The 64,640-nt window shown below is 33.6% G+C and overlaps 3 protein-coding genes and 2 long non-coding RNA genes across 20 annotated transcripts; 3 read left to right on the top strand and 2 right to left on the bottom strand.

Moving 5' to 3' along the window:
- Positions 1 to 5,219: 5,219 nt before the first annotated feature.
- Positions 5,220 to 28,587, top strand: LOC123670516. The gene is made up of 3 exons (XR_006745921.1): positions 5,220 to 5,239; positions 24,619 to 24,621; positions 28,507 to 28,587. It is a non-coding gene; the product is annotated as an uncharacterized LOC123670516 (long non-coding RNA).
- Positions 28,588 to 31,490: 2,903 nt separating this feature from the next.
- LOC123670039 (troponin I) lies at positions 31,491 to 44,042 on the top strand. Of its 16 annotated transcripts, none has more exons than XM_045603536.1 (10): positions 31,491 to 31,660; positions 33,509 to 33,546; positions 34,886 to 34,903; positions 35,169 to 35,297; positions 35,374 to 35,497; positions 36,192 to 36,292; positions 39,257 to 39,300; positions 39,937 to 40,078; positions 41,137 to 41,154; positions 42,947 to 44,042. In XM_045603536.1, exons 2-10 carry the CDS (start codon positions 33,532 to 33,534, stop codon positions 43,013 to 43,015), a joined length of 660 nt encoding a protein of 219 aa, XP_045459492.1. In that variant the 5' UTR covers positions 31,491 to 31,660; positions 33,509 to 33,531; the 3' UTR covers positions 43,016 to 44,042. The 16 variants fall into 16 exon arrangements, with proteins under 16 accessions (XP_045459492.1, XP_045459489.1, XP_045459490.1 ...); XM_045603533.1 differs by lacking the exon at positions 36,192 to 36,292 and adding an exon at positions 35,710 to 35,810; XM_045603534.1 differs by lacking the exon at positions 36,192 to 36,292 and adding an exon at positions 36,712 to 36,812 and having other exon boundaries at positions 31,492 to 31,660.
- A 2,583-nt stretch (positions 44,043 to 46,625) lies between these two features.
- LOC123670515 lies at positions 46,626 to 48,752 on the top strand. The gene is made up of 3 exons (XR_006745920.1): positions 46,626 to 46,690; positions 47,124 to 47,168; positions 48,581 to 48,752. It is a non-coding gene; the product is annotated as an uncharacterized LOC123670515 (long non-coding RNA).
- A 1,050-nt stretch (positions 48,753 to 49,802) lies between these two features.
- LOC123670187 (ornithine decarboxylase-like) lies at positions 49,803 to 61,829 on the bottom strand. Its single transcript, XM_045603696.1, has 6 exons — positions 61,810 to 61,829; positions 60,810 to 60,930; positions 60,120 to 60,293; positions 59,082 to 59,183; positions 58,496 to 58,722; positions 49,803 to 50,327 (listed from the first exon to the last, which is right to left on the bottom strand). Exons 1-6 carry the CDS (start codon positions 61,827 to 61,829, stop codon positions 50,186 to 50,188), a joined length of 786 nt encoding a protein of 261 aa, XP_045459652.1. The 3' UTR covers positions 49,803 to 50,185.
- A 58-nt stretch (positions 61,830 to 61,887) lies between these two features.
- Positions 61,888 to 62,568, bottom strand: LOC123670186 (ornithine decarboxylase-like). The gene is made up of 3 exons (XM_045603695.1): positions 62,382 to 62,568; positions 62,119 to 62,236; positions 61,888 to 62,023 (listed from the first exon to the last, which is right to left on the bottom strand). The coding sequence occupies exons 1-3, from the start codon at positions 62,566 to 62,568 to the stop codon at positions 61,888 to 61,890; spliced, it is 441 nt and encodes a 146-aa protein (XP_045459651.1).
- Between the last annotated feature and the right edge of the window lie 2,072 nt (positions 62,569 to 64,640).

Raw genomic sequence — 64,640 nt, 5'->3', positions numbered from 1 at the left:
ACGAATTAAACGATTCTTCTATCGCACATTAAGTCGATAATTTGTAGACAATTGACGTGCCCCACGGTTTTATTTTAGTCTAGTCTATGCATATGTTTATAATTCCCACGACTGTATCTATTTTATTATTTTTTGGTTTTTAGTACATTTATCTTAAACATTGCAATGTATGTTTAACATAAAACCGTTTAACTTAAAAAGTTTTTTTACCTATTTTTATTTTCTAGTTTTTAGTTTTTATTTCGCATTCTGTTTAATTCATTTAGTGCTTCATTATTGCAAGGCCCATTTTAAATATTGAGGTTGTATAGTGCACTGTATTCTTCTTGTCAAGCCCTTTTATTTGATACCCATATTGGTGGGATTGATAAAAAATTGTTATCAGACATTTGGTAGCGGCGGCCAGCTTAGATTTCAATTTTGCATAGTAAATTGTATTCTACTTGTTGAGACCTTTCATTTGATACCCATGTTGATGGGATTGATAAAACCTAAGTTATCCGCCATTTTGTAGAGGCCGCCATCTTGGATTTTAATTTTATATAGTACATTGATTATACTGGTTGAGCACTTTCATTTGATACCCATATTGATGGGATCGATAAAACCTACGTTATCCGCCATTTTGTAGCGGCCGCCATCTTGTATTTCAATTTTTTATAGTATATTGTATTCTGCTTGTTGAGCCCTTTCATTTGATACCCATATTGATGGGATTGATAAAACCTACGTTATCCGCCATTTTGTAGCGGCCGCCATCTTGGATTTATAATGATAATGAATAAACATAATTGTATTGTCACCAAAATCCAAAGTGTATACAAAATTTCAGATTAATCGGTTGACAGGAAGAGGGTGAAATTTGAATTACTAAATTTGACCCAAGAATAAAATAAAAATAAAACAAACGGGGTGAGCTAAATAAAACCGTTTATAAAAGACGTCACAAATAAAATTTATAACACGATAGGGGCGGCCTATGTTTAAAAAAAAAGTCTACGCTATTAGTATTATTGTCACATTATATGTATTTACTATGAATAAAAAACCATGCGCCGGTGGCACACTCTCTCTAACATCTAAACAAAAACACTAATAACATTGTTTTTTACGAAGCTCTCATTGGGTAATGCTAAATCTTATCCTAAAGTCCCACAAAATTTTCCTGTGAACTACAGTAAACTTTTATGCCAGTGCAATGTGCTATACTTTTATATTATATGGGATAGAGTTAAAAATGCTTAGGATGATATTCAGAAATATTCATAATATAAAATAAAACCTTTACAATGAACACTTTACGATAAAAGATTGAGATTTGTAATATTTTGTAAGCATTTTTTTGCGTTCAACATAAAAAAAGAAAAAAAAAACAATATATAAAACTTAGTAACAAATTGCTTTACGGTAACATCGTTTTTAATCTATTAACAAATTATAAATCGTGGAATTTAAAATATAGATAAAGAATACGGCCTATTTTATCGCTCATGCTGTTCATTTACTTATACTCATTCACCTCTAAAAATATTATGACCACATACCTATTTGCCTTTTAAAAAAACATATTGAAATATCATATTCAAAAATATTAGTTATCTGTACTCTCGGAATTCGTATTTTAATAGTTTTTATGTGTTTAAAATGATAAATTGATATTTTTTTTAAGTGAAATAAATAGTAAATGGAGTTTTACAAATGTCTGTAAGCTAATGTGTTGTAAAAGTGAGTGATAAATGCGTAAAAAAACGTGAATTACGTATTGACAGGGGCTTGTTTACTAAATTAGACAGTTCCAAAAAAAAAACCTTACAAACAAAGTTTATTAAAAATACAAAACAATGAAAAAATATTAGAACAAATAAGTTTTATACAAATTATTACTTTTAGAAATTAAAAAAAAAAAACTCACAAACATATATCGTACGTTACATTATTATCTACATATAAACTTTAAAAAAAATAATCACGCATTTATTTTATAAAATAATTTGTAATTAGAAAATGACAACAATTAATTACAATGGGAGAGAGTTCCCGCCGCACGACCAGCTCTATAAATAAATCGACCTTCAGATTAAAAATAGATGGGTCCCTCCGACCGAGGTTGAGAAACTGGGTCGCTGGGTACACCTTCTCCCTCGCACGTATTAAAAGCCTTCAGAGAGACAAAGATAGAACGACAGCCTGCAGAACCTGTGACGTCGCGAAGTTCGTTCATTGAATTTTATAGATAAAAGCAAAACGTTCAGCTTTCGTGCATTTATCTGCTTTTTATACATGTATGATTGTTGTATGATGATTATTTATTTTAAAACTAAAAATGAAAATCGCGTTGCAATCCTTGAGTATTTCAAGTCAATTTTAATGTTTTGAATTGTATATTTTTTTAAATGTTTATAAAATATATTACTGTCATTTATTTAGAAACTTGTTTCAAAGTTTATCTTTGACAGTAAGAGAATATGCAAAACATAATTAAAAAGTATGATGTCGTTTTTTAGGTCGACTTAGGTGCGTTTCACGATGACGTCAAAGCGGGTGTGGCCTGTTCCCATGACGTCACAGGAAAGCTTTGACGTCAAAGAACCCCCCACCTCTCCGGTACACACCCCTTGCATGCGAATGGTACCAGGTTTACGGATATTGTTTCTTTGTAGTCTTTATGGAATAATTATATTACATTTGTAACGTTATTCGTTACTTGCATGTAATAACTTAATTTTTAGATTTTAATTATCACTTACAGAATATATTTTTATCGAGTTATTAAGCAAATTTCTTTATATTTAAGTTATAAATAAAAAATCATAATATTTTTTTTATTTGATCATACAAAAAGTAAAATAAGGATGTGTAAATTGTTCTTTATAAAGGATATTCGAGGCATAAAAAATCCATAGAATAATTGCGAATACATGTCAAGGATTTGTAATTTCAAAGTATTGATTTATATTACAAACAATAACGTAGCTTTGTTTCATACTACACTGGTAAATGTTAAACATTACCTTTGTGTTGAGGGCTAAGTTTACGCAAACAAAAAAGAAACACACATTCTAACAGATAGATTAAAAACTAAATCGATATATCATACAATCTTATATTGAAGTATCAAAAAAAAGTTATCAATTAAAGTGATGGTAAAGGTATGTTACTTTTATTTTAATTTGATAATTAAGTTTTTTATGAAGTGAAAATTTAAATAGAGTATCAGTTTAATTCATCCATCAGTGAGTGAAGAAAAAGCTTAGTGATGAAATGGGTGAAGTATTAATGTGTAACTGACATTATTTGACTTATTTTTACTATTATGTGATTAATATATATAAATACATATTTATTTAATCACGGAAGCTTTTTACTGAAAATCTAATTTAAGAAACTATAGTCTCTATCGCTTCGTTGGCTTTAGGCTTGTCCTACATGGAACGGAAATTATATAGTTATTATTTTCTTTTATTTCCTTTCTCAAGAGAGCAAACTCTTTACTTTTGTCTTTAACCTTTATATATTTTTATTTTTCATGTCGATAATTTTCACAAGTTCGTATCGAAATATTATTTTGAAGTGACTTATTAATAAATGGAAATAAGCTTACAATATTATTTATAAAATAGAAGCGATTATTGTCGACAAGTATTGTTATAACCATGTATATATTATTCAGGCATATGGCACTCTAATTCAGGCGTGTACCAGGATGTTTCTATATCTATACTTACAAGAACCAAACTAAGACTATAAAATGTCTTGTACAATAATAAAACATATGGGTCAAAGGTAATTGAACTTAAGGTAAAAATTGATGTAAATAATAAGTCATAAATTTAACAATAACAATATCCGCCAAAGAATCTTTTGCGTCAGTTATATTTTGATTTTTTTATATGAATAGTAAAATGTATTTTGTTATTTAAAAGAATAAATAAATACCTGTGAAAATTTCACAATGTACAAGTGACGTTAAGTGATTTAAGTTTAATAGAATAGTCAGTAATTTTAATTATAATATTTATAAAATAATATTGTCATTAATATGTGCGTATGTAAACCTACTCTTAGGAAGCTTTGAGTGCGACGCGTTGTGCGAGACTTAATCTCTTGTTTTTATGCAGTTTTTTGTTCACAAATTACATATATTATAATTTTAATACATAAAACTACAATAAATAATATTGCAATAATTAAACATTAATTAAATTTAATTTTGTATCAATTTTTACGCTACGCAATGTAACCAATGTTTCTAGTTTACTTAATTTTTGTATGGAAATTGTATAAAACTTTACTATAATTGTGAAAACTTCGACCACTAGCTAGTACAGTAAGCTAAAGTAAGTTGGAACAGACTTCGCGTGGGCGAGTCTACGGAGCTACGAGCCAGACAGCGCGTAGGCGTGTCGTAGCGTAACTGTAGACACGTGATAGCATAGTCAGGATTTGAGATTGCCACCTTCAAGTTCCTTTTGAAACTTTTAAGTTTATTTTGATAGCAAATTTTATTTTAATTTTATGACTTACCATCGTTTAATCCGAATCATTGCTAAATCACGAAACATGCCAATTGTGAAAAAAATATTAAATTGAATAATTATAAAATTTTGATTACAAACTTGTGATTTATCTCAATATAAACGGTACCAGCCATGATCCGCGGCGGTCGTTCGGCGACTGGTTCCACATCCGACGAATTTCCCTTCAGGAGTTAGGCTTGAATGGACCCGCGCTGTGATTGGTGGAGAGGCGTGACGTCACAACCATGTGCTAGGTCGCGGTGTGGATGTATGTGTGCATGAATGAGCGGCCGCGCCCGCGCCGTGCCCCCTGACGTCACATTATGCAACTCGCCTCTAATGGATAACTTTTCGAGTATAATAGGAGCTTCGGATGATTTCTTAGGAATATTATTGATAATGTACGTAAGGTTTATGATATTACAGTATTGATAAATTATTTTATTTATGCTTCATTTTTAATAAATCGTGATTTTATTAGATAAATTCAAATTGTCACAATTACTACTAAAGACATTGAAAGTTTGTAGATTAATTGATCTTCGACGGAGAGATTGAAAAGTCCTCTGTTGAAGATATTTTTAATATTATGTAACCTTTAATATTTAATAATAATTATATTGAATATAGGACAAAGGATATTTATATAATAAATATCCTTTGTCCTATATTCAAAAACTAGCTGTGCCCTCGATTTCGTCCGCGTGTAATTTAACAAAAAAGTTATGGTTCAGTTCACAGAGTTATAAAATATATAAATTTCAAAAATAAAAGTAGCCCAAGTTACTCCTTATTACATAAGTTATCTGTCAGTGAAAGTTTCAGAGATTAGCCGGAACAAACAAACACAGACAGACAAAAATCGTAAAAAATGTCATTTTGGTATATGTACCGAGAATACACCCATATGCATTTAGAAAAAAAGCAGGTTATTTTAATATTACAAATAAACACTCCAATTTTATTTATTTCTATAGATTTAATACTGTAACTGAACACGGCATATCAAAGGAAACAAATATACCTTTATAAGGATATTAAGTTATTCAAATTAACAAACCCGTTATATAAATTCTGTAACCTTTTATTAATGTACAACTATGTAAAAAATAAAGAACTATATCATATTTTCAGCAGTAAATATATATTTTAAATAAAACAGGATTATTTTATTTTATTACTTCACTAGCTCTGCCCGCAACTTCGTCCGCGTAGACATTAACAAAAAAGCTATAGTTCAGTTTGCAGAGTTATAAAATAAATAGATTTTTTAAAATAAAAGTAACATAAGTTACTCCTTATTAGATAAGCTATCTGCCAGTGAAAGTCCCGTCGTAATCGGTCCAGTCGTTTCAAAGATTAGCCGGAATAAACAGACAAACAAAAATTTAAAAAAAAAATCTTTTTTGGTATATGTACCATGTATACATTCATATGCATTTAGTAAAAAGCGGTCACTTTAATATTACAAGCAGACACTCGAATTTTATTTATTTGTATAGATTTAGATCATATCATTTTTATTAGGCATATAATCCAAAATTGAGCAAAATGCTCAAATAACCCGGATGTTAAAAAAATCATCTAAAATTATCCCGCGTGACCTTCGAACTTTACCTATGCAGGCTCCTGAAATAGCCTGCATCGGTCGTTGACCGTACCCCGCGCCCCGCTGACCCGGTCAGCAACAAGTGTATCGACTCTGCCCGTTTGACATTTGCCGACAACGCCATAGCCATTGCCTTCGCAAACTCCTTTGATAGAGGGATATAATGCGTTGTTCTAGATTATTCTCCTGCGTTACACATATTGATTGATAAGTATATTATCATTTATATATGTATATCCTTTTAAGAATTATTTTTTAAGTGTTTTTCAAGGTTGTCTTATTGTATATCGGCTCAATATAGTAAACTTCTGTAGAATCTTTTTTCTTTCTCGTTTTGAATATATTTTTGTGTGGTTACGGCAGTAAAGACTATAGCCATCCCCTCCCTTACCGTGGGAGTCGTAAGAGGCGACTAAGGGATAACACAGTTGGAACTTAAAAAGTCGACCGATGGCGCGATAACTGCTGGCTTTCAAATATACAGCCGAATACGGGCAGCAGCGTCTTCGGTGCGACAAAGCCAGCCCTGCGGTCACCAACCCATCTGCTCAGCGTGGTGACTATGGGCAAAACACACGAGTTCACGCCGTTCTTGGCGTGAACTTGGGGAGGTCTATGTCCAGCAGTGGACTGCGATAGGCTGAATTGTGTGTATTGAATATATTTTTGGAAATAAAACTATGGTTGCTAGTCAATTATTATAGTAATAGGATGCAGTTACAGCTTTTATTGTAAAATAATAAAAGTCTTTTTGATTATATGTTTATGCTTTAAAAATATTTTGAGATAATTGTGTTTGCTCGTAAATGACAAAAAAACCGAGTTCAATTACATCGACGAGTAATACAACGTAGGTAGACGAAAAAGTTGTCAAGTAAATACGCGCTATCAAAGGTTACTCAAAAAGTACTCATTATATCTCAATTATATATAAACGGGTGTTCAATTGTGGCACAATTCAGGTACAATACAATTTCCGGTCATGAGTGAAAATGTACTCAAATGAATTCAAGTAGGACGTATTGCAGATGAAACTCCTCCATGTCTTTTTAACAGTGAGCCTAATGACAACATGGCACGTGTTCGTGGCAAAACTAACTTAGACTTGTGAAGGCATTTTAGTCATCCGAACGAATTAATACCTACAAGCTTCACCAAAATAACGCCATATGACCCGGACTTGGTTAGAGCTTTTTACCAATTTGGAGTCTCAGTACTTGAATAATTGTGTTTGCTCGCAAACGAAAAATACCGACTTTAATTACATTGACAAGTAACACACCGTAAGTAGACGAAAAAAATTAACAAACGCACTAGTCGTCACTACGATTTTCGAGGGTTTTCCTCGTTTTTTCTGGGATTCCATCATTACATCCTGCTTTCCTTATCATGGTACCACACTTAGGATATCTCCTTTCCAACAAAAAATAATTATTAAAATTGGTTTATAAACGACGAAGTTATCCCCGATCATACATACATACACACATACATATAGATATATATATACCGTCGAATTGAGTAACCTCCTTTTTTGAAGTCGGTTAAAAATGAGGCGATATATGTGTTACTGAAATTATTTCAGCAAAAGGCGTTTTAAGATCTTTATAATTAAGCGTAAATAACGCATGCCTTTTTATATCTATTAAGTAATCGACAAGAAAAATGAGGAATCAGTTTCAGAAATAAAATCGATTTAGGACAGTAAAATAATTATTACTTTGTTCTTATTTTATTATCTTCGTTACATTCATTTTATAGGGCGTGAATGAATTTGGGCGCTTCCTATTCACTGTCCAAGGTGGTGACGTGCGTCATAGCGAAGGACATGGCCTTACGTTACATTGGACAAATGAATGTGTTCGGTACTGGATGGCCTTAAAATTTTATATTTGGCTAGAATTTTTATTGCTATTGTTATGCGGGTTGTTTAATTTTAGTTTTTGTGAATTGATTAATATGAGTATATCATTGATTTAAGCCAAAAATATAATTATTAAAAATAAATCATATATTTTAGTACTATCATCATCATCATTTAAATATACAAAATATAAGAAAACACTAGAAGTTCTAAGTTCACGGGAAGTATCCTGTAAGTTTTGATTTCCTTGCGAGTGTCGAAAATTTGCAGCATAAGCGGCTGCATCTTTTGATTGCGCTGACTTAGTAGTTTGATTTTTTCACAGCTCCAAGGGATAGTAGACTTAAATATTTGATATAAATTTCAGCTTGATACCTCCACGCGTTCCTGAGAAAAAGTGTCTTGACAGACAGACGGACAACAAAGTGATCTTACGAGTATAAGGGTTCCGTTTTTTCCTTTTGGGGTACGGAAGCCTAAAAATAATAATGAAGATAAACATTCTTCAGTAAAATAAGTTTTAAGCTGTTTTCGAAGGTTACAAGAAGTTATTTCAGAAGAAATTTCATCAAGAAGTGCCTTTTCTTTATATATTTTAAAATAACACTACTTATGCTTAAAATATATTTTACTTTACATTGTTTTAAACAAAATCAGTTGTTATTATTATAATTAATATTTAACAATAGTAAAAATATCCGAATACAATAAATATAAGTAAATGGTAATCAGAAGTTGAATCCAACAAACTATGCTGTTGTAGTGACTTATTTCAGATAAAAATCTATAAATAATATAGGAATATCTTCTAATATAAAATATCATTTAGAGCACACATATTAATAAAAATCCTTAAATTACATTATTTTGATAGAAGTTTTAGCAAGTAACTAGGTTTCATTGACATCCAAGGCACAATCATGCGTCATATTCAAGGACGCGCCCTTCGACCCCACATTAAGCATATTAGGGCTATTTGCTTTAGCTGAACTGTTGGTTCTGTTTTAAGTTACACTATTTATAGCTCACGGGCGATGATGAGGTTTATTTGGTGTTTTTTGACCTTCGAGCTATAATTTTCGGTGACATACTTAATCTGATACTGTTTATACTTAAATTTAGGTCTTGCAAGGACGGCAGTTACGAGTAATAAAGTTTATAATAGTTTTTATGAAATCTTAGTGGCTATTGTATTTTATTTTTGTATAAATCAAAACTGATATGATTTTATTTCAAAAAACAATGTGTAGACTCTAAACTGAAAATATGATTTCTAATACAACATTTTTGGCTTATGACGAAACTGAAAACACCGACAATACAGCTCACGGGCGAAAGCACCGACAATACACATGAATCGTAATTTTATTAAACACTGAAATCTTATACTGGTAAAACATTTTCATTGTATTATATTATAATAAAATTTTACATTTATCATTGATACGTAGTCGGCATATGGGCTGATTCATGCGTCCAAAGCAGGTAGCTGAGTTCGATTAACAAGAGTAGACAAGAATGAACGCGCGTCGCCCTGCGTGTTTCGATTCATAAATGCAACCCTGCCTGACCCAGTTTTTGATTCCAAGCTCCGCTTGCCCAGAAACGAAACGACTAAACCGACAATATTCTGCCATAGCACAACACTTCCTATGTTATTTACCTTATCAACATAATCGGCTGTGCCATAAAACTGGGATATGCACTTGTTGTTTCTGGGTTAAACTATGACGTCAGTAAGGAAGGAGGGAGAGAGGGAAGGGGGTCTGCAGCGGTGGAATTAGGTCAGTTTCATTCTGAAACAGGTTCGATGGTGGGGCATGGGGAGGGGGGCACATCGAACGGGAATTCGTCGAAACTAATTATTAGGGCGATTATGGGATTTGCTATTTTAAAACTTGTTGCTAAGCTGAAGTTTTTTCTTAATTTAACAAAGGAAATGAATTAAAATTATAGTTTATATTTTTTTACACGCATGGAATAATTTAACTTACTTATCTTATGCTTACTTAATACTTAAATATTTTAATTTTGTTTCAATTTGATGCATAACTTGTGTAACTTAACAAAAGTAAGAAGTCTCACTAAAAACTTCTTTAATTATATCTTCTATATTTTCTAGTTATTATTTTTCTTTTCAAAATGTTTGAAGTTAAATGTCTTTACGCACGGTTGACTTGGGGAGTAAGCTGGTAAATGTGTAACGAGGGCGTTATGAAAAGTGTGATCGGTCGATGTGAACGGAAGTTAAGAGGGAGATATAATAGCAGTCAGTGAAGATAGAAAGATAGATTTACGTTTTGTAAGTTTTACTTATAATTATTATGCTGTGTGACTACGGTAGTTAGAATATAGCCACTCCCTCTCTTCCCTTGGGTGTCGTAAGAGGCGACTAAGAGATAACACAGTTCCACTACCACCTTAGAACTTAAAAAGCCGACCGATGGCGGAATAACTATCCAACTGCTGGTTTTGAAATACACAGGCCGAAGACGGGCAGCAGTGTTTTCGGTGTGACAAGGCCAGCCCTGCGGCCACCAACCTGCCTGCCCAGCGTGGTGACTATCGGCAAAACACACGAGTTCATGCTATTTTTGGCGTGAACTTGTGGAGGCCTATGTCTAGCAGTGGACTGTGATAGGCTGAAATGATGATGATGAATGATAAAGTTTTACTTCCGTAGTGTGATCTAAAGCACACTGGTTTTTTTGTGTGGTTTGTCCAACTTCCATCAAGGGTTTTTTTTTTAAGTCTACCACCTATATCTATACATTTTTGTGTATTAACTAATATAATCGTCAACTACAAACCGATGATATTTTTTTGTTGGAAAGGTTCATATTTAAAGGATCCATATTCAACAAATATTATGATATAAAGTTTTTTAAGCTGCCCCCAGCTCAACATTATTATAATGAAACAACTTTTTCGAATTTTATCGTGGTTTACTATATTTATACATTTCGGATAATTTACTCAGTGCTCCGGTGATCATGGTTGCTGTAAAGTATCAGAAACGTCGGGCATCTAGAAAACATAATAAAACGCGATAAAATCCGAAATAGCCGTTTCATTATAATTAGTGAAATTCGCGGAAACATTAGAAAACAATAAAACCATGAATGTATTTAGTTTATTATGCACTTTTCGACGAAGTTACTGTACTGATTTGCGAATATTTCTTTTTGTTTCCTATTTTTGTTAGTGATTATCTAAAGAGTACAATAAAATTTGACGATGAATTGCTATAAAATTTTAAAAATATTTGACGAAGTGATTCAAAGTCTGCTCGCAGTTATTATTTAGCAAAAAATTTCTTCTGAAAAGAATAATATACTACTTATCAAGCATAAGACCCAGTCCAATTTCCAATTCGAATGAGGGAGCGTCTGAACACAATTGTATTACGTTAAGTATTATGTACAGTTTCTAAGTCTTCTTTTCAATCTTTGTGATGTTAAATAAGACTTTTTATGATACACTTATATTTTTTATTAAGTTAAGACCAACTTTAAGTTTGGCAAAAAATAGTGGTCAACCTTATGTAGAATCTCTTTAATTGTCATATACACAAACAAAAGGGCGAGAGGCTACTTATAATATAGATTACAAATAGGTCTCTCACACTTTATCTTACAACGAATTTTTTTTGGATTGATTACATCAAATATTTTTTATTAAACATGAAATTTATAAAAACGCAATTACGAAACTGCCAGCGCTATTTTGTTATGTTTTTAATTTTATGAAGAAAACAAAGAGTTTCGTGCGGTTATTACAATTTTGTTATATAATAATATTATTATTATAATAATTAAATGTTTTCGTCATCGTATACCGAATATAATAATTAAAATCAAACCAGATTTTATTTTTAGATCCAACCCCTTACATTATGTGCATCCTAAAATAGGTGACCCAAATAAAGGCGTTACTCTGTAAACGCAGCCTAGGATCTGCCCCTTGGGTCCAACCTTACTCTAACATGTATCATAACGAACTTGTATCAAATAAAAATTGGTTGTCTGTAAAGTGGGTTTCCAGACGATAGTTTTATTTGCTAACGTAATTTAAGTTCTGGAAGAAGCTCGTGTGACGGCGTTCCAGTAGCAGAACTATTCGAACTGTTAGCTCTGACGTCATGCGAGACGAGAGATAAATGTGTCACAAGCCAACGCTTGGGCTCTATCGTTTGTTCCGCGAGCACTTGGACGCTCAGGCTCAGGCGGAACGTGACACTTTTCGTGCGTGCAGCTGGTGTAATATAAATGATGTATTAATATAATGATGTAAAAAAAGCAAGGTTTGATCCAATATTTTTTTTCTGTCTATATATTTATATCAAACTAATCGAAAGACATTTACTTTTGAAATACATGCAATTGGTTGACATTTATTTTAAAATTAGTTGTATTTTAAATCATACAGAAAAGTTGCGATTTTTTATAATCAACTTTTATCTATGATGAGTAAACTTACAATAAGATAAAGCTTATATCGTTCAATTGACGATCACTGTGTGAATTATTTAAAACATATAAAAGATTATAGAGTTAAGCTTTTCTAATAGAGGTCAAAGAATAGACGATAATTAGCCTTGTTTTTGAATTTTACAGAACAAAATGAGAATTTCCCATAAAAAATCTAAAAAACGCCCTCTTTCTTTGACATGGAAAAACGCGTAGTGGGAACAGGGAAAACTCTACATTTTACCGTAATAAGCAGTCTAAGAGAAGACTTGGTTGTTCTTACTTTTAAATACAGGTGGCGCTGTCTTCCCTGTCGTAAGATTACTGGATGTTATGAGTAGGTGGCGCTAGTAAAAATATACTTTCATAAAGCTATTACTGACAATGTATTTTTCATAATCTTTGCACTTGATTTTACTCGCTTTTGGTTCGATGTTTTTTACTAATGGTAGAATAGTTTTTCTGTGATAATAATAATTCCTATAATACTACTATGACTTGAAATTTATCCAGATATAAAGATAAGATGTAAAACATCAACACACAGACCGCGGACTGGAAAAATCAGCTTTAATGTCAATGTCAGTTTAATAATTACTCGAACCCAAAGCAAGTGCATCTGCAAGAGCTATCCTATCTAGTCTAGTTACATTATAAATTTAAAAATTAATTTCGTTTGTAGCGATGTCTGTTTTCATCAGGAATTCAGAACTTAGACCGACAAGTTCTGTGGCTATCGCTTCAGCCTGTAATATTCCAATGCTGGGCATAGGTCTCTTTTCCCATGTAGGTGAAGGATAAGAGCTTAATCCACCACTCTGCTCCAATTCGGGTTGGCGGTTATATTCCCTACGATGAGTAACGATCGCTTTTAGGTGTACATGATAATAACCAGGACTGACGGCTTAACATGCTTTCCAAGGCACGGCGGGGAGACCCAAGATAAGGACTGCACAATCATCCAGACCACCGCATACATCTGTATGGCCAATACAAATGTTGGTCATGCGAGGGGACCGAACCTGCAACCGCCAGCGCAACAGCCACAAACCAGTGCTGTGACCGTTGCGCCAGTAAAAAAGACTATGTATATATTATATAATTATTTTCATATATTGCATATAATATTTATTTTATTTTATGTACAAAGATTAAACAACAAAAACCGAACATATTGCCCTAATCCACTGTCAGTCGGCACCACGTGCTTGTCTTTACTGCTCGCATTTGTTATATTTGATATCCTCTATATTTCACACCAACACATGTGATTGTCAGATTTCATTTCGCCTCGAGCTGAAACATTATATAAACACTTTTTTCTTTATACTTTTTTCATTCAGAGCAATCGGTACTATGACAAATAGGTCGAAATTATGTTTGGATTTACCTTAAAGCTCGTTGGATTTGTGTTTCCTTTCAAAGCTATTTCTCTGGAGATTTAAAGCTTTTATTTGTGAACGTTTCATGAGGATACATTTCTCAGACTTTACCGAATTACAGTATCACGTCGGTTTCAACGGAACAGGCTGTAGTTATTTGTTGCGAAATGAACTTCACGGCTCAACACAATTTTGTTTCTAATAAATTTTCAAGTAAATGAAGATGGAAGCGTAATATTTCTGAGAAAATTAATAAATAATTTAATTCCTTACTCGTGAAGTATCTTCATAAGTTTTATTGGAATTAAACTAGAGAATAAGAGAGAAAAAGAGGGAAACTTATAACTAGAGAAATATAATTATAGTTTGATACACACGTTACACGATTATTTTAATGTGTCTAAAGACGCGTCGCTAGAAATAGCGACTGTAAAAGAAAGAATGAGGTCGCCATGGACTAGTTCGCATCTTCTACACTTCGGCAAGATTGAAATATGTTAACTATCTGATATTACTGTGTCACAGAGGTCTGTCTCCTAAATTTATTCATAGCATACTTTGAAAACTAGGGACTTATTGCAGGATGATATGACAGTAATCGGTATGTGGTAGCAATAACCAATGTACGTATGCCTTATTGAGATATAGGTTTTTAATCTCACTCTCAGTCTCTTTGGGGTTTTCGAGTGTTATTATTATAAAATTTATATGAAGTCCTTGCTTTCATTGCCATTTTCAAAAACCATTGTATTGTGATCGGCGAATTTGCTTTTCATTTATTCATACTAGATATTATTTTTCGTACTGTTTTTAAAAGAACTGCACTAATACTGGTATGTATTTTAAAAATGTAGTATTATATTAATATTGTTTTGTAAACCTTGAATTTTAATATAAGGTTATCTGCCGTCGTGGCGTTACTTTCGTTTGTCTTTTTGTCATTTAAAGATACGTTTTGATAAAGTGAATTAATATTCATGATATGAAAACACGTATTGAAATTTATTTATTTATTTACAGAAAAAAAAACAATTTATGTGATAAACAGTGCAGCAAAAACAATTAACAGTTTAACAGTAAAATATAGACTGATATTTTTATATGTATATAATAGATAGAAAGGTGTTTAACAATATTTTTCAACGTTTCAACGTACGCTTGTCGTGTTTAGTCTATTTTTCAACGACTTTCAAAAAAAGAAGAGGTTTTTAATTTGACTGTATTTTTTATGTATGTTACCTCAGAACTTTTGACTGCGCGATTTCGTTGATTTTTGTTTTATGCAGTCCTCAAAACTCAGCATTGAAATTAAGGTAAAAATATATAATGTAGTTTGAATTTTGATTGTTTTTTTTTTAAGCATACAGCTCAACTGATGGCCTGCACCACTAGAAGCATAGGAAAGGCGTTGCCGACCCTAGTCCTAATCCCTAAGTGCTCTGATCACCTTACTAGGAACACAACACTATTTGAAAGTGTTATTTAGTTTTGATCTTCTGTAAATTCGAGGTACTTCCCCTATCGGTCTGCTCCAGAATTTAAGCATGACATCTCTTATTTATTAACTCAGTAGAAGTAACTCTGGACTTAATATTGACCATGGGTAATTTTAATATAATAATAATAATAATAATTTTATTTCAGACAAAGTTCATACAATTAAACAGCAGTATATAAACATAATTAATAAAAAAAAAACAGAAAAAACCAAAATAAAAATAGGAAAATAATAAAACATAGGATAAATATATCAAAGTACACACACATATACAATATTCATGACCGATTAAATAAAATTCATGTCAATAATTTATTAATGCCAACAATAAGCAAGGTCAACCTATTAAATTAAATAATTAATTAACAAAACAAAAAATAATTTTTAATATATTCATAAATTATTTGAAACACAGTGCAATGTCAAATACATAAAAGAACAAGAAGTCACCTTTTACCTATTACTACGCACATCAACCTATGTTGGATCGGACAATCCGTGTGTGAAGCGATCATCTTGAGGATGCCATTGCTGCTGTCTCTCAACCGTCTTAATAATGACCCAACCTTTTTACGAATTAGTGCTTCATATCCATCCGTATGAGCTTCGGCAAACATAAGCGACGCGGATCAATGTGGAGGCAGCCGCAGTAGCATCCTAAAGATGTTGTTATAACTGTGCTAAATAATCTTTGTTGAATTTATAAATAGTTACGAACTTTGTAAATCAAATAAAAAAGCTAATAAGAGCGACAATATGTATAAAATGTTAAATAAATAATCAGTCTGACAAGTAAGGGAACTTTGTGATTGTAAAAGTGTCACCTAGTTTTAATTATGAAGCTTTAATATAGTCAAGTTCAAATAAACGAACCGATAGCAGCGTAGTATGTAAGTATTAACACATCTTGTTTCCAATTTAATCGCCTAGGGCTCAAGAACTCCAATTTGGAATCCAAATAGATCTGAGAGTAACGTACTTTCACTTGTTCTGTAGCCAACAATATGTAATAACTTCCAAGACACCACGCAAACGCAAACGCAAACGCAACCACGCAAAATAGGCGCACTAAGACGTCGAGTTGCGGAGAATAGCCCGTGGAAAATCAATCAACTTCCAAGACATTAGTACATTGTTTACCTTTATGTACTATTAAAAGTTAAAAAATTGTTAATGTAATATTAAAAGTTAAAAGACGCCGCGTTGGCGCAACGGTCACAGCTATGGATTGTGCCGGTTGCGCTGGCGGTTGCGGGTTCGATCCCCGAACATGACAAACATTTGTATTGGCCATAAGGTGTTTGCCGTGGTCTGGGTGTTTGTGTAATCCTTGTGGGTCTCCCCACCGTGCCTCGGAGAGCACGTTAAGCCGTCAGTCCCGGTTATTATCGTGTACACCTGATAGCGATCGTTACTCATAGTAGGGAATATATCCGCCATCCCGCATTAGAGCAGCGTGGTGGATTAAGCTCTGATCCTTCTCCTACATGGGGAAAGAAGCCTATGCCCAGTAGTGGGATATTACAGGCTGAAGCGAATATTAAAAGTGTAATTGAAATGAGTGCAATAAATAAATCGCTATGCTCAACACACACACTCGTCGTCTGTTTTAGACAACTTATGTCTGTGTTTTAGAGGATTTATTTTTGCAGTTTATAAGCAATATACTATTTAAATATATACAAGAGATTCTAGATAGAATTTACAACTAAAAACAGTAACTTATTAATAATTTTGAAAGCAATTAATTCCATTAACTTAAAAAATCTGATTTTTATATTATATTATATTTATTTTATTTTATTGAAGCTTAAAATAGAATATTGTAATATTTGATAGTTCGGTCGTGAGTTATTTGTTCATCTCACATATTGACTTTTTTTTTAGCAACTAAGTCGGTAAACGAGCGCACGGTTCACCAGATGCTCAGTGATAACCGTAGCTTATAGACCTGCAGCACCAGAAGCATCGTAAGCGCGTCGCCGAACTTACTTCCAATCCCCTCCAGGAGCTCTGGTCACCTTACCACAGGAACACAACACTGCTTGAAAGCAGTATTATTTAGCTGTGATCTTCTGTAAAATCGATGTATTTCCTAGTCGGGCTGCTCCAGATATTGAACAGGATATTCTTATAACTCAGTTACAGTATTCTGGTTACATTTTAATCAATACAGAAGTGAGCAAAATATATCATACTGCAATATCATATGTATTAATTTAAGCGCCGTGCTGTGTTATTGCAATGTATTATTGTTGTGTATTAGCCCAATGAAAAATAACTATCTACCATATTATTTGACAAAAACGTATACAAAATTGTTTGAAAAACAAGTCATCATCATCATTACTTCAGCCTATCGCAGTCCACTGCTGGACATAGACCTCCACAAGTTCGAAAATGGCGCGAACTCACGTGTTTGGCCCATAGTCACCATGCATGGGGGGCGGGGGGTTGGTTGCAATTTTTAACCGACTTCTAAAAAGGAGGTTACTTAATTCGACCGTATCTATATATATTTTATGTATGTTCGGGGATAACTTCGTCGCTTATGAACCGATTTTGATGATTTTTAATTTAATCGAAAGCCGACTTTCTGTAATACAAAAGATTTCCTATATACGTGATGGGTGTCATATTCAATTTCAATAATCCAAATAAATCGTAAATAGTTATAATTAACTATAACAGAGATCTCTAATATACTGAATTCAGTTCAATAGACAGGAAGTGAGAAATAGTTCTAGATAGATAAATTTCATTCAGCTGAAACATTGATTTCATTTTAACGTTTAACTGTTTTCGAAATATATACCAAGCAATATCTGTTGTTGTTACAGATAGGGAATGAAATCGGTAACTAATTTGTGGCGGGCACAGAGATATACTCGATATTGGAAACATTCTGTAACAGAATCTATTTTCACTTAATTAATTTATGTTGACATGATATTCTGTGATTCGATCGTATTTTAGTGACTATCATTAATTATTTGTGCTATCTACTTCATATTGTATTATAAGAACCGAAATTCTTAACTCAACAATATACGTTTTATTTTACAATATTTAATAGGACTTATATTCTAATGATGTTCACATCAACATCTCTATAGATAGTGGTTTTTATAGTTTGGATACTGTTGATATTATTGATAATAAAATACAGTTTCTCTTGTATATGTCCCCTTTTCCTTCATCATAATCATCATTCGTCTTCGTTTTTCTTACTTCTTAGCAGTTTATAAAATCATAAAATTGTAGAGGTTACAAATGTATACTTTACAAATACAGTCGGCGACTTGATAGTATGACTGACGGTTGAACGCGATGATGAAGAATTTTCTTGTATATTCATGTAGCATGTTTGTCTTAGTTTTCGCAATCTATACATAAAATATTATATCCGCCATAATTGGCGGATAATGCATTAGAACAACGTGGCCAGCTAAGCTTTAATTCTACACAGTACAGTTTCTTGTCACGCAATTTATTTGAAAAATATAATAATACCTTATATTATATCTACGGTTCACATTTTTTGAAATGTAAATATCTTGAAATTAACATTAAAACTTACTACTACAAATACTAGTATACCGAAATAATATATTACATTTTAATGTTTTCAGCTAATGTTCTCGTGGACCTTGGTGCCATAATTGTTTTATCAAGACCGACATTACATGCATTAAGCGATTTTTAACTGACGCTCTGTGTTTTGATGTCTCCATAAAAATGATTCAATTTTATAGTATTTAGTTCGAGATAACTTTTTAAAAGAAAATATAATTTTTTACTATATGTAAATTGTAGATTGATACTTATGCTACGTACCGTTATTAAACTTTCCTTTTATTTCTTATTCAATTCAAGCTTAGTATGAACGTAAAATTGTCATATGTATTTTAATGAAAATATTCTCTTTCAGAAAGAATATTCGTTTTATCGCTTACATAATATGAAAGAGAAATAAAGCTAAAGAACTTCAATTTAAAATGTAATTAGAATAATAGTGTTGAGTTGTGACGTTGTATTATAATTGTGTTTGCTAGCAAACGAAAAAAAAACCGACTTCAATTATATCGACAATTAATACAACATAAGTAGACGAAAAAAATTAACAAACGTACTAGTCGTCACAACGATTTTCGAGGGTTACCCTCGATTTCTCTGGGATTCCATCATCAGATCGTGGTTTCCTTATCATGGTACCACCTTGGGATATCTATTTTCCAACAAAAAAAGAATTATAAAAAATCGGTTCATAAACGACGAAGTTATCCTAAAACATAAAAAAAATCTATATACGGTTGAATTGAGTAACCTCCTCCTTTTTTGAAGTCGGTTTAAAGATTCTGGTATAAAATCTATATAAATAAAAATGAATGTTGCTAAGCGCCTAACTCGAGAATAGCTAGACAAATTTCGCTAATTATTTTTTTTTATATGTTCCTTAAGTCCCACGGAAGGTTACTATAAGAAAAAAAAAGAAAAAATAAAATAAAAAAAAGCCATCACTGGGAAAAAGTTACATTTATAATAATTATAATATAATATTTATTTATTTCACATATTTGTTACATAACAAAAACAATTTATAACGATAATAACTACATTAGTATAAAACTGTGGGGCAATCATTAACGCTCTCCTCACAAAGCGTCGTATCACAAAGATGAACAAATGTTACAAATAAAAACACAAACATAATGATCACCAGAAAAAAATATTTTACTACTAGCGACCCGCCCCGGCTTCATATGGATGCAAAGCTGATCATCACTTCAGCCTATCGCAATTTACTGTTGGATATAGGCCTCCACAAGCTCGCACCAAAAATGACATGAACTCATTGTGTGGTGCCCATAGTCACCACGCTGGGCAGGTGGGTTAGTGACCGCAGGGCTGGCTTTGTAGCACTGAAGACGCTGCTGTTCGTCTTCGGCCTGTGTATTTCAAAGCCAGCAGTTGGATGGTTATCCCACTATCGGTCGGCTTTTTAAGTCTCAAATTGGTAGTGGACCTGTTATCCTTTAATCGCTTCTTACGACACCCACGGGAAGAGAGGGGGTGGCTATATTTTTTTCTGCCATAACTACAGAGCTAATGCAGTAATAGCAATACTGATACTAAATATAAAATAAATATTTTCAATTTAAGCGCAAAAAAGTTTTTATTTACGACATCATATTAGTAACCTCTAAAATTATCAGTGCTCCTCTACTATATTATGCATGTACATATAAACCTTCCTCTGGAATCACTCTATTTACTAAAGAAAACCACATCACAATCTGTGGCGCAGTTTTAAAGATCTAAGCATACAGACAGCAGGAAGCGACTTTGTTTTATAGTATGTAGTGATTAACTATTGACACAACGCAGCTAGTTGGATATAAAATTGTAATAAAAACATAGAATCTTATACATTTGAAATTTAAGAAAATATCATTAAATATGTATAAACTATTGTCTTCTTAAATAAAACAATAAAAATTTACAGAAATCGCATATCTTCATCCGAATCTAATCTTCATCTCATCTCTCTATCGTCACTTGAAAATTAACTAATGATTAATTTTAACAGGTTCCTAGGAACCTTTTACACCATACTACTAAACACACTTAGTATTTCAAATTTCCCACGGGCTTTTTTATATTAACGTGCTACAACTAAGTATGCAAACTTAAAATGCATAGAATATTATTTCTTCGTTGGAAACTTTTAAATATTGTACAGACAGGCTGCTAAATTTTCTTCAAAATCCTACAATTTTAATGCAAAATTAAAATTCCACTTTGCACCAAATAGGCACCAACCCCTATTTACAACGGAACACAGCAGACACTAATATATAATGTGTACATATTTGCTAGTAAAGTGTTTCCAACGTAAAATTTTAATGAATGTCGAACGTTGAACGTTTTCAAAGGATAAGGTAAACAACGATACGACCTCTGTGATCTTCCACAAACTTGCGAAATTCAATATTTGTTGAGGCTCAGCAACGTTTGGCGGTATTATATTTCTTCGTCTTGTATTTCAGTTTTTCGTTACTTATTCATTACGGGAAACAAAATATCAACAGAGATTTTGAGTTTCGAATTAATTGCTTTTTGTAGATTCAGGGCAAGTTTCATTGGATCTTCATAAGGTTGAATATCCTACGTGTAACGGTATACACGGATAAATATATATTTTTTTGTATACACCATCAATGTTTGCTTTTTTATTAAATTTTTCTTTTTGCCATCAGTGAAAAAGTTGTATTTCGAGTAAAAAAGGTACAAAGAGCTTATCCTCTTATAAGTTAATGGATAGTTAATTTTAACCTATGTGCGAGATAAACATTATCAGCAACCAGTGAGATAGGTCCTTCGGATTGATGATGTTTTGTAATAATTATTATAGCAAATGGAGTGAGGTGATTTGTTTGTAATACGAATAACATTCAAACCCAAAACGACTGAACAATCCATTCAGACCGAACAATAAAAAAAGATGTCATTTAACATATGGGAGACTAGTTTTTGTCAGTCACAGAACATGTTTCAAAAAATAAAATATGTTTTTTAAATAAAAGTACCTGGTGACCGGTATTTTTAGTAAATCGTGTTTTTTTTTTGGAAATTATATTTAAATACGAATTACATATTGATAAAATATGAATAATATTTTCCCATTTTACCGACATAATCATAAAAAAATATGAACTGATTATTTAAATAAAAAATCATGAGTGCAATTAGAAAAAAAAGGATAAAAATAATCGATTGACATGGGGATTTGCACCGTGGTCTTCTCGGTCGCTCTTAACCGGTCGATTTTTCGCGTACAACTTTATTGACAATTGCGAAATTTACCTTCGTATTCCAACGATATTGCAGCCATTTTTTCGTTGGCTAAAACAGGAATAAAATGACATTTTCTAAAAATGAATCCTAGCTATATCGATTTATCGTCCCCGAAACCCCCTGCGTACTAAATTTCATGAAAATTGTTGGAGCTGTTTCCGAGATTCAGACTATATATATATATATATACAAGAATTGCTCGTTTAATAGTATTGATAAAGCATTTTTTGTTGGATCGCATACGCTCGAATGGACAATGCACGGTCCAGTAAGTTTTGACATAGACAGAGAGTTAGCTCTTCCGATTCAAAGTGTTCAGAATTTTTTATATATTAATACTTGTAGTAAAAGTTTGAAAACTAGTCGATCATTGTGTTATAGTCTACCTAGAGTAGCTAGATCACAAGTTGCTAACCGAACGTTTTATTTTATGCTTATACTTAGGGACCGATTGTAAGCACATATGTATTTGTATACATTGCTTAAGTTTGTATCATTTTGCTGGAAATTTCAATTGTTTGATTTCTTAATATCAAATATCTAATCAAAACAAAAAGAGAATTTTAGGCTATTAAAATCACGCCATCTTTTTATCAAAACTGATAATTAATTTACATAAAGAATTACTCTACATGTGATAAGAAAAGCAAAAACGGTGCTAAGGTGTACAGAATTATGAAAGCATATTTTTAGCCTTAACTGCACTTCAATTAGATAATGTTGTCATAATTATAGTTACAGGAAAGTCAGTGAATTTCTAACTATTAATTCTGCCAATTTTGTATGCGTATGATCTTAAATGTTTACCAATAAAAGTTAGTAAGTTTTAAATAAAAATGTCATCTAACAAAATACACTTGAACAAGAACGTTATGGGCTTCTGAGATTTTACCAAAAATAGTTTATTAAATATATTAATTTCAATGTATAAAGAATACATTATATTAATCTGCAAATAAAATTGATCGAAACGATCGTTCGTATACGAAAATAACATAATTAATTATAATTAATAATAATAACAATAAACGACAATTTATGTTTATTATTTATGATTCTTACTGTATTAATTATATAAATAAAAACTCTTATTTTCAGAGCAACGCATTTTGTTTATTTATAAAGAAATAAGAACAAATGTCTGTCGTGAGCGGGAATCGAATTATTCGAATATTCGAATGATTTGAATAATCGAAATATTCGAATGATTAACTATTTATAATTTCGGAGTTTTTGCGAGAAATAAGACAAAATATTTTATAATACAAATAGACTAAATGTCAATTTTTTATTAATATTAGAGTTGACTTAGCGTACCTATGTCCAATATATCTATATATAAGTTGTTATTGAGCTAAATTACCACAAGCACTTAATACATCGTTTGTAATAATAATATTTTCGTCAAAGGGAAATATATATATTTATATATATCAGAAGATGAAAATATTCTTTTCACTTTTCATTCAAAATTTGAAGCAAAAATCGTAACGCTAAGAAAAGGTCCAATTCAAATTTTCAATCACTAAACTACAAACTGTTTGTTACTTCCACAACACATAACTTTGGATTAGGTAATCTCATTTAGGTAAATTTGTAGTAGTATAACGGAAAGTTGTATTTAAACAAAACCAGAAACTCCAACAAAAAAAAAAACTTCACGAAACGAAGAGAATGGGAAAGATTTATTACTCACAAAAGAAAATCATTAGGATATTCGATATAGATGGTATTTCTTTATGTATTATAAAGTTGTACGTCTACTTATTTATAATTCAGTATGTATTTAACGATTCGAATAAGATATATAAACTTAAGTAATTTTTATACCATTAATTATAGAATAGAGCAGAAAATATCTTTATCAGATTTTAAAATAACATGGTTATTTTCATTACTAAAATTCTTTAAAACGGTTATCATGTTTTTTATTTTTATTTTGCGGAGTGGACGTTATCTACGAATGTTTTGTTCACAAGACTGAAATTTGCGCGTAGATTAGATTGATTAGATGTTGATAGTATTAGAAGTGTCGATACCGGAATACCTCCTTTATTCGGAGATTCCGTCTTTTGGAGACATATTTTTATGAAAAGGGTATCAAAACATCGGCACAAGTGCATCAAGATACCATTCTTGAGAAGGTAGTTAACAACACCATCTTCAACAACCAAGAATGGTCTTTTCAGCAAGACTCGGCGCCGGGTCATAATGCTCAATCCACCCAACCTTGGTTAGAAACCAACGTTCGGTTTTTCATCAGAGCTGAAGACTGGCCGTCACCTGGTTCCGATTTTAACCCACTGGCTTATGATCTATGGTCAGTTTTAGAGAGTATGGCTTGTTATAAATGTCATGATAATTCGGAGTCCCTAAAACAATCCATACGAGTGACAGTGAAGAATTTTTTCATTGAAAGAGTGCGTGCTTCTATCGATAACTGGCCTCAATGTTTAAAGGAATCTACCGCAGCCAATGGAGATCACTTCGAATAAGCTTTATATATTTTTAAAAGTTTTATATTAATGTATAAAATTACCACAGTGTAGTAGTAAAAAATGGTACGTGCAACAACAGCAACTTTTTCTTTTCTTTATAACAAGATTAAAGGCAAGACTTTATTTTTATGCTTGTGCATTGTGTGTGTTTCCGGACCCCCGACACAGGAGTAAATCCTACTGGGGGCCGTTGAGTATAAAACATTTATTATTTATTACATCTAGATGAATTGAATATGTAACTGTAATTTTTCTGCTGGTACGCTAGCTTCTACTCTTCATGTAGGGTACATGCTCTATAAACGCATTGTCAAATTATATTATAGTTGAAAGTAAAAATAAATAATTTCGAAAGATTCAGCATATATTAAATGCCTATTTTTGACAGTTATAATTTTTTAAATACGTTTTCTTCTTAGATTGTTGAAATATTAATTACAATTGAAATATTAATTACATCAATTCATTATAGCAAGAACTGGAGTTACCAACATTTAAATAACTAATATTATTGTTTTGACATAATTTTTATTATTAACGTCATCTTTAAAGGATTTGCGACATTGAGCATTAACAGCCAATGAATTAGTATACATTGTTATTTTGGTTTGAATGGAACATTGCCAATACGGTAAAAATACTACACCGACTACTGAAATAAATACGGTTGCCTGAAAATTCAGTTTAAAGGTCTAGGTACATAACCGTTAATATCAAATTACTTTAGAACAGACATTTTTATATGTAAAAAGAAGAATAAAGTTTTGTAGTATTCAATTTTTGATATTAACAAACAAAATATACACTGACTTTCTACGTATAATCTTAATAGTAATAATTAACATTACAATACACTTACGTTATCGTAAAATATTGTCTACGCTCTACGGAATACTTAGAAGAGCCGATCACTATATTACAATACACATAGTAATGAAACCTCCTGATCTTGTGGCCCTATTGATGACAATGTTCGCAGTATCAAACTTCCGTCCGGAACGAACAACTATATTAATACAAGTAATTATTTCTACACTGATTCTTGTGGCTCATCCCACCATCTTATGGACAGCAAGCTGTAAAACTGTTATCACAAACAACTATTAACTCTCGTAATTTTTGTAAAGCAAAAATATCTGCTGATTCACAGTGGAATAGCTTGATGTTTTAAGTTTCCGTTCAATTCTGAGATATTTACTGACTATTTCAGATCAATTCAGTTAAGTTTGTTAAAATGTTCTATAAGTGTTATAGTAGACTGCAATCTTTGAAGTGTAGCCTTTCAAATATTTTTGTAAAATATAGAAAATAAATATAAAAGATGATTTTTTAATCCATTCTAAATAATTCTGCAATGTCCTCGTGTATTATTTTGACGTCAAATACATTATATAAACTCGGCAAATGGATATACTGAGTATTTTAGTACCTATATACAATTTTGGAATAATAACATTAAAAAATCGATTTTACCTGGTGTTTGATGCTAATGATTTTAGGGTAATTTTTGTTAATTAAATAGAAATTGTGGACAATATTCAGCTTTTAGCACAGTTATATTTCTTCTATTAAGGTAAAGACCCTGCTCGTCCTGTAACATCGAATAGCTTAACGGACTAGATTAATAAGCACTTCATTGTCTGAAACACTAAAATTTACATATGTATATCCTATACTAAAATATTTACTCAAGACTGGTAAGTCTTTTTAGACTCAATCTTGTATATAACAATTCAAATGTCATTGCTTGTATTTTTTATACTGAGCGAGTACGACACAACGAAGCGTTGAAATAATGTGAAAATGTATGAATAATTGTTTTGAATTCTTTTAAAAATGACACATTGAAATCCAAGTGCAACAATATACTAATTATTGGACAAGAAAAGAAAATTATTACTATTTAGGCAAATCGTTGGCGCAGTGGTCACGGCACTGGTTGTCGCGCTGCAGGCTATAATAATAGATGTGATAGATATATGAGTTTTCATTCAAGGGCTCTTCTTTTGTGTTTTTATTGTAAAGCTCTAAATAAAATATATATAAGATAAATGTTTTTTTGGCGTCTTTTAGATATTGTTATTGTTATTTTGCGGCAGCTTATGTTTTGTTTCTACAAGATTTAATGCTACAAAGTTTGTAATTTGGTTGGTGAAAGTCAAAAGTTACATACTTTTACGGCGCCCATTTTTTATAATATATTACCATTTAGGATCGAAAACTTTTTAAGTAACGTGATTATTTAAAGTATGCTGTTACACGTGTAGATAACTACATAATGTTATAAATAAGCATAGTGAAACATATGTATATTGTATATACATAACATAGTGTATATATATGTATCTATACATATAAAAGTTTCGTGTCACGATGTATGTGGGCGATAAACTCCGAAACTACAGAACTAATTTTTATCAAATTTTGTAAGCATCTGTGATTTGGTCCAAATTGGGATATAGGGTAGTTTTAATCTCAATTGGACTCGGTAGGTGGTGCTGCTATCAGTACGTAACTCTGAAACTACTGAACGAATTTTTATCAAATTTTTGTAAGCATCTGTAATTTGGTCCAACTTGGGAGATAGGGTAGATTTTATCTCAATTGGACCCGGTAGGTGGCGCTGCTATGGGTATGTAAGCAATTAAATTTGGTAGCTGTTGTCCGGGCAGGACAGCGTCTGCCGGGTTCGCTAGTATATATATATATATATATATAATAAAATGGTAGGAAAGTCAAAACTGTACATTGAATATTTTTTTAAAAGAATACTTGGGGTGTGATCTACAATCGATACCGAAGCCAAAATTTTTTTTTTATACAATGATAGGCTTGCGTTTGACCACTATTTCGCCTGATGATAAGTGAAAATGCGGTCTAAGATGGAGCACGCTTACCTAGAAGTAACCTATTCACTCGCGACTTAAAGATCCCCAGGTTATAATTTTCTGGAAACACAGAAAAAAATATAGTTTTAGAATTTTTATCTGTTTGTGTGTTTGTCTGTATGTATGTCCGGGATAAACTCTAAAAGTACCGCATCGATTTACTTCAAATTTGTTTGTAGTTGTTAATAACCATGCTATATAAGCTAGCTTCACATTATAAAAATCACGCAATATAAGCCGATAAACATAATTTTAAAGCAGCGCCATCTATGAGATTTTGCTGTAGATATGAAATGTAAAGAAGAAACGGGTAAATGAATATTATTTTAAAAGGTATAATCGTAGGTATTTTTGGTGCTGTATAGCGTTCACGCAGACGACGTCGCAGGCAGCAGCTAGTGTATATATAAATTAATAAAAATGTTTAAGATACTAATGTTGAGTTTGGTGCCTTGATTGACGATGTTTTTAGTTAGTTATTTCCTATTGAAATTAAGTAAAAATTATGAAAAAAATGGGCACTGAAAGAATAAGAGAGCGTAAATAGTTTATATTATATAAATTATTCTGTTAGTTAACTGAAATTGTAACAGCACAAGACAAAGACACAACGCTGTTAAGGATACAGAGCGTTAGGGTGACTTTATCCTTATTTTAATACGTGCAGTGATTATTAAATGTTATTAAAATGTTAAATAAGTTACAGCTTCCATACGTTCGTATAGCAGTGTGTGTGTAAGGGGTTCCAAAATCTGTATTAAAATACTAGCTTCTGCCTGCGACTTCATCCGCGTGGAATAGGAACAGTTCTGTCATACATGATTTTTACAAAACTTTGACTGTTTACATGTTTAACAAACAAGATTTTGAAACATTTTTCATTGGTGCTCCGTTCCTTTTGGTCATAGCGTTATGATATATAGCGTATAGCCTTTCTCAATAAATGGGCTAACTAACACTGAAAGAATTTTTCAAATCGGACCAGTAGTCGTTGAGATTAGCGCGTTCAAATAATGGTTACAATGCTTTTATGTGACTTAGACAATGATTTTGATAAAATTTGGCCAAAATTGTTCCTAAACCGGACACTAAAATGGATTTCTTTTATTCATCATCTTTTTTCTTTATTTCTTTCGACTAGTCTCTAGAAGAGCTGATGTTAACCGGACATACACTAGCAAAATTATGATTTTTTAGAAGTAACTTATACATATTTTAAAAGGTGTTAATATTTTTTTTAACGTGTTAATATAACGAAAAATCACCAAATTTAATAAGCATAAATTTAAATGCTAAAAGCTAACTTATTAATAGAAAAGAGTTATAATAATGCCTTTGAAATACTTACATCACGTTTTGTACGTAAATTAGTAGAATTGAATTAATTACCTTGTTCTAATTTTACACACAAAACGTGATCAGATTCCATACTAATATATCAAAGTAGGTTAGAGAGAGCTGCAAAAATGTAACTTTGTTGAAAACAATTACATTTATTTAATTTATAGAGTACTAGGGGTTTCTTCCCCTTTCACCCTGTGTACTCGTTAAAACCAATTTGTGCCTGCTATTCTACTACTGTACCGTTACCGTAGACGATGCGTTGGTGCAACGATCATAGCACTGGTTTGTGGCTGTTGCGCTGGCGGTTTCGAGTTCGATCCCCGCACATGACAAATATTCATATTGGCCATACAGATTTTTGCCGTGGTCTGGATGTTTGTGCAATCCTTGTGGGTCTACTCACCGTGCCTTGGAGAGTACGTTAAGACGTCGGTCCTGGTTGTTATCATGTACACTTGATAGCGATCGTTACTCATAGTAGGGAATATATACGTCACCCCACATTTGAACACGGGGAAAGAGAATAATCTAATAATAATAATATCTACACAATACACCACACACGGTCGTCTGTTCCTAAAGTAAGCAACTTAATGCTTGTGTTATAGGTAACAGCCGACTGGCATAGCTACGTATTATTTTTTTTCGATATACATACTTATAAATAATACATATATAAATATATAAATAAATATTTATATTACACCCAGACTCGGGGTGGGAATCGAACCCACAACCCTCGGAGCAGAAAGCAGGGTCACAAACTGCGCCAACGGGCTAGTCATAATCTATGCCTAGCAGTGATACATTACAGGCTGAAGCGTATTTTAGTAAAAATAGATAAAGTATATGAATATGTTTCAAAGTTTGCAGGATTTCTGAAACAATTGAAAAGTTTTAGAAAATCTTTCACCAGTAGTAGAACTCAAATACTATTTTGTTTGGACACGAAATTTAAAAGATACTGAAAGGTTACGCAAATTTCATGATCTCTGTGTGGAATTTATGGTAGTTGACTCGACTTGAACTCAGCAGGAAAAAAGTTCGATGTCCAGTGAAGTGAGTATAGGCCTATACTTATTTTATATTTAGCTTTCTTCCTTTTAGGATGAACTATTTCTTTAGTAAATCCAGTCTATCTAATAAAGATAAATAAATCATTCATTATCATAACTACTTAATATTATTAATTATTACAACGAGATTCTTAGACCAGAATATATGCCCAACTAGTATGTACAAATAAAATTTTTATTGAGATCTTCAAATGTTTTATTTATTTTTAAAGAGTACTGTTATATTTTAAGTTGTCTCTTTTATATTTACCACAATTGGATAAATATAAGAAATAATTATCCCCGTATTGTTATAAATTCTTCAAAATTTTTCAATTATAAAATAAAACCAGCCCGCAATCAACATTAAAAATTAAAAACAAACTATTATTTTTACTAAAAAGCATAAAACAGAAATAAAAGTTTAACAGAAATAAGAGAACTTGGTAAAAGCCGAGTGTTAATATATTTCTGTACTGTATTTACATTTATTAATTTGTATGGTTAAACCAGCATTTAGTTCATAAATTTGTTTATGTAGGATGTAATTTTAAAGGCTCGCTATATGCATTCACATAACAATTCAAGGCGCACTTTTGAATTGGGTTCACTTTTCAATTGGGAACTTGATTTACTTGAGAACTTGGGCAGGGATGGAAATACGTGTAATAAATACAGTTAAGAACATAACATATAGGAAGATATAATTCTTCTTTTGAGATATTGTAAAGCAGCGTGTACCTCTTTTTAGCACAATTTGTAATATGAGTTAATAGAAAATTTATTATTTCAAAATCAATCAAATGATAATATAAATGGTTTATATAACATCTGACCTAACCTAACCATATCAGAAAACGGTTAAGATGTCGACAGTAGAGTAACGTACGGAAAACGGTAAGAACCGGATAAACTTCTAATCTTCCTAAGATGAACGTAAATTTAAACATAAACCTGAAAGTTTGATCATTAGATCGCATCGTATATTTCTCACTACCATTTTTACCTGCACGCTCGAAGTTAAGAAGCTATTGTAATCGAGAAAGTTTTCAAATTTTAAATGTACTTAATTTGAGTTCCCAGGAAGCAGATTTAGCTTATTTCGTAATATTTGTGCTTTATATTTTTCAAATAACTAAGCATACTGTTTCTATACATTATGCTATTTTTCTAAGCAATACATCGAAACCAAATTTTCGTACCAAGGTATGTAATAAAATAATGGCGGTTGGTACTATTTTTAACTATAATTAAAATCTAACATAAGACTCGTAAGTAGGCTAAAAATAAAGGAAAACTACGTAAAAGTTTTAAAGGTAAGCAGTGAATAACATTTATTTTAGCGAATCCAGGTATTATAAGAAATTCGTTCGACAGAGACACGGCACGGTGGATGTTTACTAGAAAACTGAATTTCGTATGGAGCAAAGACGCTGTGTTATTTCGGTGTTGGTGTCAAAACGACACTGCTCTAAAAATGTCTGTGCGCAAGCAGAAGAGGCCGGGGGTTGTATTGAGTCTCGCAGGATTGCGGAGGAGTTCGGGGGAACGTGAGGGCGGGCGGGGGCGGCGCCCACGCATTGCCCGCCGCACCTTGCCGCCCGCCGACCGCCAGTCAGCAACTGTGGCTCGTGTTGGCTGAACCATCTGTAGGGCCATCTTCTTTTTCTTGCGCTAGGTGAGTTTCCGTGGAGTTTAAATTTTACTAACTTAAATCAATGCGCAAAGATTTCTGAGTGCATCAATCGGTCAGTGAAGTGATATATCAACGTCATCTGTAATGGATCGCCGTGATGCATCGTTCGTGTGTGTATATATGTGATACCATACGTTCGTGTGAAACTTTATCCGGGGTATTTTGCGTATCTTAACCGTAATTAGCCAATGAACACTAATTTTGTACATCATATATGGATTACCCGTTAATTTTAGCTTCATGTGACAAAAGTATGCTATAAGAAACTACGGATCATATACTTGTCAAGCCTTGGCTTCCGGTTTCAGAACGTGACGTTGAAATTTGGTGGTTTTTAATTTACACAAAGTGTTACAGTGACCTCCTCAAACTTTAAAATTCATTTTAAGTATCTCTAACAATTCTTATTTTTGTCAATATTTTTTATTTTCAATAATAAGTTATTCAAATATTATAAATATAGGTCTAATTTATGATTTTGAAATTTGTTTTAGCCTTACTTTATTCTTAATCTTAGACCTTCTAGTAGCCATTTATTTGTAATTGATACTTTTTGATATTTAAAAGCCGTAAGAATATTCTCTCCGAAACTAAAAATATACATCATGCATAACGCATTTTAGAATAAATCAATTTCTTATTACACCATTAACGTCCGTCACTTTCGACGTCCGAAGCGCATGTAACCGAAGTAGAGCGATTGCGACCAAATTAGGATGCGCGTGCGCGCCAACCTATTTCAGTCGCGCGCGCTCTGGTCTGGCTGTGATGAAACCGCGCGAAATCACCCGAACTCGCCCGAACTAATTACGGAACATATGTATTTACGTTTGATCTACATTTCAATGGAAAATGAACACATTTCCATGCAATTTTTAACACAAAATTGCAAACACAGTTCACGACATATTTTAAGTTGAAATCGTTTCAAAAGACCATAGGCGGCTATAAAATATATAAAATTTATGCAGATCATTATCTTTGGGAATATCAAATATCAGTTCTAGTCGGGGAATTTGGCATCTTTCCAAATAGTCTCAAATAACAGTGTAGCTCATCCAAAAATTTCCTATTTTATAAAATTATTAAACCTCATAATATATTACTAGTTGGTATGATACTCGTATAAACTTACTAAGTTAAAACTAAGTTTTTTCATTAAAGATTTAAATTATTAATTTATCTTATTAACGTTTGTTAATACTTTAAAAATATTTTGCTCTTAGAATTTAATAAAGTCTTCAAAGCTTAAAACTCCCGAAGGAAATCATAAGCATATTTATAAATTCAATTAGAAGGTAACTTGAAATTTTAAGGCAAAGATTTTCTTTGAAACTGAAATACAATAAAAAAAATTAAAGGTATGCGATATAATAGTCTCCCTCATGACTTATACATGGTAAGAAGATAAATTATGATTTTAGATAGTAAATGGATATACACGTAAATCTGCCTATATTATGAAATGCGGGGAAAAATACAATATAAATCATTTTAAACCACTACATAAAAATCGCATTATTCAATTTATTACTAGCACGCACAAAGTGTTACAGTGTGGTATCGTTAATGCAATGCAACAAAATAGCAATATCATTTTTACAAAATCGCCATTATTACAAATATACAACTTAAGAACTTTCAAAGAGATTTTGAGATAAATAAAAGTGTTAAAATATATTTCGTGTCAAAATATTTTTAATTTGTACATAAAAAAGTTAGCTTTGATTGATAGTACGGATAAAATAGATATATTAACGTGAGTGTCAACAACTGTTGTTGCGTGTTTATGTTATACTAAAATATTTTACCAATACTTTTCTATTACAGGACACCCAAACAATACACACACAATGGCGGATGATGAAGTGAGGTAAGATTTGAAGTAACTTCAAAAGGCAGAATGTAATTATATTGTGAAAGAGCTTTTTATATTGTACTACATTTAAGTAAGGATCAACACACTTATAAATCAACGAAAATTCACTGACTGACTACTCTATACATATAATGCTGAGTTTAATTTTAAAGTGACATAGTCTTTTAGGTACGCTACACTTTTTTATTTTGAAACATATTTAACTATTTTATAAACCATATTTAAGTATTTATTTATTTTACAAGTTTTTCATTATTTTTAAAGCATTATATATATTGTTTGTAAGTGTTGCAAGTATCGTTAGATCTTAGTAAAATATATTAGAAATAATTATTGCTGAATACTAACATCGTTTCATTATTTTCTTTTTTCATTGCGATCCTTCAATACAACAATTGACATCTGGGTGCTGCGCTGATGATGGCTACGTTCAACAGTATTGAATACTTTCTCTCCTCGAGACTTAGGTAAGATACTAACTGCGTTAACACTACACTGACACACATTTACTCGAACAGAACTTCCAGGAATTCAGACTCAGAAACAATATTTACATTATTTATTAAAATGATTACTTTTCTTAGAAATGTTCAACCCTTAATGGTTATGGATATTTGTCCTTACAGAAGAAACATTATAAGATTATGTGATTGCATTTATTTACTTATTCTGAATTATATTGGATGTGATAATTAAGTTTAAAATTAAATACTTAATCTACAACACAATCATAATTATTAACAATTCTAAATTTTGGTAAATAAAAAAGCATATCACAGTGAACTATCATAAGCGTTTAGATAATTTCGAGAAAATAATTTCTGAAACATATAAATACCCAAAATTTTCATGATATACTATACTTTTCACAGAGATTCTTTTATATACATATAGAGCAAAGAAAACATTGTAAGTTTTTTCTAGGTGTTGCAATAATAACTGAAATGGCGATACATACACACTAAAATTTAATATTTTAAACGATATAATATAATAATAAAATAAGTTTAAAAATAACAGTAACTACACGATATGTTCACCAGTCTTACTAATAATTTAATGCAATATATATTTAAATTAAAATATTAAAGAGTAGTTACAACATAAATTAATGATTTACAATCAAGCAGCAACTAAATGTTGTGCACATTTAAATTATTCTATTTCACACATATCGAATAACTAAATCTGCACTATAAAAAAGAAAATGCACACATTTTAATGTCACTATACTTTACGTACTTACTAAAATTCACTATAACACAAATGCAGATTAATATTTTATTGAACACAGTATAATTTCTAATTTCATTTTGTTTTGATTACAGAAAAAGCGTCTCGAGGAGGTAAAGTAAAGAAGAAAATGAAGACAATAAATAATTTTTTCAACATTACGCGAAATAGAATATTTCTTAAAATTTATTAAAAACAAGTAACCTTTTACAAGTAAACTTTTGCGAGAATATTTTCATTTTTTATGATAACAATCTTAGAATAAAATCAAATCATTAGCTTCAAAACACACATATCATTACTTCTTCACAATTTTTTTATTCACAAAATGACAATAAAGTTTGACATCCGATTTCATTATTATCACAATACCTTCAGGCGAAGAAGGCCAAACAGGCCGAAATCGACCGCAAGCGTGCTGAGGTGCGCAAGCGCATGGAGGAAGCCTCCAAGGCCAAGAAGGCGAAGAAAGGTTTCATGACCCCTGAAAGAAAGAAGAAGCTTAGGGTAAGTATCAAGACACTTTTGTGTAACTTATGAAAGAAAATCAGGATTATTTTATATTGTCATAATGTCTCTATAGTTGCTCTTGCGTAAAAAAGCCGCCGAAGAATTAAAGAAAGAACAGGAACGCAAAGCAGCAGAAAGGAGGCGCATCATCGAGGAAAGGTGCGGTAAACCCAAGAACATTGACGATGCAAACGAAGGTAAATGTTTATCATGTATACGTTTTCACACCAGTGACAATATTGTATTACTTAATTTATCATAAATTTTTTTAAAAGCAGAAAACCATTAAATCAATTTATATAGCCAGGTTTCAGAAGTATCATAAAATACACTACACATTACAGCAATCTCCAGATCGCTGTATGTTCCCAACACTGTAACCCATATAAATTATGTATTCGAATTATAGATACAATTAAGAGGGTTTGCAAAGACTACCACTCCCTCATTGCCAAGCTCGAGGATGAAAAGTTTGATCTGGAATACATCGTAAAGAGGAAAGATATGGAGGTAGCGAGACAAGCCACTATGGAGGCCCTATATATTGACAAACTTACAAAACTTACAATAATTTCTTTGTTTAACGTTGTGATGTCAAAGTGCGTGTTTCTCTACTTCGTTTCTTTTAACATTGGATCGTGCGATCCATTGATGTGAGCGGTCATTTTATTAAATGGCCTCTTGATTTCTTTTGCGTCTTCCTCTTCTAGCTAAAGTTGTTGAACTTACACAAAAGTACTCACATATATCTTATAATTTGTTAAATTTCTATCTGAGACTCACACTCTTACTTACTTCCTACATAACTTACCCGCGAGCGTTCCCGGTGAAGGTTACCATTAGGGAGGCGGTGAGCTTAGATAGCGGGAGTAATATTGGTTGGTTTTGTAGCGGCTCTCACGAGCATCATTACCGGTTATCATCAGCGTATCGCGAAGCTCGAAGAGGAGAAGTACGATCACGAGATGGAAGTGGCTCGCAGAGATCTCGAGGTCTGACCTGGTTTGGACGAATAGAAATTTGTATTAAGCTCTACGTTTGAGTAGTTTAAGCCAAAAAATGTGACTAGTAAAAAATAATATCTTGTATTCACAGCAGACTCATTTTTACCATTTAAGGCAGCTGAAAATAAATTTACCTTAACTAATGTGGATAACAAAATAAATCTTTGAATTCGCTAAATAACATCGTCCCGTTATTTAAATACCGTAATAGATGGCTACTGTAGATATTTCCACCGAGTTAACAGTAAATTAAGAGTTTTCAAATAGTCCATCTGATCCACTTATTTTATCATGTAGCTTCGCTTACGCTTCAATACTATAAGAATCTACACTACCCACGACACGCGAGGCGGATAGCACTATGCTGGAATATTTTCAAACCTTAAAATGTGATTGTTTTTCTTTAGCGGAACTGCAGACGATATGTCAAATGTATTGGCATAGAATATACAACCTTGAAGGGGATAAATATGAACTAGAACGAGCTATCGAAATTAGGAAAATGGAGGTAAACTGCATATTAGGATTGGGAATGCGTATGACGTGATATGAGTTAATAATGATTTAGTTTTTCGACATGATATGATAGTTGTACGGCTCACCGCACACATGCACACGTCGTTCAGTCGACAAACGCAGGCTACTCACACAGATGCCCATGCTCATTGTGCCGGCTAAATAATCTATCTTTCCTTTTTCTTTAGCAATGCTCAAGAAAATAATACAGGAGTATTATGACCGCATGTATGTGTGTGAGGGCCAGAAGTGGGATTTGGAACATGAAGTCAGGAAAAGAGATTATGAGGTATTGACCAATACTTTATGACCATTGTGAATATCACAGTCATCGATCTGTAACAAGCGTACGCGTGTGACAATCGTGTTTACACTTTGATATAATGCTTTGTAAGTTTTCGGTTGTTTGCTCTTGGATTGTAAATAACGGTCGAGGCGCGGGATAGTGTTAGTTATGTACTCGTAAAGCAGGTGTGTGCCTGTGCGTGAAGTAGAGGGTTGTCGCGCGCGGACATTGGCTGCGGCTTACCAGCCACAGTAAGGCATGAGGTGCAAGATCGATCTTTGCCGCGTCAACGGTGACGTCATCTGATATGGAGCTTACACGATTAACTACACTAACGCCAATAATAACCATCGGCTCAACAAACACTGCAATCATACGCCACTGGTGGGTTTGACCAGCTGCATGTCCGCTTATCATACATTAAATCATCAATAGTTTCGTACCTCGATATCATGTACACCTTTTACGCTGTCGTATATTAAAAAGTTACGGAGCGGAATAGCGATTTATCGTTGCGAGTACCTACTACTAGCAGAGAGTCACAAGTCGTCATAACTTCAATGACTCTGTAGTAAACGCTTTCGCTTAATGCATGAAATAGATAAAAAATAATGATTCGTAGATGGCTTCAGAGTCCCAATTAATATCCCTGATAGTATGGCACTTTAATATATTGGATAATTATAAATCGAGTACTTACCAACCTTGACCGTGTGACGCTTCATGTGTGGTGGCGAGCTTAGCGGCCTTACTGAATTTTCTCTTTTTATGATAACAAGTAGTTACCGATGTGAATTGGAACGATGGACGGGTTCCACTATTGGCACACACAAGTGCAAAACTATAAATAAAACTTCTTGTTCCAAATCTCCAACAATTCATATATGTGCCGTTACATTCCGCGCGAACTGTTTGCGTGTTCCGTCGCTGAGATATATGTTACCTATCACCATTTGTGAAACCCATAGAATAGTAATGTTAGACACCAAGTATTAAAAATTGAAAGTGCCATGCTGTGGTCAATAATTATCCTTCCTTTATCCTGTTGAGTCTGAGGTAGTGGTGACCTCACTCGGATACGTGTTAACTGTTTTGTGTAATGATTAAATATACACAATCGACATGCAAAAGACAACACATATAATATATACATTTAAAAACACGTTGAGGCGATCGATTTTGCACCGTCACTCTTCTACATACACTCTCGGTAGACGATGTAACTAGTTGTGTGGTGAACTTATGTACAATCCGTAGTATACTGTAATTGATAAACACTGCAATACAGTGCTAAATATATTACAACTTCGATTGCTATAAAAGTATCTTCTTATTTATAATAAGCTTATACAATGCAGATAAAAAGACGAAAATATGTCTTCTAATTTAAATTTAATTGTAAATTTTCATTGGAGCACGAGTAGTGATTTATTCGAAATTTTGAAATTAAAGATATTTTGGACTATTGAGCAACGAAGGCGTAAAATATTGTAAGCGCTATTTTTGCACTTGTAAAATATCCTGCACATAGTGTCGTAGGTGAAAGGTACTGCAAGCGACCAGCTACCTGGCACAGGGCACAAGAAAATTGCACGAGATAAAGATACACACGTAGTGGTTAAAGGTGTAAAGTACATTTAGGCGAAGAGCAATAGCAATAGATCGAAATGGATACATTAAGAAGATTTTCTATATGAATATCTACAGATTATATAAACTGATCTACAGCTCGCTAATAACACTGCCTAATCTACGCTCAGCTCTTTACCTATACGGATCTGTGCTTTGATCTTATTAATCCTAATTTTCATTTCGAAGTACTTAATAAATAATTGTGTGTGTTTTTTATGAGCTTGATATTTTTTCGCTTTTAATGTTCCTTATTTTTTTATTACTTTGGATGATTGATACCATCACAATTTTAAGATCTTAGACTTTTATAGTTTATTTATTCTATACTACTATATTCCTTTGAATTAGATAAAATATGTATTTTATTTTAGTTTCTACAATTACTTATAAGTAAATCATTACTCACATATTTCGTTTGAATTTCTGCTTAGAATAATCAATTTTCGTCATTATAAACCTTAAAAAAAGAATTTAATAATTATCATCCGTCATTCGCTCACACAATTTTATTTTATCAGATCGCTGACCTGAACTCTCAAGTCAATGACCTCAGAGGCAAATTGTAAGTATTAATTTTATTTATTTTAAGGCTGCTAAAATATTATTAAAAACATATTTTATATTTCAATTTAGTATTTATGGATGAGTAATATTAACATGTATTCCTTGAACCTTATTTCTGTAATTTTTGGATAAAAGTCATAGTAATATACAGAAATTACTATGAGACATTTTTTATACCGTAAATTTGAAGCAAAAGCTCATTAGTGGCTATTGAAAATTGACTGTAGTGACTGAGGTAGGAAAAAGCAGGAAATGGTAAGCGTACCGTAGCTTATAGTCGTCTGCAACGCCAGAAGTATCGCATGCGCGTTGCCGCCCCTATCCCAAAGTCCCCCCATGAGCTCTGGTCACCTTACTCACCAACAGGAACACAACACTGCATAAAAACAGAATTATTTACCTGTGATCTTCTGTAAGGTCGAAATGCTACCCCAGTCGGGCTTTTTCATATTTAAGCGAACAATTTCCTGCTGTGCCCTACCTCAGTTAATTGTTGATTATAACGCAACATATGTAAAAAATAGAATACAATTTTATTAAAATGATGAAGAAAAAAAAATCATTTATCCAACGAAATTTTAAAATAATTCTTAGTTTTTGTTTCATTTGTAAAAATGAATTAATTTTCGTTCAGCGTCAAACCAACACTCAAGAAGGTGTCCAAATACGAGAACAAATTCGCCAAGCTCCAGAAGAAGGCGGCCGAATTCAACTTCCGTAACCAATTGAAGGTTGTCAAAAAGAAGGAATTCACTCTCGAAGAAGAAGACAAAGAGGTAACCATTCTGTCCCATATTTTCTATTAACAATCACCCTCTTCCTCCTGATTACTATTTTCGAAGAAAGTATTAAAATTATTGACTACTTAAATTATAAATTTTTAATTGATAAGAATTCATCACAAAGACACGAAGATTTCTGTCTATCTTCGCTTTATTCTATTTTTTATCTTTCTATTATTTTTAAATAAGATACAAATGTAATATAGTTTCACTACTAGGAATGCAGTACCTAGTCAAAATTCGGTTTATAACAAAAAGTACTATCTATAAAAGATAGTATGGATTGATCCACGTTTCCTTTTCACTGTCCAAATTGCTTGGGACGCAGATTTTAAACTACTTTCCCACATATTTAAAGTTATTCTAACTTTTTTACTAATAAAAACAACCAAGTACAACTCATCGTGTTCCAACAGGCTAAGAAAGCAGAGAAAGCTGATTGGGCTATCGGAAAGAAGTGATTTAGCTTCATGTACGAATAGTATTCACAATTGAATTACAGTGTATTTCCATACATCGATCAATGATCAATTATTTACTTTAATAATAAATTAATTTTTTTATTAAATATTTGATACATCATTTATTTGAGATTTCCCAAACAATTCTAAAAATAAAGGGAAATAAGGTGAGATTGAGTTTGGAGAGCGCGTATACATAGGCTTCCCTTTTTACTGAGACTTGGATTTATTGTGTGACATTTTTATATGAAAATCCCACTAGAGCTTTAGCCAAAGAAGTGAATTTAAAAATAAATGTGTTCTAATATCAAGTGATTACCCCCCAAGCTTAGCAAATCTTTACTTATTGATATCTCAGGGTTGATTCAACTTTTTCATTTTCAATACTAATATTTATATTTTCCTTTATTAACATTTTATGAACTTTCATTCCGAAGTGTAACATAAGACATCAAATCCCTCACAATTAATTAATTTAACTTATACTTAAGGCAAATATTGTTTTTCTAAAGTACAATAACTAATCAGTTAAAACTCTCATATGGTGCTATGTAACTGTTCTGTTGTTTCATTTAATGTACATATTTACAGGGTGGTGCTGGTGCTAAGGTAAATAAGTGGACCTGCCAAAAAGAGCCATTTTACTTTAAAACATTTTTGTAGTTTTTTATACTATAAATATTTTTAATGTGGAATTTTAAATTCACTCTTTTTCTATATTTGCTATCTTTGACACATTATACTATAGTGTCAAACGATATTATAGTCGATTTTCGTTTCAAATTAACTCTACAAGAGTTGAATTTTCGGATTTATTTTTTAGTGTATTTTTATTTGAAATTAGGTTTATAGTCAGCAAAGTCCACAGCTTGAATGAGTAGTGTGTTATATTGCTGTTACCTTCTGATTTTTTTAATATTAATATAAACTCGGATATTAATTAAATTCAGAAAGGTAATAGAAATATTTACATGAAGCACGTTTTATTTTGATAGCGACACAGACTTTCCTACCCTCTTCACATGCTTATAAAGTATCACAGGATTAAGCATTTTGCCACTGTAATAAGCTGCTGCATTCTTTCCAGCCCTATTATTTAAAGATGCACATAATGTTCTGATTCTGTTTGTCGAAGCTATCTTCACCAAATTGTGCTACTGGGATTTGGTCCTGTTTATATTGGCTTAGCAAAATCTCACTTGATTAGTAAATTGTTTAGTTATTAAAATGATAAATCCCTATATTATTCTGCACAAATTTGTAGCGAAATCATAGTATAATCTCTTCACGGCTTATAAATGCTGCATTTTATTATGCATTGTCAATCATAGTTGACGATGTAAATTATCAGTCTACAATTTTATTGGATTTTTAAAAGTGAAAATTCATTGACTTGGCTACGATTGTATTAAATGTTACTTTATACAATATAGTAGCATTTTCACTTTGATAAATTGTACACATGTGTTTACATTGAGCACTGCCTCGTAGATGACTTTAGTGCAATATAGAAGGATAAAGAGTATGCAACCATCCTCCTATAATTTTATATAGTTGTAGCTTATTGAGATTTTAAAACAAACGATTTTGCAGTATTTAAAATTTTAATAAAGATTTAGTTAGATTTACCAGTTTTGAAACAAGTCAAATATTTAACAGTTAATTAATATTAAATTGAAAAGATCGTTTGTTTTTGTTTTATTAAGCACAACATTTTGTAGTGTTACATTTATCATATAGTACCTTACTTGGCTACTATATTGTAATGTTATACATTACTTGTAAATACAATGTGTTAATTTTTTTATGCAATTTTAATCTGTATAGAGATTACAGCTTAATGATTGATGTGAAAACGCGCACATTGAGATTGTGAGAAATAGAGAAATGAGCGAAATTTATGCTTATTTAGACGTATATGTGTTACTGGCAATATGTGTAATATGGTATTTTGTAAAATACCGCAACAGTACTCGTAATATTTAAACGTTATATGAAATATGACTTGGTACCTATTTTGACTTCGTAATTTTTATATTATTTTTTGAACAATAATATCAATTAACGAATACTTAATAATCAAAGTTTTTACATCTCCAAAGATATTTAATTTTTATATTAAATTTATCTTAAAAATGCGTTATAATAATTTTTACTTTTCCAGGTCAGCTTGAAACTAAATTATGCATATAATAATAAATGATAGGTTATTATAATACCAAGAAGTGAGTGGCATTATATCAAATTGTTACGTATTTATTACAATTTCTGAATTATATTTTTGCCAGTAACATATATACATAGTCAGACGACAGCGTTTGAGTTTCGTTGATTGTAGTTTTATGCTGTCGCTGCCAATGTAATGTTGATTGTATTCTAATCATTTTATATTGTTTTACAGAAAAAGCCAGACTGGTCCAAGGGCAAGCCAGGAGACCAGAAGGTAAAAGAGGAGGAGGTGGAAGCATGAAGTGTGATCCCCACTATAAACTATTTGTGACCTTTATATCAGCTGACCAAAACGTATTTCAAGTTCAATAACACCCTTTACTGGGTTTTATTTTCCTTGAAAACAATTCCTAAATCATTTTATATGTATTCAATGATGACACTTCGAACATCAAAACAATTTTTATATTTATTTATTTATAAATAATGTTTTTGTAAGTTAATAATACGTTAAATAAAATTAATTTTCTGTATTATATTACATGAACCGTGATGTCATTTTCCTCTACTCCCTATAACCCTTTTGTTATTGTATTAAAAAACAGATGAAAAAACCGTAACAAGTTTCCTCTTACTAATTACGTTCTCATCATTTTGTTCTAAAAATAAGCTCAAACCCTTTTAGTTATGGTGATATATGGAACAATAATGCCTTCAACATTTTCCCTTTTCTCAATCCCTTAAAACAGAAAAAAAAATATATATTTATATCAGGTAAGCACTTAACCAAAATATATCAAATGAACATAATACCAACACTTTGTTAAAGACACAAATGCACAAGCAATTATAATTAAACATTCAATCAATTTAATATCACACTTGATTATTATGATGAATTAATTTCTCAGATTGGCAGGATGTAATTAATTAACACGGTTATTAAATTATTGAAGAAGGGTATAGCAGAAAATATCTTGTTCAAATTATAAATAAACCAGGAGCTCACAGAAGGTCAGAGTCAAACGATACAACCCTCAAGTTGTTTGTGCTCATGTGGTGAGTATAGTAACCACAGCTATGGTATAAAAATTGGCGTTCACGAGTCTTTAGATAGTATATTTTTTATCACCTGTTAAAATGTAATCGATGATCGGAAAATTGTTGTACAATAAAAGCATACAAAATGTTTTACGATTATATTATTATTATTTCGAACGGGAAAATACAGCAAAAACCTCAAATAATACATATTTATATCGAAATTATTATCTTAATACTAATGTACATTATTGCTGTTTTATTTATTTAATATATTGTTATGTATCTTCGCGTAATTTATTTAATCACACTTATAATGAAACCCTGCTAATAAATGAAGATAATAGTCTAGTAAGTAGGGTGCAATAAGTATTTTTGAGCTAAAGTATTGAAAGCTTTTTTTTAAGTTTTAAGTTGGTCATATCATATTTTAGGTTAGGTTAAGTTTATGAAATACCAAAATAAATTCGAATTTTTCATTATCTTCGGTCTTTTGGTTAGAAAATAATATGTACGAGTACTATGGAGTTTGAATAAAATAAGGAATATCTTGTAATACACTGTAAATATTCTATTCAATAATATCATTGCTTTAATTCCACCCACGTATTCATAATTTTTGTTGCTTTATTTGATTACAGACAAGACTTTCATCTCGTTTGTTATGGAGAAACGAGTGATAGGACGCTTTTATGTAATAAATTAGATCTGCAAAGTTAAATAATGGCGAAAATAACTAAGCGAATTATTAAATTATTGAATTTGGACATTATTAATAATAAGAAAGAAAAAATGTATGTGTGTCAGTTCCGACATGCGGCTAAAGTTAACTTATTAATCGTTCTCCCTGATATTTTAAAAAAATCTATTAAATATACAAAATTATAATGAATTAAAACAATAAAAACTTAAAATAATAATTATGTTTGCAGGCAAACGAAAAAAAAAACCGACTTCAATTATATCGACAAGCAATAACAACGTAGGTAGACGAAAAAATAGTCAAGTAAATACGTATTATTAAAGATAACTCCAAAATTTGTAATCAGATCTCGATAAAATTTGAATGTGACCATTTGGTAAACATCGATTTTCGATTAAATTAAAAATCATCGGAATCGGTACACCCAGTAAAAAGCTATGCGGATTTTCGAGAGTTTCCCTCGATTTCTCTAGGATCCCATCATCAGATCCTGGTTTCCTTATACCACACCAGGGACATCTCCTTTCCAACAAAAAAAGAATTATCAAAATCGGTTTATAAACGACGAAGTTATCCCCGAACATACATAAAATATATATATACGGTCGAATTGAGTAACCTCCTCCATTTTTTATAGTCGGTTAAAAATAGAAATTGACGCTTGTTACAGACTTAAACAGAAATTGACGCTTGGTACAGTAAATACAGGTTCAATAGTATCAAAGTATAAACTATATATCAAAGTATAAACTTATATCGCTAATAGCTAAAAGAGCTGTAAAGCGTCATTCTCAGCATCACTCCTCAGCATTGTTTTACACTATTTCACTCCTCGTATTTTTTTCATACCGCTCGCCTTATATAGTATGAAAAATTTTAAGGTATAACTTTCAATAAAATTGATTATACATTTTTATTTCTTATAAGTTTCATAAAATTAATGTGTCAGTAAAATACTATAAAAATTAATTGTTAAATATCAATTATCCTCATTGTCAACATTAAAAAAACATATTTGCATAATTATGACATAAGCAAAGCTCAACAACTCAAAACAGTACACAAGATTGTCTACTGCTAAGATTCAAGGTAAGTTTTAATAAAAAAAATTGATTCTTGCTTTTTCGCTGCTCTTAGAATGTTTGAGTAAATAACTAATTAGTTCATTCTTATGCTTAGAGCTGCATTAGAGCGATCTGTAGAAAATAAAGTTGTATGTTTGATTACTAAGAAGAATACTTTTCTAAGTAACCAACAAATTTAGACTTTATTTGTTTTTAATTAGATTAATAGAAATATTAAAAGAAGTCATCATACGCATAATATCCCTTAGCGAGATACAATCATAGCTTCTTTATCAAATGTTAATCGTCGAGTTGTTTGATCATATACTTTAAAACATTAAAAATACCTGATTACATACACAATTATTTACCCTCTTCAACTCTGCGTTTTCCTGAAGTGTGTCCTAGGCGACACAGTGTCTGTCTGACACTGTCTAAATCGTCTGCAGTAGACGGACTATGATATGTACCCATTATTTTACTCTTATTATTCAATCTCAAATTATCAAAATACATTATTTGTAATTTAAATAAAGAATAAACCTCACGTATAATAAAAGCGTATTTGAACCTAGTAAATCACATTAAATATACGCAGTAACTTACCTATTTGTACGTAGATTACCCGCATTATGAAATTCAGTGACATTCGTATGCATTAATATTCACAGCGGCGTAGTTAAACTGGCTTCTATAAATTAAGTTAATTACACGCTATATTGTTTTATAAAGTTCGATTTATTAAACAGGCCTAATTCTTAATTATATATTTTATGATCATAATATTAACGCAATTATTGAATTGCTTAGTAAAAGTTGTCTTAGAAGGCTAGTTAGTCAATTTTTTTCAATGATATTAATAATATGATACGTTTAGCATTCAACTTTACATTTAATAAGCTGGTTTAATTGCTTTTTTATAAACAACAATGCTATATAACTTACTTTCTTAAAGCTTCATAGACGAATAGATATGAATTTATTTTTTGTGCATGTGAAGGGTTTTTATTGTGACGATAAAGTCAAATACTAAAATGGTTTGTTTAAAATAATTTGAATTATATTTTTCAGGAGGCTGACGCTGCCGCTGCGGGTGCACCTGCTGCCGGCGCACCTGCTGCCGGCGCACCTGCTGCTGGCGCACCTGCTGCCGCCGCACCTGCTGCTGGTAAATATTATTCAAAATATACTAATCAAGATTTGAAAATATTTTACCTTAATAAGATGTATGTATTTATAAATGTGCCTTATTTTCAACTACTTTGACAAACATACTTAATGCATGTCATATTTTCTATGTCTATGTTACTATAAACCTTATGTGAAAGAACTATTTTTAATATCAACATTTAAAGCACATTTAAACCTCTTAGCGTGAGGTTTCTGCCTCATTAACATTTACATAGTCACTGATTTGCTGCAATAATTTGTGCTCTGACTGTCTGAATAACTAGTTACGTAGTTATATGTATATTACATATAAGTGACAAAATGATTGTCGGTAACAAAAATAGTTTTAGGCTTTATTAGATCGCAGAAACACATATTTTTATAAAAGTCATCTCCCGCTTTATCTTTAACCTGTTGTTTTAATTCTTTAGCCCCTGCAGCGGCGCCGGCGGCGCCCGCGGCTGCCCCTGCTCAAGGTTAGCAAACCAATAAATGAACTTGGTTTTATATTAAATGTCACTAAAGAAATAATTTATTACAGTCCATAAGTAAATTACTATTTGAAATTATTTGTACGGAAACCAAAGAAATAGCATTCAAATTTCAACAAATAAATAATAAAGTGCTTCTAATGTTTAACTTAATAGTTTTTAATATCGTTGTTGTTTTAAGTCGTTGAAAAACAAGTGTCATGTTTCTACATTTATGACATTACTTTAACCCAACATCAATTGTCTTTTTGCAAGGTTTAATATACATACATCCCTGTTAAATACGTTCACAGGGAAACTAAGATTGTGACAATATTACTCGTGTATCTGATACAGCAAAACAAAGGTTTCGGAAGTATAAACACACTTTATAATATAACAACAAGAGGTAATTGATTAATAAAAGGAAATTTACGATTATAATTAATTACCAAGCACGCAATTTATTTAAATTGTTAATTTTAAGGTAATTAATAATAGCACCTTTGATGTGTGTAAGTTAATTGTTTTTTTTTTTGTCTGGAATATCATTGAAATGAATCAAACTTCATATCTACCACCTTACTAAAATCAGGCAACACATAGGTATTCAATATTAAGATTTTTAGGGCCTGTTACACCAGTAATGGATAACGTTATTTGTCGGATGACGGTACAAATAGACTTTGACAGTGGGAAGTAGAATAAGCTAGTAGGACCTGTTTCTCCTGAATTAATAAGCTGCAACTTTAAGATGATATATCTATCTTAAATAAAATCTAGAAATATCTCATAATAGAATTCGACTGTAAAAAAAGATAATGAATCAAAATCTTTTTAATGTCGGATACTGTCATTTGTCAAATAGCGTTATCCACAACATTTTAATAACAAGTTTATTTCGAATTTTTACAATATTATAGATACTTACAATTCACAATTTAAGAACTGATTCGTTAGAGATGGTTGCGGTGTTAATCATGTCCGCTTACGCTTCAGCCTGTAATATCCCACTACTGGGCATAGGCCTCTTTCCCCATGCAGGAGAAGGATCAGAGCTTAATCCACCACGCTGCTCCAATGCGGGTTGGCGGATATATTCTCTACTATAAGTAACGATCGCTATCAGGTGTACATGATAACAACCGGGACCGACGGCTTAACGTGCTCTCCGAGGCACGGTGGGGAGACCCACAAGGACTGCACAAACACCCAGACCACGGCAAACACCTGTATGGCCAATACAAATGTTTGTCATGTGCGGGGATCGAACCCGCAACCGCCAGCGCAACAGGTACAATCCATGGCTGTAACCGTTGCGCAAACGCGGCGGTGTTAACCATGTCCGCTTATATATAAGTATATGTAAGTATAGTATAGTCTTATAATCTTTATTTATACTTATTTACTGTTTTCAGCTTAAGCGTAAGACATTAGAGTGTAAAAACAAACGTCACAACACCAAGGGAATAAAAGTGCGCCACCGAAAAATTCGCATCACCATCTTACATCCGCGATTTTACGAATAATTTTTTAAATTGTACTAATAATTTATCACTCTTAATATAATTGTTAATTTTTGTTATAAAATATAATATTATATTAATTATATGCTATTTTATTTCAAACCAGGGAAAACAAAATGTGACTTTTAGTAATTTACTAAGTAATACATTTTGCTTGCATGTTTGCGAATGCTTTCGGTTGCTGAAAAAGCTATCGGACGAATGACGAAAATCAACAGATAAAAGTTTATGATATGTTTTTACCATTCAATCCAATTTTATAAATAATAAATTAATATAGGTCTAACTAATCCTACGTGTTGTTATTAGTTGAAGTGAAATCGACTCTAAGGGCCTGTTTTGTCTCCTCCTGATCGAGCCTATCAGTAAAGTAACTTATGCGTAATAAAAACTTGATTAAAAAAAAGCGGTGACATGCAACCGTGTAGTTTACTAAATACGTAATTATTTTAAGCAGGTAACAAAAATTTTAACTAATAACAAAAATTTTACAGATATCATTAGAAACGCTAGCTTAAAATATATACATAATCAAACATAATAATAATGCTGCAATATTCTTTATAAATAAATCAAGGACATAGAAATAATAATCTCTAAGCCTATCATTACAAAACTGTAGACACGTTTAAAAAATCCATAGATAAGATGATGATGTTGAATTAAATAAAAACATAATACTCATTCTAAAATTATTATCGCTACTTTGACGTTTGTAATATTTTTATTAAATTTTTATTTTTTGATCTAAGTAGTAGTAATTCATCATTTTAGGTTATTTAATTAAAATATATATTTGCCATTTTGATTAATCTTGTAGTTAGTGACATAATATCGTTCCTTAAAAAATGTAAAAAGTAATTTTGACAGTCCTCTCTTGGCGTTAACTTAACATTACTCAAAGGATTCCGAAGAAAATGAAACACTTGAGCGTGCAGGACTATATAGAAGATACATTAACATTTCCCAAAGATGCTGTCTCAATTTTTGACGCAAAAACCGAGTGAGGTCTGGCGTTATCGTGATTAAGAAGCACTCCTGTTCTTCTTCAGCTTTTCTTAATTTTTCCCATGATTCTTATTAGTTGTTTAATTTAAAAGTGAAAATAATAAAATAAAAATTAAATTTTTTATTATTTGAAATTGAAAACAACAAATAGAAATTGTCACACCGAAAAATAAAAATCTCGATACAATTTCACCAAATCTTTTAGGATCGTCTGGAAGAAATGTTCGTCTCATTAGTCATAAAACCGCGGACCGCTCGTTGTACTACGAGTATACCATCTATTACTAACTTTGAGGTACGATTAATAATGTGTTTGTGGTGTTAATTGCGGTGCGATTACTTGTAAGTCAGTTTCATTTTATACATAAAACTTAAAACCAAAATGTTTACACTTTTGTCTAAAACTGAAGTGGATGAAAAAATCACAGCATGATAGCGAAAAACAGGAAAAACTTTAAAAAGGTGACAAACTTTCAGAGCGGAATCACTTTATATCTTCAAAGTGTTGTTCGAAATAGATATTCTAGTTGACTTCGTAATTGAAGGTAAAGTTGAGGGAAGTGGCGATGAAATATCAGGTTCAGTTATAAATTCTTCAGGTCTAAAAAATTTGCTGTCTTTTATTTGATTCCTGAAACGTAAAATGTACGTATTAAACTTAAATTGTATCATATTACACAATAGTGTTATCACATCATGTAGATATTCAACTGAATGTAAGGTAGTGTAACCTTGTCACTGAATAAAATATTTGCTTAAATTAATAATGATAATAGTTATCGTAATTAAAAGATAAGTGTATTTTTCCAGTTGCGAAATCGTCTCTGATAAAGTTCTTAACTAACGTATTTTTTGCTTATATTTTCGTTAAATTATTATAAGTGGATTAGTTGTGTTTGTAAATAGTGTGTGTCTTGAATGATCGCATTTTTTTTAAATTTTTTACATTAAATTCTGTGATGTCTAGAGAAAAGTAAGGTCAATTTACAGTTTAGTCAACAAATAAAACTTTGAAAAATGAGATCTTTGCACCATTGATTCAAAATATCAATATGTCTCATGGCAAGAAGTGTTACGTCCGACCTGGAGTATATTGAAACGAGTGGAAGCGTGATCTCAGGTACGAACGGGACGAACAATTGTCTGCAGTACGCAGAGCTAACACTCAATGTCTTAAATAAAAATCCTACCTTAGTTTCACTGAATACTGTTCGGTGAAGCCTCGCCAGGTATAACTTAATTAACATCAAACTATAATTGGCCAATCATTACGTCTAATGCTAATCAATTATACTTAACTGAAGTGGCGGGCTGAAGCAGGAACCAGCAATCAAAATGGCCGTTGTTCGGCGTAGTTCCTTCACGTTTTTCACAATAATTCAACAAGGAATACAAGGAATACAATTTGCTATTAACAATTAAATTACTTCAAACAACAAAGGATGGTTCGATCAACAAAAGGCGATAATTTTTCGCGAGAACGAACAAGTACAAACAAAAGCGTAACTTTTTTATGGAGACCGGAAAAACGATGCAAACTTTAAATTCAAAAGGTGACGAATGACAGCTCATAGATAAAAACCATTTCGTAAACTATACTAACTGTCATAGATAATATAATAGTTTAGTGTTGCTACATTTGGTTCATAACATCTACCCGCCTCGGCCAGGACTACCTGGCCGCTAATCAATTGGCAGTCGTGACAAGGTTGATACCGCTCTCTTCAGAACAGAACCGTCCACCCGAACCTCAGCAAAACGGGGCACTCCATCTGCTCCAAAGACGAGGTTAAGAATGCGCCCTCTGCGCCAACACAGTGGCGGTGAGTTAGCGTCCTTAACCAGAACGAGGTCACCAACATGCGGTGGATCAGTCTTGTCAGTCCACTTAACGCGCTGCTGGAGAATATGCAAATATTCCAAATTCCAACGTTTCCAAAAGCTCTGAGTGAGTTGTTGGATCAATTCAAACCGCGAGAGACGATTGAGTTTCACATCAACATAGGGGTATTCCGGCAGGGCGTTCAGCGGCCGTCCAATCAAAAAATGGCCCGGTGTGAGTGAGGGCTTCCAAATCGTTAGGGTCTGAAGAGATCGGGCACAACGGGCGTGAATTCAACATGGCTTCAATTTTGCAAAACACAGTTGCGAGCTCCTCAAATGTTAATACGGACTCGCCAATTACTCGTCGCAAATGTGTTTTGGCAACCTTTACAACACTTTCAAAAATTCCTCCCCAGTGGGGGCATGACGCGGGACTGAACTTCCAAGTTATTCTGCGACTAGCTAGTCTAGACGCAATCTCAGTCTCATTAGACGCCAAAAATTCATATATCTCTTTTAAATAGTTATTTGTGCCTTTGAAGTTGGTGCCGCAATCCGACCGAATCAAGGACGGTAGTCCTCGTCGTGACACGAATCTATCTAACGTCGCAACAAAGGCCTCTGTCGAGAGGGCTGAGACTAGTTCTAAGTGTACCGCCTTGGTGGACAGGCAAACAAAGACGCACAGGTAGGACTTGACCGTTTTACTGTTCCTGAGGGTCGAGGCCTTAACCGAAAAGGGACCTGCAAAGTCCGTCCCAACTCCAGCAAAGGGCCTTGTCTCTGTGACCCGATCCGACGGCAGGTCACCCATGATAGGCTGCATGGTAGAGGCCTTGAGTCTATAACAAGACATGCAGCGAAAGACCACACTACGGATCGTCCTTCGGGCCGATAAAATCCAAAATTCTCGTTGTAAAATGGCCAATAAGGCATTACAGCCGGCGTGGGAGTTCTTGATGTGACGATCAGTCACCAACAAACTCACTAAGTGGCCACTTTTGGGCAACAGGAGGGGATGACGAGCTCCATACGGGAGGTTTGCGTTCCTTAGACGTCCTCCGACTCGCAAAAGACCCGCACTGTCCAAAAAGGGGTTCAGTTTGCAAATGGCTCCAGACAGCTTACATTTGCCTTTTCTCAAAATATCAATCTCATTTTCAAAGTTCTCTTCTTGCACAGAACGAACCCAATGAAGAAGAGCATCCTGGAGCTCTTGTGGCGATAAGAACGCCTCCAAGCATTTGTTCTGTGGGTGTCTACAATTTCTGGTGAAGCGCTTGATCCAAGCGGTGACCCCCAGTAATTTGTCTAATGAGCTGTAGCGATTCATTAGGAAATCTGGGTCGAACGGATGGTCCCGCCGTTCAATCGCAAGGGTTCGCAACCCAGGCAATGTGACAGTATCCAAGGCCGGTGTTCGCGGCCAATTAGATTCTGACCTGGTCAACCACTCAGGTCCCCACCACAGGGAGTGCTCAACCAAAAAGGGGGCCATACATCCCCGTGATGCGCAATCAGCAGGGTTGACTTCGCCAGGCACATGCCTCCAGATTAACGGGGTTTCCGATTTCTGGATCTGAGAGACCCGATTTGCAACAAACACCTCTAAGGTGTGGACTGACGTCTTCAGCCAACATAGGACAATTTGACTATCAGTCCATGCATAGACTGTCTCAATGTTAACTGACGGGCACAAGGTGGACATGACGTGATTCAAGAGGCGAGCAAGAAGGGCCGCCCCTGACAACTCTAGCTTGGGAATTGTCAAGGTAGTTCGAAGAGGCGCGACCTTGCTCTTCGCCATGACCAATGACACCTTCACTTGACCATCCATGGTCACGGTGCGCAAATATACGGCTGCTGCGTACCCACGTTCCGAAGCGTCCGAAAACCCATGAAGGGACGCTGTATGCTTCCCTGGTGGAAGCATAGCACGGGGCAACGATATCATATTGATAGCAGGCAATGAGGAAGCAAACAGGAGCCAGTCCTTCAAAATAGCTTCGCGGAGTGGCTCGTCCCATCCAAGACCTGCAGTCCAAAGTCTCTGCAGGAAGCATTTGGCCCAGAATATGACTGGGCATATCCAACCATTGGGATCAAACGTTCTCGCGACAGTCGACAGAACCAGCTGTTTCGTCCAAGTGCGAGGCGAATCCAAATCGACGTTGAACGTGAAGATGTCCTGGACTGGTCTGTACTGTATTCCAAGGACTGTCATCATGGTAGGATTGTCACGGTTCTCAAATAGGTGAGGATCCTGCTGGTGGTCATCAGGTAGCCCATCCAAGAGCGCAGGTAAGTTGGAGATCCATTTACGCAATTCATATCCTGTGGAGGCTAGGATGCCAATCAATTCGTCACGCAAAAGGAGAGCCTCTCTCTCCGTGGACGCACCAGTGCATATGTCATCAACATATAGGTCCTCCTTCAAAATGGCGGCTGCGCGAGGAAACGACATACGCTCTCGATCTGCGAGCTCCCAAAGCGAACGTATGGCCAAAAAGGGGCTAGACCGCAGCCCGTATGTGTTCGTGTTGAGTTCGTAGACAAGTATGGGATCTTGCGGGTTTTCCCGCCACAATATCAGCTGGTATCGACGATCATCAGGGTGGATTACCGTTTGCCTGAACATCATCTTGATGTCAGCTACGAAAACGAATTGGTGACGCCGAAACCGCGTGATGACGTCACAAAGGTCCTTAAGCAATTTGGGACCAGAATGAAGACACTGGTTCAAGGACACTCCCGATGTGGTCTGCGCAGAACCATCAAATACTGTGCGCAGCTTGCCACTTGACGGCTTTATCACAGCATGATGTGGGAGGAAAAAATGCTCCATCGAGCGCCAATCAAATTTTGACACAGACATGTGTCCCAAATCTTCATACTCCCGCATGAAGTCAATATACTTCTCTTTGAGTAGCGGGTCCCTGCTCATGCGGCGTTCCATTGCCAACAAACGCTTCTCTGCAGTAGGCCGCGAGTCGCCAAGGGGCGGTCGTACGGCAAGAAATGGCAATCTTGTCATGATCCGGCCAGAACGAAGATAACTAGTGTTGCTCTTGTAGAACCGTTCACACTCCTCGTGTTCCGGATCAGAGCGGGGTGCTTGTGGTGGCTCTTCCACTTCCCAAAATCTCTGCACGGCGTCAGAGAGGGCGGAGCCCACCATCAAAGCCGTTCCAGGTTCAGCAGGAGGGGGAGCCCTCAATACAGGCCCCATCAATGCGAACCCAAATATGGTCCGGAGGGCTACTAAGCCACCTGGCTGCAAAACACGATCCTTACCGAGTAATATTTTGCCCAGTACATCGGCGCCAAGCAACAAATCGACCGTGCCAGGTAGGTCGAATTTAGGGTCAGCCAAGTCCAAATCGGCGGTCAATTTTACCGCATCCGCAGACAACCGAACTTGCGGGTGACTGCCCAAGATGTTCTCCATCACAATGGCCGACAATCTCAGCGTCGGGCGTGGAGAATTTGAAGGCGAGAACTCAAACGAAACGTGGCCCTCAACCGTGGTTACAGGGGCGTTCCCGACACCTCTTATTACATCTGAATACTTTTTAATATTCAGGCCAGTCTGCCCCACCAACCAAGACGAGGCTATGCACCCTTGTGAGCCTGTGTCCAATATTGCTCGGACTACAACCGAGGCGCCCGTCCGTCCCCAGACCCGGACATAGGCCGTGGGCAAGAGGACGGTCTCAAAAGGGGGTGGTGCATAGCGGGGGCAGACGCCAACATCCTAATGTTGGCGTGGCGGCGATCTATCGCCGCTGTCCCGGGACGGCACGTCAAAACGAGGGAGTGGTTTAAACTCGCCCTCCTCTCGATGGCGACTGCCACGAGCCATAGTCGGCGGTTCGTAGCGCCGGGAGCGTCCGTACTGAGGGTTGCGCGGCTCCAAACGGGAACGCTCCGCCAGAGGGGGGGACGGCAATCGTACCGGACGTGCGTCACGGTAATCGTGGTAAATGACTGGAGGTGACCGTGATTGGTCACGAGGGTGCGGTGAGGGCGAACGGGGCACAAAGGTGCGGGATTGAACCCGAGGCCCCCTCCCATACCCGCCCGTGGGGCTGCGCGCCGAATCATGTCGGCGATCCACAGCAGCACAATCTGCGTGGCGGGGGGGAGGTGAGCCGGACTCCAAATTGCGGGACTGAGCCCAGTGTCCGCTCTCATACCCGCCCGAAGGCGACCCCGGGTGGTCGCGGCGGCCATTTGCGTTGGCGCACAGCACCTTTAAATGTTGCCCTCCACAAACAGGACACGGGTGCATGTCGGGGCAAGCGCGCTGAAAGTGGTCCCCCAGGCAGGAGAAACACCAGCCTCGGGCCTTAGCATCCGCCTACGAGAGGCCACATGCAACGCTACAAAGTCCGGGCACTGCATCGTTCGGTGCCCCCGGGACTTACAGAACCGGCAGACCGGTCGCGCAGCCTGCGCGACTGCAAAGCGGGGGGACGCCCTTCCCTTTGGCGCCATTTGAGCAGTGCGCCGTTTGTTGGTGGGTCCGGAGCTTGATAGTCCCACCGGCGCATCCATAACGTCGCCCATGCGACACTCATTCTCCAGGAACGCCAACAATTGCTCATAACTAGGGAGAGGAGATGCCTCATCCCTAGTGTGCGCCTGTTCAAAACGTGCTCTCAGGGACACCGGCAACCGCTTGAGCATAATACGCACCAACCAGTATGACGACTGGTCAACCGGCAGGCCCAAGCGGCTAAGAGCATTGGTAGCTGCAACGAGGGGGTTAAGCATCTTGGTCCTCAACTGGGCGGTATTACTCACGACAGGAATGTCCATTATCTGGTCGATATGAGCATCGGCCAGACAGCGCTGGTTTTGGTAGCGCTTGGTGAGTAATGACCGCGCGACCGCATAGCTCCCTTCACAAATCGGGAGGTGCTGCACCAATTCTCTTGCCTCTCCATCCAGCACTGAGAGCAGGTAGGCCAGCTTTTGGGACAGGCTCAAATCCTCCCTAGAGTCCACAAGGCTTTCGAACAGGCCGATGAAACCCATCCACGCGTCGAGTCGACCATCGAAATGGGGGAGATCCAGGTTAGGCAGTCGGGTCAAAAGGCCCACGGGAGTCTTCAAAGAGGCCCTTGTAGGCGGTACTCCGGCGCGCGAGGCTAAGATCTCCCGGGCGCGTTGGGAGATTTCATCGGCGAGGCCCAAAATTTGGACGTAGTCCTCGTGGACTTGCTCCCGTCGCTCCTTCGGAAGCGACTCCATTGGCACATCGTCAAGGTGCAGAAGGAGGCGCTGGTACAGAGTCTCGACCTGTTCAAGTCGAGCCGGGCATTTCTCGTACCTGTCTATTAAGGCCTCCGTGCGGTCTTCCCTATTCACCAAGGCGACCGCTGAACTGAACCATCTCAGTTGAGCTGTGATTCCTGAACAAGATTCACGGACCATGGTGACCGCGGTCGAAGTCATCTTCAAAGGCACAGATATAACAACAGTAACAACAAACAATAATCAAATTAATTCCAATGAAACAACTGCTATCACTGAATTGAAATCAAGTATCAAATCTTAAATAACTTCAGTAATAATACAAGAAAAAATTAAAACTAAGTTTTTTAATCTAATATTTCAACAAACTAGATTCAAAGCAATAACACAATTTACTCAACAAATTAATGAATTTACTGATAAATACCCATTTAAACAGCTATTTCTAATCTTATACTAACAAACAAGAGTATTTATAAGAAATTAACCTTCAATAAAGCATAAGACAACAGCTGTTATTAACTCAAATCCAAATATTAGACCTTAAGTATCTAAATATAATATTTTAATAAAGAAAGAATTAAACAAATTGTGACCTAACTTATTCATACAATATAATAAACTGAGCAACAATAAGTTAACCACGCTCTGCTACCAAAACTTGTTACGTCCGACCTGGAGTATATTGAAACGAGTGGAAGCGTGATCTCAGGTACGAACGGGACGAACAATTGTCTGCAGTACGCAGAGCTAACACTCAATGTCTTAAATAAAAATCCTACCTTAGTTTCACTGAATACTGTTCGGTGAAGCCTCGCCAGGTATAACTTAATTAACATCAAACTATAATTGGCCAATCATTACGTCTAATGCTAATCAATTATACTTAACTGAAGTGGCGGGCTGAAGCAGGAACCAGCAATCAAAATGGCCGTTGTTCGGCGTAGTTCCCTCACGTTTTTCACAATAATTCAACAAGGAATACAAGGAATACAATTTGCTATTAACAATTAAATTACTTCAAACAACAAAGGATGGTTCGATCAACAAAAGGCGATAATTTTTCGCGAGAACGAACAAGTACAAACAAAAGCGTAACTTTTTTATGGAGACCGGAAAAACGATGCAAACTTTAAATTCAAAAGGTGACGAATGACAGCTCATAGATAAAAACCATTTCGTAAACTATACTAACTGTCATAGATAATATAATAGTTTAGTGTTGCTACATTTGGTTCATAACAAGAAGAAATTAAGTCATTAGTATACGCATTCAGCCTGTAACATTGCACTGTCGGGTTTGGGCCTCTTTCATATAGGAGAGTTTAATCCCCAACGTTGCTCCACTGCGGGTGTGCGGATATGTTCCCTACTATGAGTAACGATCACTATTAGATATTTATGATAATTGCATTGATGAATTCAACATACAGAAAAAGATAGAGGCTGCTGCCCGAACGGACACCAGGAATTACCTAACATTTAGTAGTTATAGTACTCAAGTACCAAAAATTTGATCTGTTATTACATAATGTCTCAATAAAAAAACACACAATAAAGTTTTTCCAAGATGTTCTCAAATAGTTTAACAGATTAAGTCAGAAATTATCCTATAACTAGTATATAAAATTGAGACAAATAGGAAACAAACCCTTTGCACATTTACTGTACGTAGGTACATAGTTACATACCATAGATTTAAATATAAGTACTTACCACAGTTCTTTAGAAATAACCGAACGTGTTAAAGGTTTTTCCAAACAAGAGAAATAGCTTGAAAAGCCGTATGTGTAAGCTCCCTGGGTGGTGAACACAAGCCAGTCAAGAGGTGTGCAGCGAGGCAGCATCACATCCAAATTCTGCATCACGCGATCTGTTGAGTCGCAGCTTGGCCCCCAGAGAATCGTTTTTTCCAAATTGTTCTTTGAAATATCTGTACTTCGCTGGATTAAACAAAAATTAAATATTTCACAAAACATAGATAGATTTAATGTGTCAGTCACGTTTTCTACATCAAATGAGCGCATTGTTCTGAACGAATTATAAAAGCTTGAAATTCTTTTATTTTTTTTTTTATGTTTCTCGTTGATGTTGATAGGTAGTCATCTGAATCAGATAAGTTGTAGAAATTTATGCATAATGAATTCTGATTATCAAGTTTCGCATAAATGATTAAAAAAGTTTTTAAAACACGATACGAACATTTCACGGCCAAAATTTTTATTTTTATTTTATAGAAAAAGTTTTGTTTTTAAATGTTTGATACTACAAATTTTACAAGATTTTGAATACTGAAAAATACCTCAAACCGTTTAACTGTATGCCAGGGCTCGTTATATCTCAGGGTGCCAAAAAGTCCGTCGTTCATATAGATCATATTCACCGCCTCACCCCCTCTTGTAACCTGATTAAAACAAACAATCATTGTTACACATTTATGATGTTTGTCTTATCTCTTATCTAATGTTTGCTATGCTATGTATTATAAACAATAAACTATAAATAAATAAGACAAATACAATAAGTATAATAATATTATTATTTCTAGCAAAATATGAAGTTAGAATATCATTTACGTAACAGCGGCCTTCTTTATTTAGTTACATGATAGTTATTTATTTCAATCAGTGAATAACTGTTACTATACTCAAGAATAATTAAAAATTAATTTATTTGACAAGTAAGTAGTATTTATTTTTAGTAATACCTATTACATGCTACCAGAGTTTTTAACTCAATAAAGATTTACTGAAATGAAATCAAAGCAACATACTTTCAACAAGTATGAACTTACAACATTCATTATTTATTATTCAGTTCATAATAATTAGAAACAGACATTAAAATATAAACCTTACTCTTCGCACATTGTTTATGCTGCAGTACAGATTGTAAGAAGAATCACAAATATATCTTCCCGGTTCGGCAATAACTTGCACATCAGGATTCGAAAATAGCTCTTCCAGAGTGTTATTTATTAATTTGGAAACCTAAAAAAAATGAAACTAATTTGAAACAACACGTTTTTCGAACTATATCTTCTGTGCCCTGGCTTATTTTCATGATTTTTAGACTTAGCGCTAAGAATAATTGTAATGAAACGTTATAATAATTGTTAGCTAACTATTTTTGTTACAAAGTTGCAGCTTGAGGTTTTCTTTAGAGATTTTAGAGTTTTAATAAATTTTGTATACACGCATCTGAATTTCAAATGATAACAGGTCATCATAAGCATGTTGTCATCCAATGTTACTTAAGACGACATAACGAAATAAATTGAATTAATATTCTAAAATGGGTTTTGTTAAGTTTAGAAATCGTCAACCTTTAAATCAGTTACCTGATCAATCCTATCAGTTCGGTCACTTAAAAATCCTCCACCTATATCTAGTATACTCATTCCTCTCCCTGCTTTGGCTTCGTGATCAAACAGTGCTCTCGCTTGTTGCAGACCGACTATGTGGCTATTTGCCGAAGAACATGCACTTCCTACATGGAATGCTACACCAACCACCTGTAATAATATTTGTTATATTTTTTATATGTATAATTGTATATATATATGTACTACTAGTGTTAGATAACAAAAATGCCCATGAAAGGGGCTGAACTGAATTTAAATAACTTCAACTGCAAAACTCACTAAGCATTGGTATCTTTAAGGAGAATAGCATGTGAAGGATCAGAGACCAAGGTTTTAGTTGTCAACTACAAATTCATTCAGTCTCAGAAATGCCAGACAACAAATATTGGTACAGTTTATTTTAGTTATTTTGGGTATCACAGCATGTCTTTTTGAAAATACTACTGACAATACAACATCATTTCCTTTATTGCTATTTCGTCTCTTATAAATTGAAACAAGAAAGTTGTGGGAAATTTTATGCTAAAATAATGCTTATAGGAATTTAGTTATCTAAAGTATGTTTCGAGTTTCATTAAATTCTTTGTCGGTTCGATTATTATAATAGTGTAGATACAAAAAATACATTTTGATTTAAACAGCTTTAAATTAATTTAGATAATTTACCTTTAAATCTAAAGCTGCCGCTTGTTCTAAGAGATCAACAGCTTCTGTTTCAAAATCGCAGCCAAATTTTTCACCTAACTTATATATGCTGTCTCCATCAATTTTGATTCGTATTAATAAACTAAAAAATATAGTAACTATAATGAATTTTACTTTAGTGGGGTAGGTAGGTTGAAACTTTATTGCGGTAGGACACAGTAAGAAATATCCTGTTCAAGAAATCTAGAGGAACGAATTTGGAAAGTACTTCAACCTTACAGAAGATCACATCTAATAACACTGCTCTGAAGTGTTGTTGTATTTCTATGGTAAGTAAGGTTGCCAGAGCTCGCTGGGATGGTCGGGGGTAGGGTCTGCCACGGTTTCGAAGCTCCTAGTGTTGCAAGCATCTATACGCTTCGGTACCCGCTGACCGTCAAATGGGCCGTGAGTTTGTTTGTTCCCCAAAGTCATGAAAAAAAGATTCCAGTGAGTGGCAGTAACCTAGCAGTATCACAGTATTTCTTTTCTGTTATTTCACCGTAATAGTAATACTTAGATCACAAATTTTAAAACATTACTTCTGCTGTGGAACCGCGATATGTATAACTAACGATGAATACGAAATTAAAAACCTAAAGTTTTAGCTGTAACATTTTGATTTGACTTAAACTATAATTGGATCACATCAATGCGCACGATCCAGAATCATTTGTAAAAATTATTTATTTATTTGTTAGTTATTTATTTAAATTCTTTATTGTACAATAAATACACTAATACAACTCTGTACAAAAGGCGGGCTTAACGCTAATGCGGTTTTTACCAGCCAACCTTGGTATGTGCAAGAAAGTATAGTGTGTAGGTATATAATATAAAAAAAAAACAAATAATATAACATAACATTACATATCATATAAAATTAAGTCATAAATAAGTTCTAGATCCCAACACGCCAACTATGGTAATAAAGACGTCAGTTGCAAGTTAGACAAAGCACTGTGGTAACTAATTGATATACTGACTGATGACCACTAACATAGTTATTACAGATATAGTTGTAATACATAATGAACGTATATGATCATTTGGTTTTACATTACCGTGCATCTGGCCAGTTCTGTTTAATTTTTTTCAGCTCATAGGATGTATCGAAAGTTGTATGTTTGATACCAGATTCTCGAGCAAAACTCATCCACTCGGGAGTTTTAGTCGGTACTGCGAATATAATGCTTCTGTAATTTTTGTAATAAAAAGATGAGAAAACTTAAAAAGGTATAATAAAAATATGATATTTAACGTGAAATATATCTACATTATAAATACTTACAATGGCGATATATTAAGCTTTAGTACTTTGCTTATTTCTCCAGGCGATGCACAATCGAATCCTAATCCTAGAGTAGCTGCTAATTTTAGCATATGATCACTGTCATTTGCTTTCATAGCTGAAATGGTTTTAATAATACAAAAATATTGAACATTGAATTTTAGATCTTATTGTAAATACTGAGTTTAATATAGAAATCTGAAACAAATCTATAATAATAAGTACTAGCGTACTAATAAAAGCATATTTTAAACGTTTCTTACCGTAAAATATTTGTATCCTTGGCATCATTTTTTTAAAGTATTGAATACGACGATAAGCGTCATCCAAACAGAACAAGTAAAACGGTTCCTTTTGATTTCCACTATTAATCATAGCCTTGGCTACGTCTTCCGGTGTTTCATTGTCTAAAACTAATATGTTGTTTGCACTTATGCTTTTATTAGCCATTTTCTCAAAATTAAATATGTTATTCAGTCTTAAATATGTAGTTGAAAATAAAACTCCAAAATTAATTAAACTGAAAAATATTGAAACATTAAAAATGTTGTGTTATTTGAAATTAACTTAGCTAATTTAAACTCATATATATTTTAGACTATCACCTACCAAAATGTGTTAGCGAATGACAAGAGCTATTGTTTGTGTCTAATAAAACATCGGTATATTGTATAATAGTCTAAGATCCGAACTAGACATGATTTTCACCCATCTGCTTAATGGATAAAAATTATTTTATATCTACTTTAGTGTGTTAAAGATAAATCACGAAAGGGTTGGCTGGAAAAATCCTGGCCAGGCTATGCTATATTCGCCAATCATCATACCGTCGTCAACCAGATTTTTACCAGACAACCCTATGTCATTGTATACGCAATGAAACAGCGCTCATTTTGATGTAAGATTTATTTATTAAATATGTGGGCAAAAGTAACTAGTATCAATATATAGATATATATTAAATATATCTGTTTATACCTGCCACCCAGTAGTTATGCCAGGATAATAATAGACAAATTATTATTATTATTATTAAAAAAAACTCAACGTTAGCGTTTTTATCTACAGACTTCATACTGTCGGTAGGTATTAAATTTATGTTTTAAGCTCGCAAGTGCATTATTAAAAATACATTTATCAGTTTTGAATTAAATATAGCCTGACCAGGAATTTTTCAGCCAACCCTTTCGTGATTTGTCTAATATACTAAAATAAATATAAAATAATTTTCACCAATTGAGCAGATGGCTGAAATTCGTCTCAAGTTCAGATCTCCTACTATGAGTATTTGTAAAGTATATCGTTATTATCAGATAATGCACAAGTAATCACGAATATAAATTATAAGATTAGTTTAACAGCTCCTATTTTGTAACCGTGATTTTCATAAATTTTTATAGATATTTAAAATATAAAATTAATAACAATATATTCAAATATTCTATATATTATCATGTACGTGAAACCTCAGAAAACTTCAACTGAATTCTAGATAGATGGTGGGATGGGCGTTTGAATAAAATACAGATCTCTAATCTAATAACTAGACTGTATTACTATTATTTTAGGTATACAAATTATTTATATTATTTAAGGGTCATATAATCAGATACAAAAACATTATATGCAATAAGAAACTCCTATTATTTTTATATGATAATATTTACAACAAAGTCAAAGCAGTTAGTTGCGATGAACTAAAATATACTTTATAACGACATTATAGTTAAATTTAATTATTTAATTATTTCTGAAATCTAAGATTAGACGAAGTGTTGACAAATGCCTGGATATAAACATTAATCGATAATTTAAATAATATCTTCGTCTACGATAAACTGGAAAACAAAGCTTAATAAAAAGTTATATTGAACTAGTCACTTATTATTGTAACGGCTTATAAATAATACCAAATAAATACTAAAAAACTGAAGTATTTTAAGCAACGCTTCGAGTTTCAGTACTAGTCCCTTGTCAATTATGCATAAAATGTAAAACTCCTATCTATTTTATTTTTTGACGATATGTATCATATATATAAACCAATATAATATGATCCAAAAAGATACCTTTATTGACAATTCACAATATAAATGAAACTGATCGAGTAGAAGATATTTACTTTTAGATAATGATTAATGGAGGCTTGTTTATAACTTTACAGTTAGTTTAGTCATTGTATTGAATAGCTTGATAACAATTGTTATTCTTGGTAAGCAGGTAGAAATGTTCCACTGCAACAACCGCTCTAGTGTAGTGGTGTGAGTAGTCGCCTAAAACACCGACGGTTTTCGGGTTCGATTCCCGCTCGGGATGGATATTTGTATTTTTACAAATATTTCTTTTCGGTTCGGATGTCTGTCCTTCTGGATGGTGAGTACTAAGTTTTTGTAACAGTTTTGGCTCGTACGAGCCAGAACTGGGACAAACTCACCATCGCCTCGGCCCTCATCGGCTGACGATGGTCGACTAATCCATAAAAAAAAAGTTTTTGGGGTAATCTAAATCGATTGCACGCATCC

This window comes from Melitaea cinxia, chromosome 4 (assembly GCF_905220565.1).
Source record: "Melitaea cinxia chromosome 4, ilMelCinx1.1, whole genome shotgun sequence".
NCBI lineage: Eukaryota > Metazoa > Arthropoda > Insecta > Lepidoptera > Nymphalidae > Melitaea > Melitaea cinxia.
The sequence above is the reverse complement of the archived record's forward strand: the minus strand, read 5'-3'. Positions and strand labels throughout refer to the sequence as shown.

Bases quoted from the DNA above. Each gene is read 5' to 3' on its own strand.
- LOC123670039 (XM_045603536.1), top strand. The intron at 35,298-35,373 runs GTAAGTATCAAG...ATGTCTCTATAG, and splicing joins AAAGAAAGAAGAAGCTTAGG to TTGCTCTTGCGTAAAAAAGC. The intron at 36,293-39,256 runs GTCTGACCTGGT...TTATTTTATCAG, and splicing joins TGGCTCGCAGAGATCTCGAG to ATCGCTGACCTGAACTCTCA.
- LOC123670187 (XM_045603696.1), bottom strand. From the start codon at position 61,829: ATGTTAGTGGTCATCAGTCA. The intron at 60,931-61,809 runs GTATATCAATTA...TATATTTTTTAG, and splicing joins ATGTTAGTGGTCATCAGTCA to TTTATTAATACGAATCAAAA. The intron at 50,328-58,495 runs GTAAGTACTTAT...TTTACGTTTCAG, and splicing joins GTTATTTCTAAAGAACTGTG to GAATCAAATAAAAGACAGCA.
- LOC123670186 (XM_045603695.1), bottom strand. From the start codon at position 62,568: ATGGCTAATAAAAGCATAAGTGCAAACAACATATTAGTTTTAGACAAT. The intron at 62,237-62,381 runs GTAAGAAACGTT...AAACCATTTCAG, and splicing joins AAGGATACAAATATTTTACG to CTATGAAAGCAAATGACAGT. The intron at 62,024-62,118 runs GTAAGTATTTAT...CAAAAATTACAG, and splicing joins AAGCTTAATATATCGCCATT to AAGCATTATATTCGCAGTAC.